At 54.5% G+C, this 70,302-nt stretch overlaps 5 long non-coding RNA genes across 5 annotated transcripts; all 5 read right to left on the bottom strand.

Annotated features, from left to right (window-relative positions):
- Positions 1-10,208: 10,208 nt before the first annotated feature.
- LOC137445674 (uncharacterized) lies at positions 10,209-20,694 on the bottom strand. Its single transcript, XR_010988454.1, has 3 exons — positions 20,026-20,694; positions 14,876-14,960; positions 10,209-10,536 (listed from the first exon to the last, which is right to left on the bottom strand). It is a non-coding gene; the product is annotated as an uncharacterized lncRNA (long non-coding RNA).
- A 6,105-nt stretch (positions 20,695-26,799) lies between these two features.
- On the bottom strand, positions 26,800-30,592 carry LOC137445671 (uncharacterized). Its single transcript, XR_010988451.1, has 3 exons — positions 30,108-30,592; positions 28,619-28,756; positions 26,800-27,026 (listed from the first exon to the last, which is right to left on the bottom strand). It is a non-coding gene; the product is annotated as an uncharacterized lncRNA (long non-coding RNA).
- A 4,539-nt stretch (positions 30,593-35,131) lies between these two features.
- Positions 35,132-42,319, bottom strand: LOC137448713 (uncharacterized). Its single transcript, XR_010989206.1, has 3 exons — positions 41,835-42,319; positions 40,346-40,483; positions 35,132-38,753 (listed from the first exon to the last, which is right to left on the bottom strand). It is a non-coding gene; the product is annotated as an uncharacterized lncRNA (long non-coding RNA).
- Positions 42,320-46,858: 4,539 nt separating this feature from the next.
- LOC137448709 (uncharacterized) lies at positions 46,859-54,053 on the bottom strand. The gene is made up of 3 exons (XR_010989202.1): positions 53,569-54,053; positions 52,073-52,217; positions 46,859-50,480 (listed from the first exon to the last, which is right to left on the bottom strand). It is a non-coding gene; the product is annotated as an uncharacterized lncRNA (long non-coding RNA).
- A 5,286-nt stretch (positions 54,054-59,339) lies between these two features.
- Positions 59,340-66,532, bottom strand: LOC137448704 (uncharacterized). Its single transcript, XR_010989201.1, has 3 exons — positions 66,046-66,532; positions 64,550-64,694; positions 59,340-62,957 (listed from the first exon to the last, which is right to left on the bottom strand). It is a non-coding gene; the product is annotated as an uncharacterized lncRNA (long non-coding RNA).
- Positions 66,533-70,302: the final 3,770 nt, after the last annotated feature.

Raw genomic sequence — 70,302 nt, 5'->3', positions numbered from 1 at the left:
GAGGCAGTGCAGGGGAGGCAGCATACAGGTGGCTGCAGCAAGCCGCAGCACTGCGACATCTGGAGCCAGCACAGCAGGAGCTCTCTGCAAGCCAGAATTTAAGGTGAAGACATCCACCATTAGTGCTGTGGCTACCACTGCTTTGAATACATACCGGCCAGCCTCGGATGCTACTGGCTTACGTGACCCTCCCCATTCTTGAGTCAGCACTCCATCAACCAGCCCTCCCTCCATGTACTCAGGGAAGGGAGGCTCAAACCTGGAGCAGCATTCAAAGCCTTTTTAATAGTTTAAAATATCTCCTTGTCTTCCCCTGTCCAAATGAAGTTCTCATCTCCTACTAATTTTTCATATAAAAACTGAACTAACCGACTCCATCCCTCGATCCATAATCTACAATATCCTAATAGTCCCTAATAATCTTCTGATTTGTCTCTGTGTTTTGGGGGCTTGAAGAGATACAATCCCTGTTCCTCTTTTGGGATGTATCTTCCTAGCTCCATTACTTAACCACTGTCCTAAATATTTAACCTCAGGTGCCACAAATTGCAATTAATCCCAAATTTCCTTGCGATAGGTAGAAAATCCTTGGAGTTGACGAGCAGAAAATTCCTTGAAAATAAATCAAGAGTTGATAAAGAGAGACCCAATTTAATGACATGACAAAACTGATGAAGTACTCCCCTTATGATGGTTGGCTGGAATGCAGGAAGGGGCAGATGGACCCTGAAGAAAGGAAGACCAAACAGGAACTGGGACTTTCTGTGAAATACTGCTGTCATTCTTAGCTAGATAACCTTTGTATGGATAGGAAGCACTGGGACTGTCTGTGAAATATCAACACACCTCTGGCATTTTAGATAGATCACTTTTTGCATATAAGCCAGGCAGTTCCAAGAGGGCTCTGAGGCCATCCCCTCCCTGCCCTCCATGGGGCAGCTGGGCACTGTTCAGAGACAACCTGGCTCTGGTGGGGGCTGCCCAGCCCCAGCCCTGCCAGCCTCTCCTCCCACAGCCCGTGCCCATCCCCCAGTCACACTCGGGCCCCTCACTGCCATTCTGCAGCCCAGAATGAGCCCAGTCCCCCAGGGTGGTCTTCCCAGTGCTGCAGTGAAGGGCAGAGTCCCTCCCCTCACCCCACTGACTGCCCTGTGGCCAGTACAGCCCAGCACAGGCTGGTGGTGCCGGGGGAGGCTGGCCCCATGGAGGGGAGGCAAAGCCCCGTGGCTGTCTTCTCTTGCAGCTCTCTGCTCGTGTCTGGGCTCCCAGTCCAGACCTGCATCTCCTGCGGATGAAGGCCAGGCCATGGGCACTGTCCCCGTGGCCGTCACCACCTTTGTGGCCATGGGGACATCTCTGCTAAGGCAACTTCAAGACCATGAGGTGAGATGGGGGGAGGGCTTCTGTCTGTGCCCCTGGCTTCCTGGGTGCTGCAGCAGAGGAAGCTGCTGTCACCTCTGCTGTCCCCAAGTGCTGATCCTGGCTGCTCAAGGCGGACCAACGGCATCACTCCCTCCTTCCTTGGCCCAGGAGCTGGCAGCACTGCCCTGAGCAAGGCAAAGCCTCTGGCACAGACCCCAGCACCAAGCTCATGAGGGGCAGCTAAGAGAAATGGGGTGGTTGAGGCTGGAGAAAAGGAGGCCAAGGGGAGGCCTTGTGGCTCTCTTCAACTCCCTCAAGGGAGGCTGGAGCCAGGCTGGGGTTGGGCTCTTGTCCCAAGTAACAAGGGAAAGGAAAAGAAGAAATGACCTCAGGTGACACCAGGGGATGTTCAGTTTGGAGATGAGAAGCAATTTCTTCCCCCAAAGCCTTGTCAGGCTCTGGAAGAGGCCCCCTGGGGCAGCAGTGGAGTCCCCATCCCTGGAAGGGTTTGGAGGATGATTGGCCCTGAGAGCCTTGCTGTACTGCGGGACTCAGCCATGCCTGTTAGGGCTTGGACTCGATGTGCTTCAAGGTCTTTTCCTCCTCAAGCAATTCTGTGAGTCTGGGATTGTCCATCCCATCCCTGCCCACTGTGGTCTGTGCCCAGGGTGACTGAGTGGAGAGCTACGAGGAGCTGGAGAGCCTCCTGCAGGGGCAGGACGGCTGCTTGCCAAGCGGTGTTGTGAACCGGCTGATAGCAGAGGCGTCCAGGGACATGCGAGCAGCCCAGGTCAGCCTGGCCTCTCCCACGGCCAGCGCAGCAGCCTGCCCCCAGCCCTGGGCTTTCATGGAGCCGTGGAGGAGGAGAGAGCAGCTCAGAGAAGTTCCTCAGTCAGAGAGGAGCTAAGGAAGGAGCTGTGGGGTCTGAGAAGCTGTGGATGCCCATGCCTGGGAGTGTGCAAGGCCTGCCCATGCTCAGCTTCAGACAGGAGCCAGGGTCAGGCAGGGTGGGAGGGGTGAGGTTTGGAGCTGGGTCTGGGCTGGGTGCCAAGGGAGCAGGCACTGTTCCTTTGCCTGTGCCCTGCAGGAGGGCTCAAGGCTGCCCCCAGCCCTTCTCTCTCCCCTTCTTCCATTCAGATGCCACAAATCTTGAGCACCCTCCAGGCCTACATGGATCACAGCAGCCTCAGGCCCTGTCTGCTCCACGCCGTCTTCCTCCTCGCCCACTTTCACCAGGAGCCTCTGCTCAGCAGCCTCCTCCAGAGAGGGCTGCCAATGGACAGGTCTGTGCCCTGCCTGCTTCCCAGTGTGGCCACACAGACAGCCTGCAGCCTGCTTGCGCTGGGGGCCTGTGCAGCAGCCTTCTGCCTGCAGTGCTGAGTGTGGCCAGGCTGTCTGCTCCTGCCTGTACTCTCAGCAGGGGGCTGTAAGTCCCACTGCAGGTGAGGAGAAAGTCTGAGGGCACTGCAGGGCTGTGAGGGAGAGGAAGAGAGGTGATGGCTTGAAACAGGAAGAGGGAAGATTGAGATTAGGTGGAAGGAAGCAATTGTTCGCTGTGAGGGTGCTGGGACACTGGGCTGGCTTGCCCTGAGAAGCTGTGGATGCCCATGCCTGGAAGTGTGCAAGGCCCACTTGGAGCAAGCTGGTCAGGTGGAAGGTGTCCCTGCCCATGGCAAGGGGGGGTGCAATGAGATGATCTTTCAGGTCCTTTCCAGCCCAAAGCATCTTCTGATTCTGAGAGATGGGCTCAGGGGTGAAGGTCTCTTGCCTTGCAGGGACACGGTGGAGCTGTGGAGGAGCCTGGGGAGAAGCATGCTTGGGGTTCCCATCCTGAGCCGCTTGGCAGAGAAACTCCAGCAAGCAGCAGAGACCCTGCTGAGGCCCAGCTGCTCTGGGTGTGAGCAGCACCAGCAGCAGCCTGCTCTGGAGCCTCTGACGGTACCTTCCAGGGCAGGCAGGGTTCTGCAGCTGTGCAGCTGCTTCTGGCTCCTCCTGCGCTGCCAGGGGCTGGGTGCCCTCTGCCCGTGGAGACTCCCAGGGCACTGGGCTGAGACAGCCTCAAGGGGTGCGGGGCAGTGGGGCAGTTCTGTGCTGCTGAGCCACGAGGCTGTGGCTGAAGGGACAGAAACTGCAGAGAGGGGCCCTGCCCAGGCAGGCTGGTGGCAAAAGGCTTTGCCTGAGCAGGGCCTTGGTGGTCCTGTCCCCTGCAGATCAGCCGTGCCATCTGCGAGGTGCTCTTTGTCCTGAGGAGCACGGAGGAGCTCAGGCAGCTGCTGCCCCTGCTCCTTCCCAGCCTGCTGAAGTGTGCCCGTGGAACGCTGGGCATGGAGAAGAGGGAGCTTTGCTCCAGGGACAGCTGGAGACGGCTGGGCCTTGAAGGCCTCGATGGCCTTGAGGAGAAGCCCTGCAGGCAGGTGCCACAAAGATGCTCAGGAGGCTGGAGCCACCTCTCCCACCAGAACCACTCTCTTGGGCTGGGCTTGTTCAGCCTGGAGAAGAGAAGGCTCCAGGGAGACCTTAGAGCAGCCCTTCAGTCATGGAGTTGGGCTGAAAACACAGCTGGGGAAAGGCCTTTGCCCAAGATCTGTAGCACCAAGACCGGGGGAGATGGTTTTAAGCTAAGAGAGGAAGATTTCAATTGGGCCCAGGGAAGAAATTCTCATCTGTGGGGGTGCTGAGAGACTGCAGCAGGCTGCCCAGAGAAGTGGTGGCCGTCCCCTCCCCGGCAGCGTTAAAGGCCAGCATGGGCAGGGCTTGGAGGCATCAGCTGAGGGGTGTTTAGCTCTGCTAAAGGGGAGCCTGCCCCCGAGCTGCTGCGGCTCCAGAGCTCTTTGGGTTGGCATCTTGGTTTTCTTCGGCTGGGTTTGGATTTGTTTGGCCTTTGTGTCTTCTGCCAGAGTTTTCCTCCTGGCTGTGAAGCTGCTGCTGGACAAGTGCATGGAGCAGAAATGGATGCAGCTGCTGGTGGGCAAGGCAGTCTGGGCTCAGCTGGAAGACCCCCTGGCTCACGCTGAGGGGCTGCAGATCCTGAGCAGGTCGGAGCCCCTAGGATGCCTGTGGCCAGCTGCTGTGGGGCTGTGCCCGGGGCAGTGGCTGTGGCACCCTTCTGGCTGCCTGGGAGGCCTCCTGAGCTGCAGAAGAGGTTCTGCACGGGCACAAGTGAGGTTTGGAGACCAGGCCTGCTCAGTGACTGTGGCCCCCTTGCTTGTGTCCCCTGTGCAGTGTCCTGCTGGAGGCTGGGCTCCCCTCCTGTTTCCCTGAGCCAGAAGAGAGATGCGCCACCCCAAAGCAGCAGTGTGACGTGGACACCACACAGGGCAGGACAGGCATGGCTTGTAAAAGAGGGGCTTGGACTCTGCAAATGAGGGACTGTACCCCCAAGCTGGCAATTCTCACCCACAAAATGAGGCTCTAGGCCCTAAAAAGGAGGCTTTGGAGCCTCCAAGAGGTTCTTGGTCCCTAAAGCTGAGACCTTTGGGATCTAAACCCAAGGCTGTGGGCTGTGAGCAGACTCAAGCTTTGGGCTGTACAAACAAGGCTGTCAGGACTGCAAGTGAGGCTTTCTGCCCTGGAAACCCAGATTGTCCTTGAGACCCTGAAATGGGCATTCAAAGGGGCAAAGTGAGACCTAGTGCCCAAGCCAAGATGGGCTGGATCCTGGATATGGCACTTTGGCCCCTGACAATGAGGCTTTGGAGATGAAAATGAGGCCTTAGGCTCTGAGACCTATTGGTGCTGAGCCTATAGAAACAAGGTTTGGTGCCAAAGATGAGGCTTCAGAAGCCAATAATGAGACTTTGGAAAGAGAGAGAGAGAGGCTTATGGCGCTGAAAGTGATGGATTAGAGCCAAAAAATGCAAGTGTGAAGCCTTAAAAAGGCCGTGGGTTGGAAAGGTTTAGACCCTGTAAGCTGAGGATTTTCACTCTGAGGCAGAGGGTTTAGGCTCTTCCAATGCCTATTTGAACCTTCAGAATCAGACTTTGGGCCTGAAAAGGATGGTTTGTGTCCTTAACATGAGTCTGTGACCCTTAATGCTCTCTGCCAGGGCTGCCGAGTCAGTCAGAGAGGAGCTAAGGGAGAAGCTGTGGGGTCTGGCCTGTGCCAGGGGCTGGGCCTGGTGTCGGCAGTGTTTCACCTGTGTGGCTTTTGCAGGGGGTGAGAGATGAGGTGAAGGTGGCTGCTGGCGACATGCTGCTGGCCCTGGCCAGCTCCCACTTCCACTTTGTGATGGCCGAGCTCCAGAGCCAGCTGAAGGCCATGGGGAAGGAGCCTAAGGAGCCTGTGCTGCTCAGCCCGGGCAGCATGGCCGGCAGCTACGGTAAGGCGCTCTCGGCCTCCCGGGGGGCACAGGGCTCTGTGCCAAGGGGACAAGGAACCCTGCCCCTCCCCAAAGGCTGCCTGCTGAACTGGGGGCTCTGGCGCCGCCCTGCCCCCTCACTCCGTGCCAGGGCCAGCCGGCAGCTCTGCCCTCCCGGCCCAGCCCCAGTGCCCAGAGAGCTAAACGCGCAGGGTCTCTGCCCGCTGCTGGCCTCCCCATGTGCCCAGAGGGCTTCCCTGTGCCCTGCCGGGGGAGGGCAGCCTTCCCCGTGCCCTCTGGCACATCCCATGGCCCAGCAGCGTCAGCCCCGGCACAGAGGGCCTCTGCCATGCCTCTCGGTGCCCCTCTTGACCCCTGTGTCCCTGCCTCCTCTGCAGCCCTGCGGTGCCTGCCCTTCGTGGGGGTGACGCTGCCTGCCCTGCACGCCGCCATGAGCCAGGTGGGGAGCGGCCGGGTGCTGCGCGCCTCCTGCTGCGGTGAGTGTCCCCGGCAGGGGCTGGGCTGGCTCTGGCTGCCTCCCTCTGTGGCATCTCCTGGCTGGGGCTCAGCCCGCAGGCACTGGCAAGACTGCAGCCCTAGGGCTTGGGACATGGGGTGGTGGTGGCCGTGGCGCTGCTGGCTGGAGGCTTGGACTCGATGACCTCCAGGGTCTCGCCCAGCCTAGAGGATGCGGTGGGTCTGTGCCCCTGCCTTGCTGCAGCCTCTCACGTGCTGCCTGTCCCTTTCTGCTGGGGTAGTTCTGGAGCAGTGGTCCAAAGGGGTCCAGAGGTGCTTCTGCGTCCCAGAGCAAGGCTCCTTCCCCGGGCCCCGGGCAGCGCAGCTCTGTGAGGACTTCTACCCTGCCTTCAGCTACATGGTGGCCAACTGGCTGGGCTGTGAGGAGGAGGAGATGAGAAGTGCTGCACTCCAGGCATGGAGCCTTGCTGCAGGGAGGGCTGGGGTGCGGGTGGGGTTGATGCCCTCTCTGGAGTGAGCTCTGCAGGGCACAGGGAAAGGGCAGGCTGGTCTCCAGGGGCTGCTGAGCATCAGGCAGAGCTTCAGGCTGCAAGCAGGGCCTCTGCCTTCCTTCTGCAGGACAAGCAGGCTGTTGTCGGGGCGATGGATGCCATGATGGGGCTCCTTCTGCAGGGGAAGCAGCACCGAGAGCAGGCCTGGCAGCAGCTGCCCTGGCTCCTGCAGCAGTATCAGGAGGTCCAAGACACCTCCCGAGTCACCAAGGTGAGAGGTGGTGCAGGGTGCGGCATGGCTGCTGGGCTGGGGCTGGACGAGTACCAGGAGGCACTGGGGAGCTGTGGGGTGCCAGGAGGAGCTGGGAAGCTCTGGCAGAAGGAAGAGGGAGAGCAGAGGACACCTGAGGCTTCCTGGGCTCTTTGGGTGAGAGCAGAGCTGAGTTCCTGCCATGCCAAGTGCCTTTTGATGGCTGTAGCCTTCTTTTCCTGCCCCATCCTTTTGTAGAGCCTCAGCTATGTCCTGGAGATCCTGGAAGGACTTGAGAGCCCAGTGCCAGAGGGCTCCTCTCTTGCCATCAGCAGTGCTGTGCACCGCCAGGTAAGGGCAGCCCTGGCCCCGCCACCAGCCTGGGGCCCGCAGCCCTGATTGCCATGGAGGTGCCAGAGCTGCCCCTCTGGAACTGGGACCTTGTGCCCACAGCTCTCTGACGTGTGCAAGGAGCCTGGCCTGGACCATCGGGCACTGCTGTCCCGCTGCTTCGTGCTGCAGGGTAAGGAGAGCCCCTGGGAGAGGCCCCAGCGTGCCAGGGCCGCTGTGTGCCAGCCCTGGGGGGAGAGAGGCAGCTGCCTGCTCCTGCAGAACTGCATTTGCTCCCTGCAGCCCCAGCCTGCCCCGAGGAGACGCTCATCTTCCTGCAGTCCCAGCTGAGTGCTGGCAGCCAGGCCGGGCGTGCAGCAGCCCTGGGCCTGCTGGGAGCACTGCTGCGCGCTGACAGTGAGTGCCAGGGGCCAGGGGCACAAGGCAGGGCTCGGGGCTGCTGGGCTGAGAGGAGGAACAGGCTGCAGCTGGTGCCCCTGCAGCCCGAGGAGCTGCAAGGAGCAGGTTCCCAAGGCCAGCTGACGCCTGCCACAGGGATGGAGCTCTGCCGGGCAGCCGACAGTGGCCTGACAGCAGGGACAATGCTGGCAGCTCAGGAACAGTGCAGGCTGGGGCTAAAGGAGCTGCCCTGCTTCTCCTGTCACCAGGTGGCCTTGCCTCTGCCAAGAGGCTGGCTCTGCCTCCCCGCTGCCTCCTGTGAAGCCAGAGCCAGGCCCCACTTTTCCATCCCACTGGATGCTTGGGAGCTTCAAGGCATCCTTTCTGCCACGGGGGCTCTGCCTCAGTGGCACAGCTCTCTGCATCTCTTGCAGCACCTGCGGTCAGAGAGAAGCTGCCCCGGATGGTGGAGGCTGTGCAGTCGCTGAGCCACGACCCCAGCCCCCAGGTGAGCTGGTTTGGGAAGGGATGGTGCTGCAGGGCAGGCAGGGAAACCCTTTCCCTCGGGACAGAGCCTGGCAAGGCCGTGGCAGGAAGCAGCAGTTTGGGCTCTGACCCAGAAGACCTTTGCCTTCCCCTGCTTCTTTTTGCTCCCCAGAGAGCTGCTGGTGAGAGGTGACGCTGCTGCTGTCTGGGGCAGGGCTGGGGGGCCTGAGGGTGTGCTGTGTGCTGGAAGTGGCTGAGTGCAGTGGGGAGGGGGCTGTGCTCTGCAGGGCAAATGCACCTGCAGGCTGCTGCTCAAGGCCACCTGTGAAGCCAGGAGCAACATCTTCTGCCCTGGCCTTGTCAGCTCTCTGTGAGACACAGAGGCTGTCCCCAGGCGAAGGCAGCTCCCCTCTGGCTGTGGAGCAGGAGGTGGTAACCACCCTGTGCCCTGGCAGGTGCGGAGGGCTGTGCTGGAGTTCATCAGGGAGCTGCTCAGCTCCAGCTGCCAGAGCTGCTGGCCATGGGATGTGCTGGGGCACATCTTCACCGAGTTCCAACGGGTATCAGGCACACACTCTCACCCCTGTACACCCCCACCCACTCTGCACACACATAGCTTGTGCACACACTCACTCCTGTGCACACACACCCCCATGCACACTCTCCCGCCTGTGCACAGACACTCATCCCTTTGCGCATACACACACCCCCTGTGCACACACACCCCTGTGCAGACCCCTCTGCATACCTGCACACTGTGTGCACACACCATGTGCACACACACTCACCCCTGTGCACACCCCCTGTGTACACACACTCACTGCTTTGCACACCCCCTATGCATACCTGCACACACCATGTTCACATCCCCTGTGCACACACACTCACCCCTGTGCACATGCCCTGTGCACATCCACATACACCATGTGAACACCGCCTGTGCACACACTCACCCCTGTGCACAACCCCTGGGCACATGCATACACACCCTTTGCACACATTCATCCCTGTGCAAACACTGACCCCCATGCATACCCCCTGTGCACACACACTCACTGCTGCGCATATCCCCTGTGCACACACAGTCACCCCCATGCACACACACTCCTTGTGCACACACAGTGACCCCTGTGCACACCGCCTGTGCACGCACACTCACTCACCCCTGTGCACAACCCCTGGGCACGTGCATGCACACCCTGTGCACACATTCACCCCTGTGCACACACTGACCCCCATGCACACCCCCTGTGCACACTCACTCACCGCTGTGCACACCCCCCATGCACACGCACTCACCCCTGTACATCCCCAACCCCTCTGCACACACACTCCCTATGCACACTCTCCACGTTGTGCTCACACACACAACCTTTGCACACACCGACATCCTATGCTCACACCACTGTGCATACCCCCGCCGTGTGCACACACACTCATCCCTGTGCACACACCCACACCCCAGTGCATACACTCTCCCCTGTGCACACACCCCCTCTCACCCCTGTGCACACACCCCTGTGGACATACACACTCAGCCTTGTGCACACACACCCCTCTGTGTGCACACACAACCTATGCACACACATTCTGTGCACAACCTGAGCCCTGTGCACACAAACAGGCACACAGCCACCATGCACACACTCTTCCCGTGCACACCCCCCCACCACCACCCACACACCCCCCCACCCACACTCTCCCCACGCACACCCCCCCACCCTATGGACACACCCCCACCCATGTGCACACCCACACTTACCCTGTGCACACACCCCTGTGCACACCCACACAACCTGTGCACACACAACTATGCACACACACCCACGCACAAACACATATCCCTATGCACACACACACCCCTGTGCACACACACATCCTGTGCTCACACACACACTCGTTTGCACACATGCCCATGGACACACACTCTCACCCCTGTGCACACACACTCAGAGCCTGAACACACACACCCCCTGTGCACACCCTCAGCCCTGTGCACACACACAGGCACACACACCACGCACACACTCACCCCTGTGCACACGCTCACCCCTGTGCACATTGGTGCCACTGCTACACCTGACACAAGTGCATCTGCTTTTGCATTCCCCTCCACCAAAAATCCTGGCAAGTTTGTGTGGCTCTTAACATGCAAAACATAAGAAGGAGCACATCAGTTTTGAATCTCAGTCCACAGCAGTTTTAAAACTCCAAAAAGCTTCTCCTGGTTAACATGACCCAGGACAGCTTTATCCAGATGCTGCACCAACCCAGCTGCATAGGCTGAACCCGTAACGATGTTAACAGGGCAGGAAAACTGCTGAAATACCATAGTCACAGCTCTTAACTCAGCCTTCTTGGTATTCCAGGCTGTTTTGCCATCAATCACCATCATACTGCACGATGGCAGCTTTGCCTCTTCTTCCCAAGTCTCCAGTGAACGCTGTGGGACCGAGCACAGGGTTAGCTTGACTGAACGGCTTTTGTGCAAATCAAATTTGTCCAATGGATGGGAAGGCAGATGATAGCCAATGTGACCTGTATAATTTGCCATTGCTGCTTGCAGTGCTGAACTGTTAGGAAGGCACCATTCACAATACTCACTTTGCACTGGTATCACAATGTTTTTCTGGATCCTTTGCCAACAATTCCACACAGCAAGCTCTTGTCTTCATAATGATCTGAGCCAAAAGCTCAGACAGGCCAGGAGCAGTTTTCTTGTTTTTAAAAGGTAAAAATGCCCTTTCTGAAACATGAAGAGGATCTTGCCAATCAGAGTTCCACTGTGCAAGCAGTGCAAAAGGTATCAGATCGTCTGTTAAAATAAACACCTGAACTGATACAGCCAAATAAATTCTCCATACATGATTTTTGTGAATAGCTTTTTCTACTTCTTCAATTACCTGCTTTGCTTCTGGAGTCAGAACTTGTGGTGCAGAAATGTCTGAGTCCCCTGTTAGCAGTTCTAAGAGCGGTCGCAATTTAGAGGATGTCCTCTCCTGGGGGGTACTGAGGGACCCATATATCGTCCCAACCCATCCCACAGGGAGGTCTGCTCCCTACCAGGGGCACGGGTTAGGGACATTGCAAGGAGACTCCCTAAATTAATCCAGCCTACTGACTATTACCCTCTGCTGGTGATACAGGCTGGGAGTGATGAGATTGACAGGAAGGGCACCAGGGCGATTAAGAAGGAATTCAGGGCCCTTGGACAATTGATTGATGGGGCAGGAGCTCAAGCGGTGTTCTGCTCAGTTCCCTCAGTGGCAGGGGTGTACACTGAGAGGAATGGGAGAACCCACACCATCAACAATTGGCTCAGGGGATGGTGCCAGTGCCAGAACTTTGGGTTCTTTGACCATGGGACAACTTTCACCACACCTGACCTGCTGGGTCCCGATGGGGTGCATCTATCTAGAATGGGTAAGAGAGTCCTGGCACTGGAGTTGGCAGGGCTCATTAGGAGGGCTTTAAACTAGGTCTGAAGGGGGTGGGTGAGGCAATCGGTCCCTCTGCAGAGGTAAGAGTAGGGCACAAGGTCGGGTCAGTTGAGAAGTCAGGAACCCAGCTGTGATGCATGTACACCAATGCACGCAGCCTGGGCAACAAGCAAGAGGAGTTGGAGGTCCTGATCCATCAGGATGACTATGATGTAGTCGCCATCTCAGAAACTCGGTGGGACAACACCCACGGTTGGAGTGCTACACTGGGGGGCTATAGGCTCTTTAGGAGAGACAGGTGAGGGAGAAGAGGAGGAGGGGTGGCTCTGTATATTAGGCAATCACTCTCTGCCACACAACTTGAGGTGGAAGATGAGGGAGTTGAGAGCCTGTGGGTTAAAATCAGAGGGCAGCCTAACAAATCTGACATTCTGGTTGAAATTTGTTACAGACTACCCAACCAGGATGAGGAGGCTGATGAATTGTTCTGCAAGTAGCTGGAGGCTGTCTCAAGATCATCAGATCTTGTCCTTGTTGGCGACTTCAACCTCCCAGATATCTGCTGGGAACTTAATTCAGCAGGGAGGAGGCAGTCCAGAAGATTCCTGGAGTGCATGGAGGGCTGCTTCCTGACACAGCTGTTAAGCGAGCCTACCAGGGGACAGGCTCTGCTTGACCTGCTGTTCTGCAACAGGGAAGGGCTGGTGGGACACGTGATCGTGGGAGGCTGCCTAGGGCACGAGACCACGAGATAGTGAAGTTTTCAATATGCAGGGAGATAGGGAGGAGCACCAACAGAACCCTCACCTTGGACTTCCAAAAGGCAAACTTCAGCCTGTTTAAGAAACTTATTTGTAAAGTCCCCTGGGTGCCAGCCCTCATGAACCAAGGGGTTCAGGAGGGTTGGACCTACTTCAAACAGGAGCTCTTGAAGGCACAGGAACTGGCAGTTCCCACGTGCCGGAAGGCAAGCCGGTGGGGAAGGCGACCGGCCTGGATGAGCAAGCAGCTCCTGGAGGATTTAAGGGGGAAGAAGAGGCTGTATCACCTTTGGAAGGAGGGGAAGGCTTCTCAAGGTATGTTCAAGGAAGCTGTTAGATTATGTAGGAATAAAATTAGGGAGGCAAAGGCCCAGCTGGAACTGAAGCTGGCCACCTCTGTGAAAGACAATAAAAAGCATTTTTATAAATATATCAACAATAAGAAGAAGGGCAGGAAGAACCTGCACTCCCTATTGGACCTGGAGGGGAACACTGTGACTGAAGATGAGGAAAAGGCTGAGGTCCTGAACACCTTCTTTGCCTCAATGTTTAACAGCAGGGCAGGAGTTCAGGACGAGTGGCCTCCTGAGCTGGGCGCTGGGGTCGGGGAGCAGTGTAATGCCCCGGTAATCCATGAGGAATTAGTTCAGGACCTGCTGAGCCACTTGGACACTCACAAGTCCATGGGACTGGATGGGATCCATCCTAGGGTGCTGAGAGAGCTGGCAGATGTACTGGCCAGGCCGCTCTCCATCATTTTCCTCCAGTCCTGGCTCACCGGTGAGGTCCCAGGTGACTGGAAACTGGCCAATATGGTCCCCATCCATAAGAAGGGTCAGATGGAGGAACCTGGAAACTCCAGGCCAGTCAGCCTGACCTCAGTGCCAGGGAAAGTGATGGAGCAGATTATCCTGGTGGCAATAACTGCGCACCTGAAGGATGGCCAAGGGCTCAGGTCCAGCCAACATGGATTTAGGAGGAGCAGGTCCTGCCTCTCCAACCTGATCTCTTTCTATGATCAGGTGACCCGCCTGGTGGACGTGGGGAGGCCTGTGGATGTGGTCTACCTGGACTTCAGCAAGGCCTTTGACACCGTTCCCCACAGCAAACTGCTGGCTAAGCTGTCAGCTCGTGGCTTGGACCACTACACTCTGTGCTGGGTTAGGAATTGGCTGGAGGGCCGGGCCCAGAGAGTGGTGGTGAATGGTGCCACATCCAGCTGGCGGCCAGTCACCAGTGGTGTCCCCCAGGGATCAGTGCTGGGCCCTGTCCTCTTCAACATCTTCATCGATGATCTGGATGAGGGGATCGAGTCAGTCATCAGCACATTTGCAGATGACACCAAGTTAGGAGCAGATGTTAGTCAGTTAGAGGGTAGAAAGGCTCTGCAGAGGGACCTCGACCGACTGGACAGATGGGCAGAGTCCAATGGGATGGCATTCAACAAGTCCAAGTGCCGAGTGCTGCACTTTGGCTACGGCAATCCCATGCAGAGCTACAGGCTGGGGTCAGAGTGGCTGGAGAGCTGCCAAACAGAGAGGGACCTGGGTGTGCTGATCGACAACCACCTAAACATGAGCCAGCAGTGTGCCCAGGTGGCCAAGAGGGCCAATAGCATCCTGGCCTGCATTAGGAACAGTGTGGCCAGCAGGAGAAGGGAAGTCATTGTGCCCCTGTACTCTGCTTTGGTTAGGCCGCACCTTGAGTACTGTGTCCAGTTCTGGGCCCCTCAGTTTAAGAAGGACATCGAAACACTTGAGCGTGTCCAGAGAAGGGCAACAAGGCTGGGGAGAGGCCTTGAACGCAAGCCCTATGAGGAGAGGCTGGGGGAGCTGGGATTGTTTAGCCTGGAGAAGAGGAGGCTCAGGGGTGACCTCATTGCCCTCTACAACTGCCTGAGGGGTGCTTGTGGCCAGGAAGGGGTTGGTCTCTTCTCCCAGGCAACCAGCACCAGAACATGGGGACACAGTCTCAAGCTGCACCAGGGGAGGTTTAGACTCGAGGTGAGGAGGAAGTTCTTCACTGAGCAAGTTGTTCGTCATTGGAACGGGTTGCCCAGGGTGGTGGTTGAGTTACCATCCCTGGAGGCGTTCAAGAGGAGATTGGACATGGCACTTGGTGCCATGGTCTAGTCATGGGGTCTGTGTTGATAGGTTGGACTCGATGATCCTCGAGGTCCTTTCCAACCTAAGTTATACTCTGATACTGTGATACTGTGATGTCAACCCTAGATAAGGTCACACCCAATTCATCATTCCTGCTAATTTTTGGACATCATTCAAGGTTTTTACATTTATCTGCAGCTGAATTGGTTGTGGCATTACTGTTTGATCTAACACTTTCACGCCCAGGTACAACCACGGCTGCTGACGTTGTACCTTTTCTGGAGCAATCACTAATCCATAACTTTGTAGTGACTTGTGCACCTCAGTTTCCATTTCAGCTAGCATTGTTTGTGCAGGAGCTGCCAATAAGCTGTCATCCATCTAGTGGTAACAGTAGCCTAATGGAAACGCAGCCCGATAAGGACTCGGTGCTTTTGCCACAAACCACTGACCAAGAGTTGGTGAGTTTTGCATACCTTGAGGTAAAACTTTCCACTGACACCTTTCGGCCAGGTCACTGTTGTTCACTGAGGGCAGCGTGAATGCAAATTTCTCCGTGTCCTGTTTAGCAAGAGGAATAGTAAAGAAACAGTCAGATCTATTATCACAATTTCCCATTGCATTGGTATCATGGTCGGTGAAGGCAACCCTGCTTGCAGAGCCCCCATGGCAGCCATCACCTCACTGATCTTTCTCGGACCATGTAACAAATGCTGTTTGCCTGATTTCTTTATCGCGAACACGGGCGTGTTCCAAGGACACTGTGAGATTTCAGTGTGTCCTGCAGCTGACCGTTCCTCAACTAAAAGGAGCGGGGCAGTGAGCTTTTCGTGGCTGAGGGGCTGTTGGTCCACCCAGACAGGCTTCTCTGTTAGCCGTGTCAGTGCCAGCGTGGGCTGTGTCATGCCCTGCATTGCCATGACCCCTAGCAAAAATCTGTCCTGATTTTCACTCCCCGCTGCCCCAGACAGTCTCACACACACCCCCTGTGCACACACTCACCCTGTTGCACACACACACCCACCCTGTGCACACACTCACCCCTCTGCACACACACCCCCACCCTGTGCACACACTCACCCTGCTGCACACACACACACGCACCCTGGCACACACTCAAGCCTGTGCGCACACACACATGCTGTCCACATACACACACTCACTACTGTGCACACACACATGCCCTGTGCACACACAGAGCCTGTGCACAGACTCACCCCGTGCACACACACTCCTTTGCACGCACAGTCACCATTGTGCATGCACACACCCTATGCACACACATGCATCCTATGTACACACAGATGCCCTGTGCACACACGCTCACCCCTGTACCCACATCCTTGTGCACACACCCCCCCGTGCACACACTCACCCCCATGCACACACCTCCCGTGCACACACACAGAGTGCACACATGCCTGTGCACCCCCCGTGCACGCATTCACCCCCCCATGCACATACACACTGTGCACACACTCACTGCCCATGCACACATGCATCCCTGTGCACACACACACCCCCCTGTGTACACACACCCCTTGCACACACGCACACACTCACCCCTGTGTACACACACACCCTTGCGCGCACACACACACACACACACACTGTGCACACATTGACCCCTGTGCACACCCCACTGTGCACACACTCAGCCCAGGACACACACTGTGCACACACTCACCCCCCCCTGCACACAGACACACTGTGCACACACACCCCGTACACACACAGACACTGTGCACACATTCACCTGTGTGCAAACACCCCACCATGCACAAACACACCCCCGTGCACACACACAGACTGTGCACACACTCAGCCCTGTGCACACACAGAGACTGTGCACACACTTACCCCTGTGCACACACACTGTGCACACACTCACCCCCCTGTGCACACACACTGTGCATACACACACACTGTGCACACACATACACTGTGCAAACACTCAGACCTGTACACACACTCTGTGCACACATTCACCCCTGCACCCCCCCATGCACACCCCCCTGTGCACACCCCCTGTGAACACACTTACCCCCGTGCACACACACAATGTGCACACACACACTGTGCACACACTCACCCCTATGCACACACACACTGAGCACACACTCACCCCTGTGCCCACCCCTCTGTGAACACCCCCTCGTGCACACACTCACCGCCCAGGCACAAACTCATCCCTGTGCACACACACCCCTTGCACACACTCACTGCCTGTGAACACACACATGCTGTGCACACACTCACCCCTGTGCACACAACCCTGTTCACACACTCTCCACCTGTGTACACACTCAGCCCCATGCACACACACACGCTGTGCACACACCGCCTTGCACACACTCACTGCCTGTGAACACACACATGGCTCACATACACTCCCCCCTGTGCACACACCCCCGTGCAGATACTCACCCCTGTGCACACACTCAGCCCTGTGCACACACACCCCTTGCACACACTGACTGCCTGAGAACACATACATGCTGTGCACACACTCACCCCTGTGCACAGACCCCCGTTCACACACTCTCTGCCTGTGCACACACTCACCCCCTGTGCAAACACACACACTGTGCACAAACTCAACCCTGTGCACACACCCCTGTGCACACACTCATCCCTGTGCACACACACACTGCACACACTCACCCCCGTGCGCACACACACACACTGTGCACACACTCCCCCCTGTGCACACACTCTCGTGCACACACTCACCACCTGTGCACACACCCCCCGTGCACACACTCACCCCTGTGCACACACACTGTGCACACACTCACCCCTGAGCACATACCCCCCATGCACACACTCACCACTGTGCACACATACTGTGCACACACTCATCCCTGTGCACACACATGCACACACTGTGCACACACTCAACCCTGTGCACACACACACTGTTCACACACTCACCCCTGTGCACACCTCCCATGTACACACTCACCCTTGTGCACTCACACACATTGTGCACACACTCAACCCTGTGCACACACCCCCATGCACGCACTTATGCCTGTGTGCACACACACTGTGCACACACTCAACCCTGTGCACACACCCCCATGCACACACTCACGCCTCTGTGCACACACACTGTGCACACACTCACCCCTGTGCACACACACACTGTGCACACACTCACCCCTGAGCACATACACCCATGCACACACTCCTGCCTGTGCACACACACTGTGCACACACTCACCCCTGTGCACACCTCCCATGTACACACTCACCCTTGTGCACTCACACACATTGTGCACACACTCAACCCTGTGCACACCCCCCCGTGCACGCACTTATGCCTGTGTGCACACACACTGTACACACACTCAACCCTGTGCACACACCCCCATGCACACACTCACGCCTCTGTGCACACACACTGTGCACACACTCACCCCTGAGCACATACCCCCCATGCACACACTCACCACTGTGCACACATACTGTGCACACACTCATCCCTGTGCACACACATGCACACACTGTGCACACACTCAACCCTGTGCACACACACACTGTTCACACACTCACCCCTGTGCACACCTCCCATGTACACACTCACCCTTGTGCACTCACACACATTGTGCACACACTCAACCCTGTGCACACACCCCCGTGCACGCACTTATGCCTGTGTGCACACACACTGTGCACACACTCAACCCTGTGCACACACCCCCATGCACACACTCACGCCTCTGTGCACACACACTGTGCACACACTCACCCCTGTGCACACACACACTGTGCACACACTCACCCCTGAGCACATACCCCCATGCACACACTCAACCCTGTGCACACACACACTGTGCACACACTCACCCCTGTGCACACACACACTGTGCACACACGCACCCCTGTGCACACACCCCCATGCACACACTCCTGCCTGTGCACACACACTGCGCACACACTCAACCTTGTGCACACACCCCCATGCACACACTCATGCCTCTGTGCACACACACTGTGCACACACTCACCGCTGTACACACTCACCCCCGTGCATGCACTCACCCCCGTGCACACACACACACTGTGCACACACGCACCCCTGTGCACACACCCCCATGCACACACTCACGCCTCTGTGCACACACACTGTGCACACACTCACCCCTGAGCACACACCCCCATGCACAAACTCACCACTGTGCACAGATACTGTGCACACACTCACGCCATGCACACCCTCCCGTGCATACACTCGCCCCCTGTACACACACACATACTGTGCACACACTCACCCCATGCACACCCTCCCGTGCATACACTCGCCCCCTGTACACACACACATACTGTGCACACACTCACCCCATGCACACCCTCCCGTGCATACACTCGCCCCCTGTACACACACACATACTGTGCACACACTCACCCCATGCACACCCTCCCGTGCATACACTCGCCCCCTGTACACACACACATACTGTGCACACACTCACCCCATGCACACCCTCCCGTGCATACACTCGCCCCCTGTACACACACACATACTGTGCACACACTCACCCCATGCACACCCTCCCGTGCATACACTCGCCCCCTGTACACACACACACATACTGTGCACACACTCACCCCATGCACACCCTCCCGTGCATACACTCGCCCCCTGTACACACACACATACTGTGCACACACTCACCCCATGCACACCCTCCCGTGCATACACTCGCCCCCTGTACACACACACATACTGTGCACACACTCACCCCATGCACACCCTCCCGTGCATACACTCGCCCCCTGTACACACACACATACTGTGCACACACTCACCCCATGCACACCCTCCCGTGCATACACTCGCCCCCTGTACACACACACATACTGTGCACACACTCACCCCATGCACACCCTCCCGTGCATACACTCGCCCCCTGTACACACACACACATACTGTGCACACACTCACCCCATGCACACCCTCCCGTGCATACACTCGCCCCCTGTACACACACACATACTGTGCACACACTCACCCCATGCACACCCTCCCGTGCATACACTCGCCCCCTGTACACACACACATACTGTGCACACACTCACCCCATGCACACCCTCCCGTGCATACACTCGCCCCCTGTACACACACACATACTGTGCACACACTCACCCCATGCACACCCTCCCGTGCATACACTCGACCCCTGTACACACACACATACTGTGCACACACTCACCCCTGAGCACATAACCCCCATGCACAAACTCACCACTGTGCACAGATACTGTGCACACACTCACCCCTGCCAGTTCTGCAGACCAAACTTCTCCATGGTTACTAGTGTAACCTCTTTCCATCTAATTAGCTTCCATTGACCTTAAGTCAATGGTGCAATTACAGGTTCCAGCAAATGACTCACACCCTTTCATCACTGGGATGCAGGTGGTCAGTTTTTTCATGCTGAGCCCTGTATTTGCATATTTAAGTAGTTTCTAAAAGAAGAGCAGGCTGGAGATACAAAACCTGCACCATTTCAACCTGTATCCTGTACAGTAAATCACCTGATAAGGGTATCATTTTTTTCAGGCAGCTGAATAACAGCACATGAGCAGAATGACAGAATCATAAGCAGCCACAACTTACATTTCAATGGGCAAAATCCATTGATCTTGTCTGCGTCCAAGTCTGATGTGGTTCCACACCAGAACGAGCAATCAGATCTGTGCCAGCATCTGTGCAGTCAGCACACCACTGATCACCAAAGTTGGAAGGGTGCTCCAGGTGCTCTGATTTGAAAACTGGAGAAAGAGCTTCTTCCTCGGTGGCACCATCATATGTCCTTTCCTTCCTCAGTCACAAGCTGGCTGCAGCAACCCGATGGGCTCTGCAGCACCACAGACTCTGCCTTGTTAGCCTAAGGTAACTGCAGGCAGGCAGGGCACAGGATTGACAGTGGTCTTCTTCCTGGGACCTTGCCATGGCTCTCTATCCTCCCCCAGTGCATCTTTCTTCATAGTTGCAACACTTCTCTCTCTTAAAGCATCCTACCTAGATCCATCCCACTTGTCCGCCATTTACAGCCGTCCAGGAGATCCTTTAGGAGGCTCAGTGCTGTCCCCTCATGGAGGCTGTAAGGGCTTCCCACACTTCTGATCCTTTCAGGAGCAGAGGACAAGACCTTTCCACAGCTTCTCTCTACAGGACATGACAATGAGCATGGAGGAGTCTCCAGAGGACAGCAGCTCCTCCATAACAGCCAGCACCAGGCAGGCAACCCAGGCAGAGCACACAGGAGCCAGGCTGGATGTTAGGAAGAAGTTCTTCATAGAAAGAGAGATTGGCCATTGGAATGTGCTGCCCAGGGAGGTGGTGGAGTCACCATCACGGGAGGTGTTTAGGAAGAGACTGGATCAGGCATTTGGTGTCATGGTTTAGTTGATTAGATGGTGTTGGGTGATAGGTTGGACTTGATGATATCAAAGGTCACTTCCAACTTGGTTAATTCTATTCTATTCTATAGGCAGACTGTCTGCACACCATACAGCAAGGCAGGCTCAGCATGGCCTCCTCTGTGTGTAGAAGACATCTGACTGCCTGTCCCACTGTCAACTACTTGACCATGAGCTGCACAGCACCAATAAGATAATAAAAAGCATTTTTATAAATACATTAATCCTAAAAAGTGGGCAAGAACCTCCACTCCTTATTGGACCTGGAGGGTAACACTGTAACTAAGATGAGGAAAAGACTGAGGTTCTAAATCATAGTAGTATCAGTCAAGGTTGGAAGGGATCACAAGGATCATCTAGTTCCACCCCCCTGCCATGGGCAGGGACACCCCACACTAGATCAGGCTGGCCAGAGCCTCATCCAGCCTGGGCTTAAACACCTCCAGGGAAGGGGCCACAACCACCTCCCTGGACAACCTATTCCAGAGCTTCACCACTCTCATGGTGAAGAACCTCCTCCTCACATCCAGCCTGAATCTCCCCACCTCCAGCTTCATTCCATTCCCCCTAGTCCTATCACTACCTGAGATCCTGAGAAGTCCTTCCCCAGCCTTCCTGTAGGCCCCCTTCAGATACTGGAAGGCCACAATTAGGTCACCTCGGAGCCTTCTCTTCTCCAGACTGAACAGCCCCAACTCCTTCAGTCTGTCCTCATAGGAGAGGTGCTCCAGCCCTCTGATCATCCTCGTGGCCCTTCTCTGGACACGCTCCAGCACCTCCACATCCCTCTTCACAGTATCACAGTATCACTTAGGTTGGAAAGGACCTCGGGGATCATCAAGTCCAACCTATCAACACAGACCCCATGACTAGACCATGGCACCCACTGCCTCGTCCAATCTCCCCTTGAACGCCTCCAGGGTCGATGACTCAACCACCTCCCTGGGCAACCCATTCCAATGACAAATGACTCGCTCGGTGAAGAACTTCCTCTTCACCTCGAGTCTAAACCTCCCCTGGCGCAGCTTGAGACTGTGTCCCCTTGTTCTGGTGCTGGTTGCCTGGGAGAAGAGGCCAACCCCTTCCTGGCTACAACCACCCTTCAGGTAGTTGTAGAGGGCAATGAGGTCACCCCTGAGCCTCCTCTTGTAATAGGGGCTCCAGAACTGGAGGCAGTACTCCAGGTGGGGTCTCACCAGGGCTGAGTAGAGGGGGAGAATCACCTCCCTTGACCTGCTGGACACAGTTCTCCTGGTGCAGCCCAGGATCTGATTGGCTTTGCGGGCTGCAAGTGCACATTGAGAGCTCATGTTGAGCTTCTCATCCACCAGCACCCCCAAGTCTCTCTCCTCAGGGCTGCTTTCCAGCCACTCACTGCCCAGCCTGTATTTGTGCCTGGGATTGCCTCGACCCAGATGCAGGACCCTGCACTTGCTCTTGTTGAACCTCATGAGGTTGGCTTGTGCCCACCTCTCCAGCCTGTCAAGGTCCCTCTGGATGGCCTCCCTTCCCTCCAGCGTGTCTGCTGCACCACACAGCTTGGTGTCATCAGCAAACTTGCTGAGGGTGCACTCAATGCCACTGTCCATGGCACCCACAAAGATGTTGAACAAGACAGGTCCCAGGACTGATCCCTGAGGGACTCCGCTTGTCCCTGGCCTCCACTGGGACATGGAGCCATTGACAGCCACTCTTTGGGTGCGGCCATCAAGCCAGTTCCTTATCCATCTAGTGGCCCACCCATCAAACCCATGTGTCACCAGTTTGGAGACCAGGATGTGGTGCGGGACAGTGTCGAAGGCTTTGCTCAGGTCCAGGTAAATGACATCAGTTGCTCGCCCCTCATCTATTAGTTTTGTCACCTGCTCATAGAAGGCCACCAGGTTGGTCAGGCAGGATTTGCCCTTGGCAAAGCCATGCTGACTGTTCCAAATCACCTCTTCACTATTCTTCTGAGCCAGTAGTGCCTCCAGGAGGATCTGCTCCATGATCTTTCCAGGCACAGAGGTGAGACTGACTGGCCTGTAGTTCCCTGGCTCCTCCTTCTTACCCGTTTTGAAAATGGGGGCAATGTTTCCCCTTTTCCAGTCTGTGGGGACTTCCCCAGACTGCCATACCTTCTTTGCCTCCATTTTTAACAGTAAGGCAGGAAGACTTCAAGATAACTGGCCTCCTGAAGTGGTAGATGGGGTCAGGGAGCAGTGTAGTACCCCCCAAATCCATGAGGAATTAGGCTTGGGACTTGCTGAGCCACTTGGATTCTCACAAGTCCATGGGACCAGATGGGATCCATCCTAGGGTGCTGAGAGAGCTGGCAAATGAGCTGGCCAGGCCACTAGCCATCATTTTCCTCCAGTCCTGGCTCACTGGAGAGCTTCCAGACAACTGGAAACTGGCTAATGTGATGCCCATCCACAAGAAGGGGCGGATGGAGGAACCTAGAAACTCCAGGCCAGTCAGCCTGACCTCAGTGCCAGGAAAGATTATGGAGCAGATCATCTTGGGGGCAATCACAGTGCACCTGAAGGATGGCCAAGGGATCAGGCCCAGCCAGCATGGATTTAGGAAGGGCAGGCTTCACCAACCTGATCTCCTTCTATGATCAGGTGACTGCCTGGTGGATGTGGGGCAGGCTGTGGATGTAGTCTACCTGGACTTCAGCAAGGCCTTTGACACCATCCCCCACAGCAAACTCCTGGCCAAGCTGTCAGCCCCTGGCTTGGACAGCAGCACTCTGAGCTGGGTTGGAACTGGCTGGAGGGCCGAGCCCAGAGAGTGGTGGTGAATGGTGCCACATCCAGCTGGCAGCCAGGCACTAGTGGTGTCCCCCAGAGATCACTGCTAAGCCCCATCCTGTTTAACATCTTCATTGATGTTCTGGATGAGGGGATTGAATCAGTCATCAGCAAATTTGCAGATGACACCAAGCTGGGGGCAGGTGTTGATCTGTCAGAGGGAAGAAGGGGTCTCCAGAGGGACCTTGACCGACTGGACAGATGGGCAGAGTGCAACATGATGGCATTCAACAAGTCCAAGTGCTGGGTGCTGCACTTTGGCCACAACAACCCCATGCAGAGCTACAGGCTGGGGTCAGAGTGGCTGAGAGCAGTCAGGCAGAAAGGGACCTGGGGGTACTGATTGACAGGCAGCTGAACATGAGGCAGCACTGTGCCCAGGGGCCAAGAAGGCCAATGGCATCCTGGCCTGCATCAGGAACAGTGTGACCAGGAGGAGCAGGGAAGTCATTGTGGCCCTGGACTCAGCACTGGTTAGGCCATACCTTGAGTCCTGTGTCCAGTCCTGGGCCCCTCAGTTTAAGAAGGACATTGAGAATCTTGAATGTGTCCAGAGAAGGGCAACGAGGCTGGGGAGAGGTTTGGAGCACAGCCCTGTGAGGAGAGGCTGAGTGAGCCGGGGTTGTTTAGCCTGGAGAAGAGGAGGCTCAGGGGAGACCTTCTTGCTGTCTACAAATACCTGAAGGGAGGTTGTAGCCAGAAGGGGATTGGTCTCTTCTCCCAGGCAACCAGCACCAGAACAAGAGGACACAGTTGAAAGCTGCGCCAGGGGAGGTTTAGGCTGGGGTTGAGGAGAAAGTTCTTCAGATAGAGTTGTTGGCCATTGGAATGTGCTGCCCAGGGAGGTGGTGGAGTCACCATCCCTGGAGGTGTTCAAGAGGGGTTGGACATGGTACTTGGTGCCATGGTTTAGTAGGCATGTGACAGGTTGGACTTGATGATCTTTGAGGTCTTTTCCGACCTTGTTGATTCTATGATTCTAAGAAGATGAGAAGCAGGGGTGCAGGCTTTTTCTTCCTGCCCCCCAAGAAATAGTGCCAGGGAGAGGGTCTAGAGCAGATTGCTACCATGGGGCAATGATCTCCACAGCCAGCTCATGGACACCATAGACTAGGAGTTCTCAGTAGGGCTAAGGAGAAGTTGTCCTGCAAGTGGTGACCACACTCCCCAGGGTGACACAGCTGCAGGGCCTTGCAAAGGAAGCTCCCAGTTGTTTCCCTCTGCCAGTACTGCCTGCAGCTGGCCACAATGGCCAGAGAGGCCCCTGAGGTGAGGGCCTCCTGTGCACTTGGATGGGCACCATGAGGGGATCTCAGCCCAAGGAGAGCCCCTCTGGGAGCCCCCCTCTCCCCAGGTGAGATGTGGGGCTGTGCCCCAGGGCTGTCACCTGGGTGTGCAAGGTGCTCTGTGACATCACAGAGCCCTGCTGTGCTGCAGGGGAGACGCAGAGCTGTGGCAAGGGCACTGCTCCAGTACTACCAGCAGCAGCAGCAGTGGCAGCTGCATTGGTAGTGAGCACAACATGGGGAAGGCTCAACAGGCCATGTCACTCACCCTTCTCCTGCTCCTGGTGGCCCTGCCAGGCTGGGAGGTTGAGGCTGTGCCTTGGCAAAGGCAGGGATCAGGTAGGTGGGCAGGTGACTGCTGTTCATCCAAGTCCCCTGGCATTAGCTACCCTGCAGATCTGAAGTGTCTTGAAAGTTCTCCTGGGAGCTTCCCTGTTGTGCTTGTCCACAGCCAGGGCTGCAGGTGATAGAGACCCAGTGTCACAGCTGGCTTCTGGGGCTGACACTCAAAGAGGTGTTGGGGGGCTGATGGCTTTTTTTATTTTTTGGCTGTCAGTTCAAAACCCAAATGTGAGTGAGGTGTCTCTTGTGAGCGGGAGAACATCACCCTGCTGTCTGTGTGCTGTGCCAGTGTGATCCCCTCAGGGTCCTGCTGTTGGCTTCGGACAGTGTATGTCACAGGCTCTGAGGGGAGTTTCTGCTGTTTGGTTGCAGATGCAGGTGTGGGGAGAGAATCTGCAGCTCCTCAGCTGGATCCTGTGCCAGAGCCCACCTGGCATCCCAGGGGTGAGTGGTCCCTCTTGACTGCCCTGGCACAGCGAGCGCTCACCTTCAACATCCTCCTTGTGACAAAGCTAACTTGGGACTTTCCCTTCAGGCCCTCAGAGAGCCAAGCACATGGCTGCAAAAGGAAAATCCTACCAACACACTTCAGAACTCCTAAAGGCAATCCTGAAGGACCTGGAGGGATCAGCCCATGGTGAGCTGCTTGAGCTCTCTGACTCCAGCTGTGTTTTAGAGAACTTGCTGTGCTTTTAGAATACATAGAATAGAATACGTAGAATAAACCAGGTTGGAAGAGACCTTCAAGATCATCACGTCCAACCCATCAACCAATCCAACCCACCTAAACAACTAACCCATGGCACCAAGCACCCCATCGAGTCTCCTCCTGAACACCTCCAATGATGGTGACTCCACCACCTCCCCAGGCAGCCCATTCCAATGGGCAATCATTCTCTCTGTATAGAACTTCTTCCTAACATCCAACCTAAACCTCCCCTGGTGCAGGGGGCACTCTGGGCTCTTCATTGCCACTTGGGAAAGTGCCCAGCACATGGTGCAAGCCCTGGCATCTCAGACCAGCCTGTGCATCTCTTACCCTTCCCATGTGATGGAGCTACCATGATGGGAAGTGCTTCTCCAAAGGGCTCCTTCCTCAGCCTCTTCCTGTCCTCTCTGTGGGCAGTAATTTATCTCCATCTTGCAGCTGGCCAAAAGCACCAAGTGGGATGGGATCAAATCACAGGCAACCTCCTGGTCTCTCAGCAAGTCAGGAGTCTCCTGGTAAACTGGGCAGTGCCTCATGCTTCCATTTTCCTCCTTGAGTGGCACATTGTTTGGATCTAGTGAGTGGGTGACCCCCAAAGGCCTGGGCTTTGTTCCTAAGCCTCACTGTTGTGTTTTGATAAGTGCTGCTCCCTGAAGACAGCCTGTGCCTGCTGAGTGCCTTCTAGTGACACTGACAGACTCTCTCTCTACAGAGACGGTCCGTGAGACCAAGGAGAAAGAGGTGCTGCAGGAAGGAGGCCACAGACCCAAAGTGCCAGTCCCAGCCCAGGAAACAGGGGAAGGTAATTGCTGTCTTTTGGTAATCCAAGTCATCAATCTCCATTCCAGGGTGCCTTGCAGGCTCCCTCCTCCCCCTCTGCACATCATCGGAGAAGGCTCCCAGCAGCGCACAGGGCACACTGACACAGAATTGTTCCTCCAGATGAGGCTGGCAGGAAGAGCACAAACCCTGGGGATGCTTCCGATTTCCAGAAGTATTGCATAGAAGGCGTCATGGCCATCTTGGGCTCCATACTCTTTGGGATGCTGCTGTGCTGCGTGCTCTGTGTGTGGAAGAAGAGAAGAGAGTGAGTTGCTGGGAGGGTGCTGTGCCACACACCTGCATTAGATGGCTGCTATTGGCAGGCACAGATGGGGGATTTGGGAGGGCCCAGCTAGTTCCTGGGCAAACTCTGCTGAGGTTTCTGCTGCAGGGTGTTGGAACTGGTCTCTCAGTACCTGGGCTGTCTTTCCTGAAACCCCTTTTTACTGTGGAATGTTTGAGGTAAAAGTGGCCCTGCCTCAGCAAGAGCAGAGCCACTGACAGTGCCTGCCAAGTCCTGCCCAGCTTTAGGCCCCTGGGTCGGCCAGGCTCGGGTAGCCTTCATAGCACAGGCAGAGCAGGCAGATTGGGATGGTCAGGGCCAGGACGAGCCGTGGGCAGGTGAGCAGAGCCCAGGTGAGGGCTGCAGGCTGCCCTCTTTTCTGCACGGAGCTCTCTGTGCCCCAGCTCCCACGTGCAGCTGGCTGCCCTACCTGAGCTGTGGCAGGGCCTCAGCAGCCTCTTCTCCCTGCAGGCGCCGCTCTGCAGCTGTGTGAGCCCAGGGCACCAGCAGCAGCTGCCCCTCGCACCGGGATGGACAGGGCACGGCTTTGGGACGCATCCAGCCTGGGACACATCCGGAGACTCCTGACTGACCCTGGCTCCTCTTTGTCATTAATAAACACAGAACAGCAGCACAGTTGTCTGAGTCCTAACGGCAGCAAAGCCAGGAATTCCCCAACCCTGGCCCAGGCCTGTGTGACACACAGGGACATGGCTGGCCCACAGTGTCTGCAGTCGGGGAGCTGGGCAGGGGACCTGCTGACGGGCTGGGGGTGCCCAGCTTCCCTCAAGGGACCAGCCTGCTAAATTCTGAGCCACAGAGGAACAGGTCATCACCCCCCACCTACAGCACCGTGGGCTAAGCCCAAGTCCTGTTGGAGGAGATAGTGGAACACTGAAGAAAGGGACTCCTGATCAGGGTGTCCTTGATGGTTGAAACATCCTAGACAAATATGGGATAGGACTTTCCCTATGTGAGCACTCCCCAGGGGTCAGTGCAGTTGCTCCTTTACCATCCACCCTCAGGATGCCAGCAGGGTGACACTGTCCCTGGAGAATCACCTACATCCTCCTGCTTTTGTAATTCCCACCAATTGCTCTGCTGCACTGTGTTTATCAGCTGGAGCCATGGCCTCACACCTCTGCTGTTGATCCAGCACCAGTATTTCAACTGCAAAGGCAGCCTGGAACTGCACTGCAACCTGCTCCTTCAAGCTAGGAGCTAGAAAGGAGAGCAGAAACATTCTGCATCATCAAAGTTCTGCCTTTTCCTAAGGAGTAGACACAGCAAATTGAAAAACCAAGCTTCCAGACTGAGGAAATGATACCTTCTGCTGCTGTCATTTGTGGCCATTTCAGACTTACCAGAGCCAAAAACGACAAGGAAACAGAACTTAGGTTCCTTTCCCTGTCCCCTCTCCCCTTTCCCAGTAGGGAGAAAAAGGAATTAGGCAGGAGAAGAGGAAGAGGTAAAACAAGAATAGGCTTGCATCAAACTCTCCTGGGCTGGGCTTAAGCCAGCACATCATTTTAGATTGGCAGCCCACTAACCTTGTAAATCTGCAGGCTTCTCTCAGCAACTGAGAAGATTTTTCTGGACACAAGAGCATGAAGCACACAGAGAGCAGGGAATCCTTCACCACAAGAGTTGTTCACATCAGCTTCACTATCAGGAAGGAGACTGACAACCTGCAGAGGGGGAACATCCATACTGGCACATGCTTTGGGAAGAATTGACAGCACAGTCTTACAGTGCTGATGCTCTACACTGCCTAGCTAATTCCTGTTTGTCTCTCTCCCAATACAGAAACCCAGAGGGGAGGGAGGGGAGGGGAGGGGAGGGGAGGGGGACAAGAAGGAGCAGGACAGTTTTGCCCATTTCCTGGTTCTGAAATTTCCTGGCTGAGTTTTGCACTGTTTCCTTTGTGTTGGTGCCCATGGGGAAGCAGAGGAGCAGCCAGGAGAGCCAAGGTATCACTCAGGAACCTGACTGTGGTGAGGGGAGGAACCTGACTGTGGTGAGGGGAGGAACCTGCAGCTGAATTCACAAGGCAACATGGGCTTGCTGTTCTAAAGGTGGCAAGTCAAGCAGTATGTCCTCTCCAGTGCAGCCAACATTCATGGGAGGAGACAGATGGTAGCACCTTCCCCTTGCACCACCACACCAAATTGCCATGGCTCAGGTGAAGGAGGAAGCCTGGGGGAAGACTCAGGGCTCAGATTTCTTACTAGAGATGGAGGACTTCCAAGAGTGTCCAAAAGAGAACCTGTGGAAATTCCCCTCCCTTGCTGTGTGAGAATAGGCTGAGAGAGCTGAAACTCTTCAGCTGGGAGAGGGGAAGGTTGGGGGGACGTTTGTGTGGAAGGCACACTGTCCATGGGAGGGATGAAGATGAGGTAGCCAGGCTCTTCCCCAGAGCGTGCCCTGAGAGGATCAGAATTCACAGGCACAAACTAAAGCCCAGGATATTCCACCTGTAGCTGGGAAATCTTTTTCCCTGTTGGAGGGACAGATGCTCACACAAGTTGCCTGTGAGGCTGGGGAGTCTCTGTCCTTGCAGATACTCAAAACCCAAGGGGATCTCCTGCTGGGCAACCTGTTCTAAGGTGAGCCTGCTTGAGCAGAGGGCTTGGATCAGAAGACCTCCCGACCTCAGCCCCTCTGTCCAATTCTCTGCTTTGGTTTCACTCCCAAAGCCTCTGAGCCCAGCCCTGATGCCTACTGGAAAGGATGTTGGGACAAGGACTAATCCCAAACTGCTCCCTGAAGGTCCCTCACCAAGCAAACTGGCTCATGGCAGACATAGTCAGAGGAAAGCAAAGATCCTTTGATTGTGGCCATCAGCTGGGGGCAGCAGCCAGAGCGCTTCAGCCACCAGGCACAATGAATCAGCACATGCAAGGACAGGGCCAGCAAGCTCAGACCAAGGCACAGGGACAAGGAGAGGCAGAGTGTTGGTTCCCTCTCCCTGGGCTGCAACACTCATTGGAAACTGGCTATGGCCCGGAGGAGAGAGCTGCTGCTGGCAGTGCCACTCACCTGAGCTTCTTCAGCCTCTGGAACTTCCTGATCTTCCTCAGTCCTCATCCAACCCTTTTTCTTGTCCTCTTCTGCTGCTGGAGGTTCCTTTCCTCTGCACAGGTCTCCTCTTTTTCCTACTCTGCTTCGATTTCACTCCTAGAGCCTCTAAGCTCAGCCCTGACACCTGCTGGTAAGGAACCCGAACAAGGAACGACCCCAAAGTGCTCCAGTTTGGTTCCTGGCAGAACAGCCTCCCCCTGGGCCAGAGCCCTGCAGGCAGACTCAGGCCCTTGGGGCTCTCAGGAGCTGCAGCCCAGCAGTCACCACCACTCAGCCCATCACAGGGGCTCAGCACCGGCAGCCAGGGAGTCAGACAGCAGCCATCAGGGGCAGAGGCAAGACCAGACAGGACTTGGCTCCCCTCTCTCTGGGTAGCAGCATGCATGAGAAACTCCCTGCCCCCTCCCTGGGGCAGTCCTGGCTCAGGCGGGTGACAGTCCAGGCTGGGGTAGGGGGCACAGACCCTCCCCACTCCCCTCGCCCCCAAAAGCCTCCCTCAGGGAGCTGGGGGGGGAGGGGGGGGGGGGGGTAGTCCTGGCACAGCCATGGGGACTTGATGTGCTGCAGGGCCCACCCCTTGCCTGAGCACTGGCCTCTGATTGGCTCTGGGTGCTGTCACTCTGCCCCGGCTGAGGCTGTCTGATTGGCTGCTGGGCACCGGCCACAAAGAAGTGGAGGTTGAAGGAGTTCCCAAAGTCCCTGTGCCTCTCACCGCCTGGCTGCTGAGGCTGCGGCTGGGAGGGAGGGTGGCTGCTGGAATTGTGAGCTGAGCTGCCCTGCTGCTGCAGGAGGAAACATCTGGGTGCTGCTGAGGCCTTTCTCCTTGGTGGTGCTCCCTGTCTCAGAAGGTTGGGTGAAGCAGAAGTCAGACTCTCCGCAGAGAGGGTGGCCAGCAGAAATTCACGGAGGCTCTCCTCCTGCTCTGCTGTGCCTTAGGGAGGCTGCAGCTGGAGTCCTGGTCCTGGCTCCAGCTCTGGGCTCTCCAGATCAAAGGAGACAGTAAACTGCTGGAGAGAGGAGAGGGGAGGCTTTGAAGATGCTGAAGGGCCTGGAGCATCTCTGTGAGGAGCAAAGGCTGAGAGCCCTGGTGATTTAGAGAAAGACACAAGAGACTCATTAAGTTTCTTGTATTATGCTTCTGTTTAGGTGCCTGAAACAGGTAGAATAATTTCAAAAGACCTGTGTACCTTCGGAGAGTTTTGGGCAAACTTTTATACAAAAAGTTATCTGTCTAACATGACGGAGGCATGTTAATACTTGACAGAAAAAGTCCAGATGCTTCCTATCTATACAAAGGTTATCTATCTAAAATAGCAGAAGTACCCATATTATCCAGATGTCCTCTGTCTATCTAAAAATAACAGAAGTATGCATATTATCCAGGTGTCCTTTATCTTATACAAAAGATCATCTTGTCTAAGACTAACAGAAGTGGATTACTGAAAAATCCTGTTATTTCTTATCTATGCAAAGGCTATCTGCCAACTCCTCTCCCCCTCCCTGCATTTCAGCATTTCAGCTAACGAGAGGAAGTTTCTTATTGACTCTGTTATTCTGTTCAAAATAAGAATTTTCTGTTCATCACTGGGGCTGAGGAGCCTAGAAAAGAGCAGCCCCAGAGGGGATCTGATCAATGCTTAGCAAGAGCTAAAGGCTGGGGGGCAAGAGGCTGGCGCCAGACTCTTGTCAGTGGTGACCAGGGACAGGACAAGGGGCATTGGGAACAAACTGGAAGCCAGGAGGTTCCATCAGAAGAAACCTCTTGGCTTTGGGGATGCTGGACCTGTGGAGCAGGCTGTCCAAAAAGGTTGTGGAGTATCCTCTGGAGAGATTCCAGACCTGCCTGGACATTGTGGTCCTGGGCAGCCTGCTGTGGGTGACTGATTTGGCAGGGTCTTCAGACTGATTGATCTTCAGAGGTCCTTTCCAACACCCACCATGCTGGGACTCTGGGATTTAGTGCAAACAAAGACTTTAAAGCGCTAAGGGAGGGTCTAAATTGTTGTCTCTGGGCATATTCCAGGGGCTAGAGATTTCTGCAGCTGCTGGCACCACAGACCTGGGATACCCACATGCCCCATCTGATTCCAGGAGCTGTCCCCAGATCCACTCAACCTGGCCAGGAGGTCCAGTTTGGCCTCTTCCAGGCTCTGCCTATAGGTTCTTAGTGGTGCATCCATGAGTGATTGGAGACTTCTGGCCTTGGCCTCGTTTCCATTGCCTGTTGTCACACCTTTGTGTCTCTGACACTCTTCATCACTCACAAACCCTTACAATCAGTGCTATGAAACCTGCAGTTCCCTCTCTGTTCCTCATTTTCTTGCAGGAGCTGAAACCACCAATGCCAGGAGCTCAGAAGGGTTTGACAGCAGCCTACCTCTACAAGCTGACTCCTCATGCTGTGGCCAGAGTCCCACCACCAAAGGCACCAAGCACCTCATCCAGTCTCTTCCTAAACACTTCCAGTGCTGGTAACTCCACCACCTCCCTGGGCAGCACAATCCAATGGCCAATCTCTCTTTCTATGAAGAACTTCTTCCTAACATCCAGCCTAAACCTCCCCTAGCACAGCTTGAGACTGTGTCCTCTTGTTCTGCTGCTGGTTGCCTGGCAGAAGAGACCAACCCCCACCTGGCTACAACCTCCCTTCAGGTAGTTGTAGACAGCAAGAAGGTCTCCCCTGAGCCTCCTCTTCTCCAGGCTAAGCAACCCCATCTCCCTCAGCCTCTCCTCACAGGGCTGTGCTCCAAACCCCTCCCCAGCTTTATTGCCCTTCTCTGGACACCTTCCAGCGACTCAACATCTTCCCTAAACTGAGGGGCCCCAGAACTTCCTATCAGACAAAGGAATTCCTGTAGAGAGTCCTAAACTCCAGGAGTGTTTGGGGACCTGGTTGAAATATGAAGAGCAGTAGCAGTGGGGGTAAATTTTGGGATAGAAATGTTTTTCTATAAAGATGAAAACAGGCAGCTTGAAACGTTAGGGCCAAATAAGGTGTGGAAGGAGGTCATCCCATGGTGGAAGGAAGATTCTCTGAAGTCATTTGGGAATATTACAGGGAAAAAATACAATTGTAGAACTCTAGGTGGGAAGGGACCTTAAAGGACATCTAGTCCAACCTGCCCTGTAGTGAGCATGGGCATCTTGATCATCTCTAGAGAGATTCAGGACCCTGGATGTTGGGATTGTGGGCATCCTGCTGTGGGTGTCCCTGCTGGAGCAGGACTGAATGATCTCCAGAGGTCCCTTCCAGCTCCCACTGCACTCTACTGACCCTGGGTTTTGAAGGTTTCCATGACTTGGGCTTTTCACAGACCAAGCCTTGAATGAGTTTTATGAAGAGCTTGGTTATCTCAGCTAGTTCAGGGCTCTTAGTGAAGACTTCATGCCTCTTGAATGTGGGAATAGGTCTTCTACAGCATGTGAATTAGACATAAGATCCATACTTATGGAGAGAACATCTTCTGGCTTCTGTAACTTCTCTTTGGTGCTTTATTTAGGAAGAGGATCAAAAGGCTTCTTCTGAAGAAGATCAAGAGCAAGAACCTGATCTGCAGTCAGCGAGCAGTGAGAGGAGGCTGAAGGTGTTCATTGTGCATCCTGCCTGTTAGACCTGGGAGGTAGGGGCAGGTAGAGGGTCTAGTTCCTGACAGAGCTTCACTAAAGTTCTCTTGTTGTGTTTGACCTTCAGCTTTTCCTCTCTTCTTTCTGAGAGGGAGACAGAGCCAGGCTGTCACTGCTCTGCAGCAGCAGACTGATCATTGAACCATGGAATGGTTTGAGTTGAAGGGACCTTTCAGAGTCATCCACTCCAACCCCCTGCAGTCAGCAGGGACATCTGCAACTAGAGCAGGGTTCTTAGGGCCCCAGACAACCTGACCTGAATGGTTCCAGAGATGGGGCATGTGCCACTTCTCTGGCAAACCTGGGCCAGGGTCTCACCACCATCATGGCAAAGAGCTCCCTTCTATCTGGTCATAATCTCCCTCTTTAAGCTTCAACCCATCACCCCTGTCCTGTGAAGATCAGATGGTCCTGCTTTGGCCAAACAACAGAAACATCCAGCTTGAAAACAGGTGTTGAAGGCCAGAGGGCCCCAGTGCAGTGCCTGAGGAACTGCAACTTCAATATAGAAATGCTGGGCAGATAGGACTGGCACCCAGGTGTGGTACCCAGCTGTGGTACCCAGATCTGGTACCACTCTCCACCCAAACCATGCTAAATGCCACCTAGATGGCAGAGGCATCTGTGCTAGAGTATAAAACCCAGGAGAGTGCCATCTCTGTGAGGTGCAGGGGCACCAGCAGTGGCAGCTGGGAGGGCAAGGCTGTGGCAGGGACAGGGCTGTGCTCCTCCTCCTCCAGCCCAGGCAGGGACAGCTTGGTAAGCAGTGCTCAGCCCGTGCAGGGCTGGACATTGGTTGTGATTCTGTTCTGGAGCTGCTGCAGAGATTGGCATCCCTGACTGCTGGATGTGACCCAGGATTTATGAGCTTGAGCTCCATCCCTTGCAGTCAGGGCAATTCCCAGGCTCATGTGTGTGACAACGCCAGCGGTGAGCAGTGTGAGCAATCTGGCAGTGTAGGCCTAGAGCCTGACATGGTGGTAGGTCATGCTCAGCATAAGTGCAGAGCCAGCTAGCAGTGTAGCAAAACAGTGCTGCGCCTGCAGCATGTAACTAAAACAAGGCACTGGTAGCTATAAGCACAGAAAGTTATCCTGGGACAACAGAACATGCACCTGCATCAACAAACCTCCTGTGTCGTTAGTAGTTGGACCAATAATCCGTAATAGTGCGATGTGTGGTCACTCATAGGGAACCAATGAAGCCATGCCAACAAGGCACTCTGAGTTTATATAAGTTGTACAAGTTCCCTTGATACACACTTCTGCCTTTCCTTTCTCTTATTCTTCTACGCTTTACTTTACTGTGCTATACTCGCACCATAGGCCTGCGACACTGGAACAATAAAGGAACAATACTCGATCATATTGGTCAGCTGTATTGACTCCAATCTCTGTCGTCCCATTACATGTGTCTGTCACTTTAATAAGTGTGGTTTGGGGTCTCACAGGCCTATTTTTCCATCCTGGTGGTCACTTCGGGTCCTGAGGGTCTATTCTGGGGTCTTGAGGAGCAATTCTGGGACATGGGAGCCTACTTTTGGGTCTTGGGGAGCATTCTGAGGCCACAGGAGAGAGATTTTTGGGACCTAGGAGCCACTTTGGGGTCGTGGTGAAGGCACATTATGCCCAGATACTGAATCTTGTCCCAGCATGTGGACAAGTTCCCCCTCCTCCAGGAGGAAGACAAAAGCCAAGGCATTAGCCAGGCCAGCACGCACCCAGCGCATGCAGTGCTCATGCTGACACCAAGTATGGGACCTTGACCGACTGGACAGATGGGCAGAGTGCAACATGATGGCATTCAACAAGTCCAAGTGCTGGGTGCTGCACTTTGGCCACAACAACCCCATGCAGAGCTACAGGCTGGGGTCAGAGTGGCTGAGAGCAGTCAGGCAGAAAGGGACCTGGGGGTACTGATTGACAGGCAGCTGAACATGAGCCAGCACTGTGCCCAGGGGCCAAGAAGGCCAATGGCATCCTGGCCTGCATCAGGAACAGTGTGACCAGGAGGAGCAGGGAAGTCATTGTGGCCCTGGACTCAGCACTGGTTAGGCCACACCTTGAGTCCTGTGTCCAGTCCTGGGCCCCTCAGTTTAAGAAGGACATTGAGAATCTTGAATGTGTCCAGAGAAGGGCAACGAGGCTGGGGAGAGGTTTGGAGCACAGCCCTCCCTGTGAGGAGAGGCTGAGTGAGCCGGGGTTGTTTAGCCTGGAGAAGAGGAGGCTCAGGGGAGACCTTCTTGCTGTCTACAAATACCTGAAGGGAGGTTGTAGCCAGAAGGGGATTGGTCTCTTCTCCCAGGCAACCAGCACCAGAACAAGAGGACACAGTTGAAAGCTGCGCCAGGGGAGGTTTAGGCTGGGGTTGAGGAGAAAGTTCTTCAGATAGAGTTGTTGGCCATTGGAATGTGCTGCCCAGGGAGGTGGTGGAGTCACCATCCCTGGAGGTGTTCAAGAGGGGTTGGACATGGTACTTGGTGCCATGGTTTAGTAGGCATGTGACAGGTTGGACTTGATGATCTTTGAGGTCTTTTCCGACCTTGTTGATTCTATGATTCTAAGAAGATGAGAAGCAGGGGTGCAGGCTTTTTCTTCCTGCCCCCCAAGAAATAGTGCCAGGGAGAGGGTCTAGAGCAGATTGCTACCATGGGGCAATGATCTCCACAGCCAGCTCATGGACACCATAGACTAGGAGTTCTCAGTAGGGCTAAGGAGAAGTTGTCCTGCAAGTGGTGACCACACTCCCCAGGGTGACACAGCTGCAGGGCCTTGCAAAGGAAGCTCCCAGTTGTTTCCCTCTGCCAGTACTGCCTGCAGCTGGCCACAATGGCCAGAGAGGCCCCTGAGGTGAGGGCCTCCTGTGCACTTGGATGGGCACCATGAGGGGATCTCAGCCCAAGGAGAGCCCCTCTGGGAGCCCCCCTCTCCCCAGGTGAGATGTGGGGCTGTGCCCCAGGGCTGTCACCTGGGTGTGCAAGGTGCTCTGTGACATCACAGAGCCCTGCTGTGCTGCAGGGGAGACGCAGAGCTGTGGCAAGGGCACTGCTCCAGTACTACCAGCAGCAGCAGCAGTGGCAGCTGCATTGGTAGTGAGCACAACATGGGGAAGGCTCAACAGGCCATGTCACTCACCCTTCTCCTGCTCCTGGTGGCCCTGCCAGGCTGGGAGGTTGAGGCTGTGCCTTGGCAAAGGCAGGGATCAGGTAGGTGGGCAGGTGACTGCTGTTCATCCAAGTCCCCTGGCATTAGCTACCCTGCAGATCTGAAGTGTCTTGAAAGTTCTCCTGGGAGCTTCCCTGTTGTGCTTGTCCACAGCCAGGGCTGCAGGTGATAGAGACCCAGTGTCACAGCTGGCTTCTGGGGCTGACACTCAAAGAGGTGTTGGGGGGCTGATGGCTTTTTTTATTTTTTGGCTGTCAGTTCAAAACCCAAATGTGAGTGAGGTGTCTCTTGTGAGCGGGAGAACATCACCCTGCTGTCTGTGTGCTGTGCCAGTGTGATCCCCTCAGGGTCCTGCTGTTGGCTTCGGACAGTGTATGTCACAGGCTCTGAGGGGAGTTTCTGCTGTTTGGTTGCAGATGCAGGTGTGGGGAGAGAATCTGCAGCTCCTCAGCTGGATCCTGTGCCAGAGCCCACCTGGCATCCCAGGGGTGAGTGGTCCCTCTTGACTGCCCTGGCACAGCGAGCGCTCACCTTCAACATCCTCCTTGTGACAAAGCTAACTTGGGACTTTCCCTTCAGGCCCTCAGAGAGCCAAGCACATGGCTGCAAAAGGAAAATCCTACCAACACACTTCAGAACTCCTAAAGGCAATCCTGAAGGACCTGGAGGGATCAGCCCATGGTGAGCTGCTTGAGCTCTCTGACTCCAGCTGTGTTTTAGAGAACTTGCTGTGCTTTTAGAATACATAGAATAGAATACGTAGAATAAACCAGGTTGGAAGAGACCTTCAAGATCATCACGTCCAACCCATCAACCAATCCAACCCACCTAAACAACTAACCCATGGCACCAAGCACCCCATCGAGTCTCCTCCTGAACACCTCCAATGATGGTGACTCCACCACCTCCCCAGGCAGCCCATTCCAATGGGCAATCATTCTCTCTGTATAGAACTTCTTCCTAACATCCAACCTAAACCTCCCCTGGTGCAGGGGGCACTCTGGGCTCTTCATTGCCACTTGGGAAAGTGCCCAGCACATGGTGCAAGCCCTGGCATCTCAGACCAGCCTGTGCATCTCTTACCCTTCCCATGTGATGGAGCTACCATGATGGGAAGTGCTTCTCCAAAGGGCTCCTTCCTCAGCCTCTTCCTGTCCTCTCTGTGGGCAGTAATTTATCTCCATCTTGCAGCTGGCCAAAAGCACCAAGTGGGATGGGATCAAATCACAGGCAACCTCCTGGTCTCTCAGCAAGTCAGGAGTCTCCTGGTAAACTGGGCAGTGCCTCATGCTTCCATTTTCCTCCTTGAGTGGCACATTGTTTGGATCTAGTGAGTGGGTGACCCCCAAAGGCCTGGGCTTTGTTCCTAAGCCTCACTGTTGTGTTTTGATAAGTGCTGCTCCCTGAAGACAGCCTGTGCCTGCTGAGTGCCTTCTAGTGACACTGACAGACTCTCTCTCTACAGAGACGGTCCGTGAGACCAAGGAGAAAGAGGTGCTGCAGGAAGGAGGCCACAGACCCAAAGTGCCAGTCCCAGCCCGGGAAACAGGGGAAGGTAATTGCTGTCTTTTGGTAATCCAAGTCATCAATCTCCATTCCAGGGTGCCTTGCAGGCTCCCTCCTGCCCCTCTGCACATCATCGGAGAAGGCTCCCAGCAGCGCACAGGGCACACTGACACAGAATTGTTCCTCCAGATGAGGCTGGCAGGAAGAGCACAAACCCTGGGGATGCTTCAGATTTCCAGAAGTATTGCATAGAAGGCGTCATGGCCATCTTGGGCTCCATACTCTTTGGGATGCTGCTGTGCTGCGTGCTCTGTGTGTGGAAGAAGAGAAGAGAGTGAGTTGCTGGGAGGGTGCTGTGCCACACACCTGCATTAGATGGCTGCTATTGGCAGGCACAGATGGGGGATTTGGGAGGGCCCAGCTAGTTCCTGGGCAAACTCTGCTGAGGTTTCTGCTGCAGGGTGTTGGAACTGGTCTCTCAGTACCTGGGCTGTCTTTCCTGAAACCCCTTTTTACTGTGGAATGTTTGAGGTAAAAGTGGCCCTGCCTCAGCAAGAGCAGAGCCACTGACAGTGCCTGCCAAGTCCTGCCCAGCTTTAGGCCCCTGGGTCGGCCAGGCTCGGGTAGCCTTCATAGCACAGGCAGAGCAGGCAGATTGGGATGGTCAGGGCCAGGACGAGCCGTGGGCAGGTGAGCAGAGCCCAGGTGAGGGCTGCAGGCTGCCCTCTTTTCTGCACGGAGCTCTCTGTGCCCCAGCTCCCACGTGCAGCTGGCTGCCCTACCTGAGCTGTGGCAGGGCCTCAGCAGCCTCTTCTCCCTGCAGGCGCCGCTCTGCAGCTGTGTGAGCCCAGGGCACCAGCAGCAGCTGCCCCTCGCACCGGGATGGACAGGGCACGGCTTTGGGACGCATCCAGCCTGGGACACATCCGGAGACTCCTGACTGACCCTGGCTCCTCTTTGTCATTAATAAACACAGAACAGCAGCACAGTTGTCTGAGTCCTAACGGCAGCAAAGCCAGGAATTCCCCAACCCTGGCCCAGGCCTGTGTGACACACAGGGACATGGCTGGCCCACAGTGTCTGCAGTCGGGGAGCTGGGCAGGGGACCTGCTGACGGGCTGGGGGTGCCCAGCTTCCCTCAAGGGACCAGCCTGCTAAATTCTGAGCCACAGAGGAACAGGTCATCACCCCCCACCTACAGCACCGTGGGCTAAGCCCAAGTCCTGTTGGAGGAGATAGTGGAACACTGAAGAAAGGGACTCCTGATCAGGGTGTCCTTGATGGTTGAAACATCCTAGACAAATATGGGATAGGACTTTCCCTATGTGAGCACTCCCCAGGGGTCAGTGCAGTTGCTCCTTTACCATCCACCCTCAGGATGCCAGCAGGGTGACACTGTCCCTGGAGAATCACCTACATCCTCCTGCTTTTGTAATTCCCACCAATTGCTCTGCTGCACTGTGTTTATCAGCTGGAGCCATGGCCTCACACCTCTGCTGTTGATCCAGCACCAGTATTTCAACTGCAAAGGCAGCCTGGAACTGCACTGCAACCTGCTCCTTCAAGCTAGGAGCTAGAAAGGAGAGCAGAAACATTCTGCATCATCAAAGTTCTGCCTTTTCCTAAGGAGTAGACACAGCAAATTGAAAAACCAAGCTTCCAGACTGAGGAAATGATACCTTCTGCTGCTGTCATTTGTGGCCATTTCAGACTTACCAGAGCCAAAAACGACAAGGAAACAGAACTTAGGTTCCTTTCCCTGTCCCCTCTCCCCTTTCCCAGTAGGGAGAAAAAGGAATTAGGCAGGAGAAGAGGAAGAGGTAAAACAAGAATAGGCTTGCATCAAACTCTCCTGGGCTGGGCTTAAGCCAGCACATCATTTTAGATTGGCAGCCCACTAACCTTGTAAATCTGCAGGCTTCTCTCAGCAACTGAGAAGATTTTTCTGGACACAAGAGCATGAAGCACACAGAGAGCAGGGAATCCTTCACCACAAGAGTTGTTCACATCAGCTTCACTATCAGGAAGGAGACTGACAACCTGCAGAGGGGGAACATCCATACTGGCACATGCTTTGGGAAGAATTGACAGCACAGTCTTACAGTGCTGATGCTCTACACTGCCTAGCTAATTCCTGTTTGTCTCTCTCCCAATACAGAAACCCAGAGGGGAGGGAGGGGAGGGGAGGGGAGGGGAGGGGGACAAGAAGGAGCAGGACAGTTTTGCCCATTTCCTGGTTCTGAAATTTCCTGGCTGAGTTTTGCACTGTTTCCTTTGTGTTGGTGCCCATGGGGAAGCAGAGGAGCAGCCAGGAGAGCCAAGGTATCACTCAGGAACCTGACTGTGGTGAGGGGAGGAACCTGACTGTGGTGAGGGGAGGAACCTGCAGCTGAATTCACAAGGCAACATGGGCTTGCTGTTCTAAAGGTGGCAAGTCAAGCAGTATGTCCTCTCCAGTGCAGCCAACATTCATGGGAGGAGACAGATGGTAGCACCTTCCCCTTGCACCACCACACCAAATTGCCATGGCTCAGGTGAAGGAGGAAGCCTGGGGGAAGACTCAGGGCTCAGATTTCTTACTAGAGATGGAGGACTTCCAAGAGTGTCCAAAAGAGAACCTGTGGAAATTCCCCTCCCTTGCTGTGTGAGAATAGGCTGAGAGAGCTGAAACTCTTCAGCTGGGAGAGGGGAAGGTTGGGGGGACGTTTGTGTGGAAGGCACACTGTCCATGGGAGGGATGAAGATGAGGTAGCCAGGCTCTTCCCCAGAGCGTGCCCTGAGAGGATCAGAATTCACAGGCACAAACTAAAGCCCAGGATATTCCACCTGTAGCTGGGAAATCTTTTTCCCTGTTGGAGGGACAGATGCTCACACAAGTTGCCTGTGAGGCTGGGGAGTCTCTGTCCTTGCAGATACTCAAAACCCAAGGGGATCTCCTGCTGGGCAACCTGTTCTAAGGTGAGCCTGCTTGAGCAGAGGGCTTGGATCAGAAGACCTCCCGACCTCAGCCCCTCTGTCCAATTCTCTGCTTTGGTTTCACTCCCAAAGCCTCTGAGCCCAGCCCTGATGCCTACTGGAAAGGATGTTGGGACAAGGACTAATCCCAAACTGCTCCCTGAAGGTCCCTCACCAAGCAAACTGGCTCATGGCAGACATAGTCAGAGGAAAGCAAAGATCCTTTGATTGTGGCCATCAGCTGGGGGCAGCAGCCAGAGCGCTTCAGCCACCAGGCACAATGAATCAGCACATGCAAGGACAGGGCCAGCAAGCTCAGACCAAGGCACAGGGACAAGGAGAGGCAGAGTGTTGGTTCCCTCTCCCTGGGCTGCAACACTCATTGGAAACTGGCTATGGCCCGGAGGAGAGAGCTGCTGCTGGCAGTGCCACTCACCTGAGCTTCTTCAGCCTCTGGAACTTCCTGATCTTCCTCAGTCCTCATCCAACCCTTTTTCTTGTCCTCTTCTGCTGCTGGAGGTTCCTTTCCTCTGCACAGGTCTCCTCTTTTTCCTACTCTGCTTCGATTTCACTCCTAGAGCCTCTAAGCTCAGCCCTGACACCTGCTGGTAAGGAACCCGAACAAGGAACGACCCCAAAGTGCTCCAGTTTGGTTCCTGGCAGAACAGCCTCCCCCTGGGCCAGAGCCCTGCAGGCAGACTCAGGCCCTTGGGGCTCTCAGGAGCTGCAGCCCAGCAGTCACCACCACTCAGCCCATCACAGGGGCTCAGCACCGGCAGCCAGGGAGTCAGACAGCAGCCATCAGGGGCAGAGGCAAGACCAGACAGGACTTGGCTCCCCTCTCTCTGGGTAGCAGCATGCATGAGAAACTCCCTGCCCCCTCCCTGGGGCAGTCCTGGCTCAGGCGGGTGACAGTCCAGGCTGGGGTAGGGGGCACAGACCCTCCCCACTCCCCTCGCCCCCAAAAGCCTCCCTCAGGGAGCTGGGGGGGGAGGGGGGGGGGGGGGCAGTCCTGGCACAGCCATGGGGACTTGATGTGCTGCAGGGCCCACCCCTTGCCTGAGCACTGGCCTCTGATTGGCTCTGGGTGCTGTCACTCTGCCCCGGCTGAGGCTGTCTGATTGGCTGCTGGGCACCGGCCACAAAGAAGTGGAGGTTGAAGGAGTTCCCAAAGTCCCTGTGCCTCTCACCGCCTGGCTGCTGAGGCTGCGGCTGGGAGGGAGGGTGGCTGCTGGAATTGTGAGCTGAGCTGCCCTGCTGCTGCAGGAGGAAACATCTGGGTGCTGCTGAGGCCTTTCTCCTTGGTGGTGCTCCCTGTCTCAGAAGGTTGGGTGAAGCAGAAGTCAGACTCTCCGCAGAGAGGGTGGCCAGCAGAAATTCACGGAGGCTCTCCTCCTGCTCTGCTGTGCCTTAGGGAGGCTGCAGCTGGAGTCCTGGTCCTGGCTCCAGCTCTGGGCTCTCCAGATCAAAGGAGACAGTAAACTGCTGGAGAGAGGAGAGGGGAGGCTTTGAAGATGCTGAAGGGCCTGGAGCATCTCTGTGAGGAGCAAAGGCTGAGAGCCCTGGTGATTTAGAGAAAGACACAAGAGACTCATTAAGTTTCTTGTATTATGCTTCTGTTTAGGTGCCTGAAACAGGTAGAATAATTTCAAAAGACCTGTGTACCTTCGGAGAGTTTTGGGCAAACTTTTATACAAAAAGTTATCTGTCTAACATGACGGAGGCATGTTAATACTTGACAGAAAAAGTCCAGATGCTTCCTATCTATACAAAGGTTATCTATCTAAAATAGCAGAAGTACCCATATTATCCAGATGTCCTCTGTCTATCTAAAAATAACAGAAGTATGCATATTATCCAGGTGTCCTTTATCTTATACAAAAGATCATCTTGTCTAAGACTAACAGAAGTGGATTACTGAAAAATCCTGTTATTTCTTATCTATGCAAAGGCTATCTGCCAACTCCTCTCCCCCTCCCTGCATTTCAGCATTTCAGCTAACGAGAGGAAGTTTCTTATTGACTCTGTTATTCTGTTCAAAATAAGAATTTTCTGTTCATCACTGGGGCTGAGGAGCCTAGAAAAGAGCAGCCCCAGAGGGGATCTGATCAATGCTTAGCAAGAGCTAAAGGCTGGGGGGCAAGAGGCTGGCGCCAGACTCTTGTCAGTGGTGACCAGGGACAGGACAAGGGGCATTGGGAACAAACTGGAAGCCAGGAGGTTCCATCAGAAGAAACCTCTTGGCTTTGGGGATGCTGGACCTGTGGAGCAGGCTGTCCAAAAAGGTTGTGGAGTATCCTCTGGAGAGATTCCAGACCTGCCTGGACATTGTGGTCCTGGGCAGCCTGCTGTGGGTGACTGATTTGGCAGGGTCTTCAGACTGATTGATCTTCAGAGGTCCTTTCCAACACCCACCATGCTGGGACTCTGGGATTTAGTGCAAACAAAGACTTTAAAGCGCTAAGGGAGGGTCTAAATTGTTGTCTCTGGGCATATTCCAGGGGCTAGAGATTTCTGCAGCTGCTGGCACCACAGACCTGGGATACCCACATGCCCCATCTGATTCCAGGAGCTGTCCCCAGATCCACTCAACCTGGCCAGGAGGTCCAGTTTGGCCTCTTCCAGGCTCTGCCTATAGGTTCTTAGTGGTGCATCCATGAGTGATTGGAGACTTCTGGCCTTGGCCTCGTTTCCATTGCCTGTTGTCACACCTTTGTGTCTCTGACACTCTTCATCACTCACAAACCCTTACAATCAGTGCTATGAAACCTGCAGTTCCCTCTCTGTTCCTCATTTTCTTGCAGGAGCTGAAACCACCAATGCCAGGAGCTCAGAAGGGTTTGACAGCAGCCTACCTCTACAAGCTGACTCCTCATGCTGTGGCCAGAGTCCCACCACCAAAGGCACCAAGCACCTCATCCAGTCTCTTCCTAAACACTTCCAGTGCTGGTAACTCCACCACCTCCCTGGGCAGCACAATCCAATGGCCAATCTCTCTTTCTATGAAGAACTTCTTCCTAACATCCAGCCTAAACCTCCCCTAGCACAGCTTGAGACTGTGTCCTCTTGTTCTGCTGCTGGTTGCCTGGCAGAAGAGACCAACCCCCACCTGGCTACAACCTCCCTTCAGGTAGTTGTAGACAGCAAGAAGGTCTCCCCTGAGCCTCCTCTTCTCCAGGCTAAGCAACCCCATCTCCCTCAGCCTCTCCTCACAGGGCTGTGCTCCAAACCCCTCCCCAGCTTTATTGCCCTTCTCTGGACACCTTCCAGCGACTCAACATCTTCCCTAAACTGAGGGGCCCCAGAACTTCCTATCAGACAAAGGAATTCCTGTAGAGAGTCCTAAACTCCAGGAGTGTTTGGGGACCTGGTTGAAATATGAAGAGCAGTAGCAGTGGGGGTAAATTTTGGGATAGAAATGTTTTTCTATAAAGATGAAAACAGGCAGCTTGAAACGTTAGGGCCAAATAAGGTGTGGAAGGAGGTCATCCCATGGTGGAAGGAAGATTCTCTGAAGTCATTTGGGAATATTACAGGGAAAAAATACAATTGTAGAACTCTAGGTGGGAAGGGACCTTAAAGGACATCTAGTCCAACCTGCCCTGTAGTGAGCATGGGCATCTTGATCATCTCTAGAGAGATTCAGGACCCTGGATGTTGGGATTGTGGGCATCCTGCTGTGGGTGTCCCTGCTGGAGCAGGACTGAATGATCTCCAGAGGTCCCTTCCAGCTCCCACTGCACTCTACTGACCCTGGGTTTTGAAGGTTTCCATGACTTGGGCTTTTCACAGACCAAGCCTTGAATGAGTTTTATGAAGAGCTTGGTTATCTCAGCTAGTTCAGGGCTCTTAGTGAAGACTTCATGCCTCTTGAATGTGGGAATAGGTCTTCTACAGCATGTGAATTAGACATAAGATCCATACTTATGGAGAGAACATCTTCTGGCTTCTGTAACTTCTCTTTGGTGCTTTATTTAGGAAGAGGATCAAAAGGCTTCTTCTGAAGAAGATCAAGAGCAAGAACCTGATCTGCAGTCAGCGAGCAGTGAGAGGAGGCTGAAGGTGTTCATTGTGCATCCTGCCTGTTAGACCTGGGAGGTAGGGGCAGGTAGAGGGTCTAGTTCCTGACAGAGCTTCACTAAAGTTCTCTTGTTGTGTTTGACCTTCAGCTTTTCCTCTCTTCTTTCTGAGAGGGAGACAGAGCCAGGCTGTCACTGCTCTGCAGCAGCAGACTGATCATTGAACCATGGAATGGTTTGAGTTGAAGGGACCTTTCAGAGTCATCCACTCCAACCCCCTGCAGTCAGCAGGGACATCTGCAACTAGAGCAGGGTTCTTAGGGCCCCAGACAACCTGACCTGAATGGTTCCAGAGATGGGGCATGTGCCACTTCTCTGGCAAACCTGGGCCAGGGTCTCACCACCATCATGGCAAAGAGCTCCCTTCTATCTGGTCATAATCTCCCTCTTTAAGCTTCAACCCATCACCCCTGTCCTGTGAAGATCAGATGGTCCTGCTTTGGCCAAACAACAGAAACATCCAGCTTGAAAACAGGTGTTGAAGGCCAGAGGGCCCCAGTGCAGTGCCTGAGGAACTGCAACTTCAATATAGAAATGCTGGGCAGATAGGACTGGCACCCAGGTGTGGTACCCAGCTGTGGTACCCAGATCTGGTACCACTCTCCACCCAAACCATGCTAAATGCCACCTAGATGGCAGAGGCATCTGTGCTAGAGTATAAAACCCAGGAGAGTGCCATCTCTGTGAGGTGCAGGGGCACCAGCAGTGGCAGCTGGGAGGGCAAGGCTGTGGCAGGGACAGGGCTGTGCTCCTCCTCCTCCAGCCCAGGCAGGGACAGCTTGGTAAGCAGTGCTCAGCCCGTGCAGGGCTGGACATTGGTTGTGATTCTGTTCTGGAGCTGCTGCAGAGATTGGCATCCCTGACTGCTGGATGTGACCCAGGATTTATGAGCTTGAGCTCCATCCCTTGCAGTCAGGGCAATTCCCAGGCTCATGTGTGTGACAACGCCAGCGGTGAGCAGTGTGAGCAATCTGGCAGTGTAGGCCTAGAGCCTGACATGGTGGTAGGTCATGCTCAGCATAAGTGCAGAGCCAGCTAGCAGTGTAGCAAAACAGTGCTGCGCCTGCAGCATGTAACTAAAACAAGGCACTGGTAGCTATAAGCACAGAAAGTTATCCTGGGACAACAGAACATGCACCTGCATCAACAAACCTCCTGTGTCGTTAGTAGTTGGACCAATAATCCGTAATAGTGCGATGTGTGGTCACTCATAGGGAACCAATGAAGCCATGCCAACAAGGCACTCTGAGTTTATATAAGTTGTACAAGTTCCCTTGATACACACTTCTGCCTTTCCTTTCTCTTATTCTTCTACGCTTTACTTTACTGTGCTATACTCGCACCATAGGCCTGCGACACTGGAACAATAAAGGAACAATACTCGATCATATTGGTCAGCTGTATTGACTCCAATCTCTGTCGTCCCATTACATGTGTCTGTCACTTTAATAAGTGTGGTTTGGGGTCTCACAGGCCTATTTTTCCATCCTGGTGGTCACTTCGGGTCCTGAGGGTCTATTCTGGGGTCTTGAGGAGCAATTCTGGGACATGGGAGCCTACTTTTGGGTCTTGGGGAGCATTCTGAGGCCACAGGAGAGAGATTTTTGGGACCTAGGAGCCACTTTGGGGTCGTGGTGAAGGCACATTATGCCCAGATACTGAATCTTGTCCCAGCATGTGGACAAGTTCCCCCTCCTCCAGGAGGAAGACAAAAGCCAAGGCATTAGCCAGGCCAGCACGCACCCAGCGCATGCAGTGCTCATGCTGACACCAAGTATGGGACCTTGACCGACTGGACAGATGGGCAGAGTGCAACATGATGGCATTCAACAAGTCCAAGTGCTGGGTGCTGCACTTTGGCCACAACAACCCCATGCAGAGCTACAGGCTGGGGTCAGAGTGGCTGAGAGCAGTCAGGCAGAAAGGGACCTGGGGGTACTGATTGACAGGCAGCTGAACATGAGCCAGCACTGTGCCCAGGGGCCAAGAAGGCCAATGGCATCCTGGCCTGCATCAGGAACAGTGTGACCAGGAGGAGCAGGGAAGTCATTGTGGCCCTGGACTCAGCACTGGTTAGGCCACACCTTGAGTCCTGTGTCCAGTCCTGGGCCCCTCAGTTTAAGAAGGACATTGAGAATCTTGAATGTGTCCAGAGAAGGGCAACGAGGCTGGGGAGAGGTTTGGAGCACAGCCCTCCCTGTGAGGAGAGGCTGAGTGAGCCGGGGTTGTTTAGCCTGGAGAAGAGGAGGCTCAGGGGAGACCTTCTTGCTGTCTACAAATACCTGAAGGGAGGTTGTAGCCAGAAGGGGATTGGTCTCTTCTCCCAGGCAACCAGCACCAGAACAAGAGGACACAGTTGAAAGCTGCGCCAGGGGAGGTTTAGGCTGGGGTTGAGGAGAAAGTTCTTCAGATAGAGTTGTTGGCCATTGGAATGTGCTGCCCAGGGAGGTGGTGGAGTCACCATCCCTGGAGGTGTTCAAGAGGGGTTGGACATGGTACTTGGTGCCATGGTTTAGTAGGCATGTGACAGGTTGGACTTGATGATCTTTGAGGTCTTTTCCGACCTTGTTGATTCTATGATTCTAAGAAGATGAGAAGCAGGGGTGCAGGCTTTTTCTTCCTGCCCCCCAAGAAATAGTGCCAGGGAGAGGGTCTAGAGCAGATTGCTACCATGGGGCAATGATCTCCACAGCCAGCTCATGGACACCATAGACTAGGAGTTCTCAGTAGGGCTAAGGAGAAGTTGTCCTGCAAGTGGTGACCACACTCCCCAGGGTGACACAGCTGCAGGGCCTTGCAAAGGAAGCTCCCAGTTGTTTCCCTCTGCCAGTACTGCCTGCAGCTGGCCACAATGGCCAGAGAGGCCCCTGAGGTGAGGGCCTCCTGTGCACTTGGATGGGCACCATGAGGGGATCTCAGCCCAAGGAGAGCCCCTCTGGGAGCCCCCCTCTCCCCAGGTGAGATGTGGGGCTGTGCCCCAGGGCTGTCACCTGGGTGTGCAAGGTGCTCTGTGACATCACAGAGCCCTGCTGTGCTGCAGGGGAGACGCAGAGCTGTGGCAAGGGCACTGCTCCAGTACTACCAGCAGCAGCAGCAGTGGCAGCTGCATTGGTAGTGAGCACAACATGGGGAAGGCTCAACAGGCCATGTCACTCACCCTTCTCCTGCTCCTGGTGGCCCTGCCAGGCTGGGAGGTTGAGGCTGTGCCTTGGCAAAGGCAGGGATCAGGTAGGTGGGCAGGTGACTGCTGTTCATCCAAGTCCCCTGGCATTAGCTACCCTGCAGATCTGAAGTGTCTTGAAAGTTCTCCTGGGAGCTTCCCTGTTGTGCTTGTCCACAGCCAGGGCTGCAGGTGATAGAGACCCAGTGTCACAGCTGGCTTCTGGGGCTGACACTCAAAGAGGTGTTGGGGGGCTGATGGCTTTTTTTATTTTTTGGCTGTCAGTTCAAAACCCAAATGTGAGTGAGGTGTCTCTTGTGAGCGGGAGAACATCACCCTGCTGTCTGTGTGCTGTGCCAGTGTGATCCCCTCAGGGTCCTGCTGTTGGCTTCGGACAGTGTATGTCACAGGCTCTGAGGGGAGTTTCTGCTGTTTGGTTGCAGATGCAGGTGTGGGGAGAGAATCTGCAGCTCCTCAGCTGGATCCTGTGCCAGAGCCCACCTGGCATCCCAGGGGTGAGTGGTCCCTCTTGACTGCCCTGGCACAGCGAGCGCTCACCTTCAACATCCTCCTTGTGACAAAGCTAACTTGGGACTTTCCCTTCAGGCCCTCAGAGAGCCAAGCACATGGCTGCAAAAGGAAAATCCTACCAACACACTTCAGAACTCCTAAAGGCAATCCTGAAGGACCTGGAGGGATCAGCCCATGGTGAGCTGCTTGAGCTCTCTGACTCCAGCTGTGTTTTAGAGAACTTGCTGTGCTTTTAGAATACATAGAATAGAATACGTAGAATAAACCAGGTTGGAAGAGACCTTCAAGATCATCACGTCCAACCCATCAACCAATCCAACCCACCTAAACAACTAACCCATGGCACCAAGCACCCCATCGAGTCTCCTCCTGAACACCTCCAATGATGGTGACTCCACCACCTCCCCAGGCAGCCCATTCCAATGGGCAATCATTCTCTCTGTATAGAACTTCTTCCTAACATCCAACCTAAACCTCCCCTGGTGCAGGGGGCACTCTGGGCTCTTCATTGCCACTTGGGAAAGTGCCCAGCACATGGTGCAAGCCCTGGCATCTCAGACCAGCCTGTGCATCTCTTACCCTTCCCATGTGATGGAGCTACCATGATGGGAAGTGCTTCTCCAAAGGGCTCCTTCCTCAGCCTCTTCCTGTCCTCTCTGTGGGCAGTAATTTATCTCCATCTTGCAGCTGGCCAAAAGCACCAAGTGGGATGGGATCAAATCACAGGCAACCTCCTGGTCTCTCAGCAAGTCAGGAGTCTCCTGGTAAACTGGGCAGTGCCTCATGCTTCCATTTTCCTCCTTGAGTGGCACATTGTTTGGATCTAGTGAGTGGGTGACCCCCAAAGGCCTGGGCTTTGTTCCTAAGCCTCACTGTTGTGTTTTGATAAGTGCTGCTCCCTGAAGACAGCCTGTGCCTGCTGAGTGCCTTCTAGTGACACTGACAGACTCTCTCTCTACAGAGACGGTCCGTGAGACCAAGGAGAAAGAGGTGCTGCAGGAAGGAGGCCACAGACCCAAAGTGCCAGTCCCAGCCCGGGAAACAGGGGAAGGTAATTGCTGTCTTTTGGTAATCCAAGTCATCAATCTCCATTCCAGGGTGCCTTGCAGGCTCCCTCCTCCCCCTCTGCACATCATCGGAGAAGGCTCCCAGCAGCGCACAGGGCACACTGACACAGAATTGTTCCTCCAGATGAGGCTGGCAGGAAGAGCACAAACCCTGGGGATGCTTCCGATTTCCAGAAGTATTGCATAGAAGGCGTCATGGCCATCTTGGGCTCCATACTCTTTGGGATGCTGCTGTGCTGCGTGCTCTGTGTGTGGAAGAAGAGAAGAGAGTGAGTTGCTGGGAGGGTGCTGTGCCACACACCTGCATTAGATGGCTGCTATTGGCAGGCACAGATGGGGGATTTGGGAGGGCCCAGCTAGTTCCTGGGCAAACTCTGCTGAGGTTTCTGCTGCAGGGTGTTGGAACTGGTCTCTCAGTACCTGGGCTGTCTTTCCTGAAACCCCTTTTTACTGTGGAATGTTTGAGGTAAAAGTGGCCCTGCCTCAGCAAGAGCAGAGCCACTGACAGTGCCTGCCAAGTCCTGCCCAGCTTTAGGCCCCTGGGTCGGCCAGGCTCGGGTAGCCTTCATAGCACAGGCAGAGCAGGCAGATTGGGATGGTCAGGGCCAGGACGAGCCGTGGGCAGGTGAGCAGAGCCCAGGTGAGGGCTGCAGGCTGCCCTCTTTTCTGCACGGAGCTCTCTGTGCCCCAGCTCCCACGTGCAGCTGGCTGCCCTACCTGAGCTGTGGCAGGGCCTCAGCAGCCTCTTCTCCCTGCAGGCGCCGCTCTGCAGCTGTGTGAGCCCAGGGCACCAGCAGCAGCTGCCCCTCGCACCGGGATGGACAGGGCACGGCTTTGGGATGCATCCAGCCTGGGACACATCCGGAGACTCCTGACTGACCCTGGCTCCTCTTTGTCATTAATAAACACAGAACAGCAGCACAGTTGTCTGAGTCCTAACGGCAGCAAAGCCAGGAATTCCCCAACCCTGGCCCAGGCCTGTGTGACACACAGGGACATGGCTGGCCCACAGTGTCTGCAGTCGGGGAGCTGGGCAGGGGACCTGCTGACGGGCTGGGGGTGCCCAGCTTCCCTCAAGGGACCAGCCTGCTAAATTCTGAGCCACAGAGGAACAGGTCATCACCCCCCACCTACAGCACCGTGGGCTAAGCCCAAGTCCTGTTGGAGGAGATAGTGGAACACTGAAGAAAGGGACTCCTGATCAGGGTGTCCTTGATGGTTGAAACATCCTAGACAAATATGGGATAGGACTTTCCCTATGTGAGCACTCCCCAGGGGTCAGAGCAGTTGCTCCTTTACCATCCACCCTCAGGATGCCAGCAGGGTGACACTGTCCCTGGAGAATCACCTACATCCTCCTGCTTTTGTAATTCCCACCAATTGCTCTGCTGCACTGTGTTTATCAGCTGGAGCCATGGCCTCACACCTCTGCTGTTGATCCAGCACCAGTATTTCAACTGCAAAGGCAGCCTGGAACTGCACTGCAACCTGCTCCTTCAAGCTAGGAGCTAGAAAGGAGAGCAGAAACATTCTGCATCATCAAAGTTCTGCCTTTTCCTAAGGAGTAGACACAGCAAATTGAAAAACCAAGCTTCCAGACTGAGGAAATGATACCTTCTGCTGCTGTCATTTGTGGCCATTTCAGACTTACCAGAGCCAAAAACGACAAGGAAACAGAACTTAGGTTCCTTTCCCTGTCCGCTCTCCCCTTTCCCAGTAGGGAGAAAAAGGAATTAGGCAGGAGAAGAGGAAGAGGTAAAACAAGAATAGGCTTGCATCAAACTCTCCTGGGCTGGGCTTAAGCCAGCACATCCTTTTAGATTGGCAGCCCACTAACCTTGTAAATCTGCAGGCTTCTCTCAGCAACATTACCCTGAGAAGATTTTTCTGGACACAAGAGCATGAAGCACACAGAGAGCAGGGAATCCTTCACCACAAGAGTTGTTCACATCAGCTTCACTATCAGGAAGGAGACTGACAACCTGCAGAGGGGGAACATCCATACTGGCACATGCTTTGGGAAGAATTGACAGCACAGTCTTACAGTGCTGATGCTCTACACTGCCTAGCTAATTCCTGTTTGTCTCTCTCCCAATACAGAAACCCAGAGGGGAGGGAGGGGAGGGGAGGGGAGGGGAGGGGGACAAGAAGGAGCAGGACAGTTTTGCCCATTTCCTGGTTCTGAAATTTCCTGGCTGAGTTTTGCACTGTTTCCTTTGTGTTGGTGCCCATGGGGAAGCAGAGGAGCAGCCAGGAGAGCCAAGGTATCACTCAGGAACCTGACTGTGGTGAGGGGAGGAACCTGACTGTGGTGAGGGGAGGAACCTGCAGCTGAATTCACAAGGCAACATGGGCTTGCTGTTCTAAAGGTGGCAAGTCAAGCAGTATGTCCTCTCCAGTGCAGCCAACATTCATGGGAGGAGACAGATGGTAGCACCTTCCCCTTGCACCACCACACCAAATTGCCATGGCTCAGGTGAAGGAGGAAGCCTGGGGGAAGACTCAGGGCTCAGATTTCTTACTAGAGATGGAGGACTTCCAAGAGTGTCCAAAAGAGAACCTGTGGAAATTCCCCTCCCTTGCTGTGTGAGAATAGGCTGAGAGAGCTGAAACTCTTCAGCTGGGAGAGGGGAAGGTTGGGGGGACGTTTGTGTGGAAGGCACACTGTCCATGGGAGGGATGAAGATGAGGTAGCCAGGCTCTTCCCCAGAGCGTGCCCTGAGAGGATCAGAATTCACAGGCACAAACTAAAGCCCAGGATATTCCACCTGTAGCTGGGAAATCTTTTTCCCTGTTGGAGGGACAGATGCTCACACAAGTTGCCTGTGAGGCTGGGGAGTCTCTGTCCTTGCAGATACTCAAAACCCAAGGGGATCTCCTGCTGGGCAACCTGTTCTAAGGTGAGCCTGCTTGAGCAGAGGGCTTGGATCAGAAGACCTCCCGACCTCAGCCCCTCTGTCCAATTCTCTGCTTTGGTTTCACTCCCAAAGCCTCTGAGCCCAGCCCTGATGCCTACTGGAAAGGATGTTGGGACAAGGACTAATCCCAAACTGCTCCCTGAAGGTCCCTCACCAAGCAAACTGGCTCATGGCAGACATAGTCAGAGGAAAGCAAAGATCCTTTGATTGTGGCCATCAGCTGGGGGCAGCAGCCAGAGCGCTTCAGCCACCAGGCACACTGAATCAGCACATGCAAGGACAGGGCCAGCAAGCTCAGACCAAGGCACAGGGACAAGGAGAGGCAGAGTGTTGGTTCCCTCTCCCTGGGCTGCAACACTCATTGGAAACTGGCTATGGCCCGGAGGAGAGAGCTGCTGCTGGCAGTGCCACTCACCTGAGCTTCTTCAGCCTCTGGAACTTCCTGATCTTCCTCAGTCCTCATCCAACCCTTTTTCTTGTCCTCTTCTGCTGCTGGAGGTTCCTTTCCTCTGCACAGGTCTCCTCTTTTTCCTACTCTGCTTCGATTTCACTCCTAGAGCCTCTAAGCTCAGCCCTGACACCTGCTGGTAAGGAACCCGAACAAGGAACGACCCCAAAGTGCTCCAGTTTGGTTCCTGGCAGAACAGCCTCCCCCTGGGCCAGAGCCCTGCAGGCAGACTCAGGCCCTTGGGGCTCTCAGGAGCTGCAGCCCAGCAGTCACCACCACTCAGCCCATCACAGGGGCTCAGCACCGGCAGCCAGGGAGTCAGACAGCAGCCATCAGGGGCAGAGGCAAGACCAGACAGGACTTGGCTCCCCTCTCTCTGGGTAGCAGCATGCATGAGAAACTCCCTGCCCCCTCCCTGGGGCAGTCCTGGCTCAGGCGGGTGACAGTCCAGGCTGGGGTAGGGGGCACAGACCCTCCCCACTCCCCTCGCCCCCAAAAGCCTCCCTCAGGGAGCTGGGGGGGGAGGGGGGGGGGGGGCAGTCCTGGCACAGCCATGGGGACTTGATGTGCTGCAGGGCCCACCCCTTGCCTGAGCACTGGCCTCTGATTGGCTCTGGGTGCTGTCACTCTGCCCCGGCTGAGGCTGTCTGATTGGCTGCTGGGCACCGGCCACAAAGAAGTGGAGGTTGAAGGAGTTCCCAAAGTCCCTGTGCCTCTCACCGCCTGGCTGCTGAGGCTGCGGCTGGGAGGGAGGGTGGCTGCTGGAATTGTGAGCTGAGCTGCCCTGCTGCTGCAGGAGGAAACATCTGGGTGCTGCTGAGGCCTTTCTCCTTGGTGGTGCTCCCTGTCTCAGAAGGTTGGGTGAAGCAGAAGTCAGACTCTCCGCAGAGAGGGTGGCCAGCAGAAATTCACGGAGGCTCTCCTCCTGCTCTGCTGTGCCTTAGGGAGGCTGCAGCTGGAGTCCTGGTCCTGGCTCCAGCTCTGGGCTCTCCAGATCAAAGGAGACAGTAAACTGCTGGAGAGAGGAGAGGGGAGGCTTTGAAGATGCTGAAGGGCCTGGAGCATCTCTGTGAGGAGCAAAGGCTGAGAGCCCTGGTGATTTAGAGAAAGACACAAGAGACTCATTAAGTTTCTTGTATTATGCTTCTGTTTAGGTGCCTGAAACAGGTAGAATAATTTCAGAAGACCTGTGTACCTTCAGAGAGTTTTGGGCAAACTTTTATACAAAAAGTTATCTGTCTAACATGACGGAGGCATGTTAATACTTGACAGAAAAAGTCCAGATGCTTCCTATCTATACAAAGGTTATCTATCTAAAATAGCAGAAGTACCCATATTATCCAGATGTCCTCTGTCTATCTAAAAATAACAGAAGTATGCATATTATCCAGGTGTCCTTTATCTTATACAAAAGATCATCTTGTCTAAGACTAACAGAAGTGGATTACTGAAAAATCCTGTTATTTCTTATCTATGCAAAGGCTATCTGCCAACTCCTCTCCCCCTCCCTGCATTTCAGCATTTCAGCTAACGAGAGGAAGTTTCTTATTGACTCTGTTATTCTGTTCAAAATAAGAATTTTCTGTTCATCACTGGGGCTGAGGAGCCTAGAAAAGAGCAGCCCCAGAGGGGATCTGATCAATGCTTAGCAAGAGCTAAAGGCTGGGGGGCAAGAGGCTGGCGCCAGACTCTTGTCAGTGGTGACCAGGGACAGGACAAGGGGCATTGGGAACAAACTGGAAGCCAGGAGGTTCCATCAGAAGAAACCTCTTGGCTTTGGGGATGCTGGACCTGTGGAGCAGGCTGTCCAAAAAGGTTGTGGAGTATCCTCTGGAGAGATTCCAGACCTGCCTGGACATTGTGGTCCTGGGCAGCCTGCTGTGGGTGACTGATTTGGCAGGGTGTTCAGACTGATTGATCTTCAGAGGTCCTTTCCAACACCCACCATGCTGGGTGCTGCACTTTGGCTACGGCAATCCCATGCAGAGCTATAGGCTGGGGTCGGAGTGGCTGGAGAGCTCCCAAACAGAGAGGGACCTGGGTGTGCTGATCGACAGCCACCTGAATATGAGCCAGCAGTGTGCTCAGGTGGCCAGGAGGGCCAATAGCATTCTGGCCTGCATTAGGAATAGTGTGGCCAGCAGGAGCAGGGAGGTCATAGTGCCCCTGTACTCTGCTCTGGTTAGGCCGCACCTTGAGTACTGTGTCCAGTTCTGGGCTCCTCAGGACATTGAGACACTTGAGCGTGTCCAGAGAAGGGCAACAAGGCTGGGGAGAGGCCTTGAACACAAGACCTATGAGGAGAGGCTGAGGGAGCTGGGATTGTTTAGCCTGGAGAAGAGGAGGCTCAGGGGTGACCTTATTGCCCTCTACAACTACCTGAAGGGTGGTTGTAGCCAGGAGGGAGTTGGCCTCTTCTCCCAGGCAACCAGCACCAGAACAAGGGGACACAGTCTCAAGCTGCGCCAGGGGAGGTTCAGACTCGAGGTGAGGAGGAAGTTCTTCACCGAGCGAGTCATTCGGCATTGGAATGGGTTGCCCAGGGAGGTGGTTGAGTCATCGACCCTGGAGGCGTTCAAGGGGAGATTGGACGTGGCACTTGGTGCCATGGTCTAGTCATGGGGTCTGTGGTGTCAGGTTGGACTCGATGATCCTCGAGGTCCTTTCCAACCTAAGTGATACTGTGATACTGTGATACTGTGACTCTGGGATTTAGTGCAAACAAAGACTTTAAAGTGCTAAGGGAGGGTCTAAATTGTTGTCTGTGGGCATATTCCAGGGGCTAGAGATTTCTGCAGCTGCTGGCACCACAGACCTGGGATACCCACATGCCCCATCTGATTCCAGGAGCTGTCCCCAGATCCACTCAACCTGGCCAGGAGGTCCAGTTTGGCCTCTTCCAGGCTCTGCCTATAGGTTCTTAGTGGTGCATCCATGAGTGATTGGAGACTTCTGGCCTTGGCCTCGTTTCCATTGCCTGTTGTCACACCTTTGTGTCTCTGACACTCTTCATCACTCACAAACCCTTACAATCAGTGCTATGAAACCTGCAGTTCCCTATCTGTTCCTCATTTTCTTGCAGGAGCTGAAACCATCAATGCCAGGAGCTCAGAAGTGTTTGACAGCAGCCTACCTCTACAGGCTGACTCCTCATGCTGTGGCCAGAGTCCCACCACCAAAGGCACCAAGCACCTCATCCAGTCTCTTCCTAAACACTTCCAGTGCTGGTAACTCCACCACCTCCCTGGGCAGCACAATCCAATGGCCAATCTCTCTTTCTATGAAGAACTTCTTCCTAACATCCAGCCTAAACCTCCCCTAGCACAGCTTGAGACTGTGTCCTCTTGTTCTGCTGCTGGTTGCCTGGCAGAAGAGACCAACCCCCACCTGGCTACAACCTCCCTTCAGGTAGTTGTAGACAGCAAGAAGGTCTCCCCTGAGCCTCCTCTTCTCCAGGCTAAGCAACCCCATCTCCCTCAGCCTCTCCTCACAGGGCTGTGCTCCAAACCCCTCCCCAGCTTTATTGCCCTTCTCTGGACACCTTCCAGCGACTCAACATCTTCCCTAAACTGAGGGGCCCCAGAACTTCCTATCAGACAAAGGAATTCCTGTAGAGAGTCCTAAACTCCAGGAGTGTTTGGGGACCTGGTTGAAATATGAAGAGCAGTAGCAGTGGGGGTAAATTTTGGGATAGAAATGTTTTTCTATAAAGATGAAAACAGGCAGCTTGAAACGTTAGGGCCAAATAAGGTGTGGAAGGAGGTCATCCCATGGTGGAAGGAAGATTCTCTGAAGTCATTTGGGAATATTACAGGGAAAAAATACAATTGTAGAACTCTAGGTGGGAAGGGACCTTAAAGGACATCTAGTCCAACCTGCCCTGTAGTGAGCATGGGCATCTTGATCATCTCTAGAGAGATTCAGGACCCTGGATGTTGGGATTGTGGGCATCCTGCTGTGGGTGTCCCTGCTGGAGCAGGACTGAATGATCTCCAGAGGTCCCTTCCAGCTCCCACTGCACTCTACTGACCCTGGGTTTTGAAGGTTTCCATGACTTGGGCTTTTCACAGACCAAGCCTTGAATGAGTTTTATGAAGAGCTTGGTTATCTCAGCTAGTTCAGGGCTCTTAGTGAAGACTTTATGCCTCTTGAATGTGGGAATAGGTCTTCTACAGCATGTGAATTAGACATAAGATCCATACTTATGGAGAGAACATCTTCTGGCTTCTGTAACTTCTCTTTGGTGCTTTATTTAGGAAGAGGATCAAAAGGCTTCTTCTGAAGAAGATCAAGAGCAAGAACCTGATCTGCAGTCAGCGAGCAGTGAGAGGAGGCTGAAGGTGTTCATTGTGCATCCTGCCTGTTAGACCTGGGAGGTAGGGGCAGGTAGAGGGTCTAGTTCCTGACAGAGCTTCACTAAAGTTCTCTTGTTGTGTTTGACCTTCAGCTTTTCCTCTCTTCTTTCTGAGAGGGAGACAGAGCCAGGCTGTCACTGCTCTGCAGCAGCAGACTGATCATTGAACCATGGAATGGTTTGAGTTGAAGGGACCTTTCAGAGTCATCCACTCCAACCCCCTGCAGTCAGCAGGGACATCTGCAACTAGAGCAGGGTTCTTAGGGCCCCAGACAACCTGACCTGAATGGTTCCAGAGATGGGGCATGTGCCACTTCTCTGGCAAACCTGGGCCAGGGTCTCACCACCATCATGGCAAAGAGCTCCCTTCTATCTGGTCATAATCTCCCTCTTTAAGCTTCAACCCATCACCCCTGTCCTGTGAAGATCAGATGGTCCTGCTTTGGCCAAACAACAGAAACATCCAGCTTGAAAACAGGTGTTGAAGGCCAGAGGGCCCCAGTGCAGTGCCTGAGGAACTGCAACTTCAATATAGAAATGCTGGGCAGATAGGACTGGCACCCAGGTGTGGTACCCAGCTGTGGTACCCAGATCTGGTACCACTCTCCACCCAAACCATGCTAAATGCCACCTAGATGGCAGAGGCATCTGTGCTAGAGTATAAAACCCAGGAGAGTGCCATCTCTGTGAGGTGCAGGGGCACCAGCAGTGGCAGCTGGGAGGGCAAGGCTGTGGCAGGGACAGGGCTGTGCTCCTCCTCCTCCAGCCCAGGCAGGGACAGCTTGGTAAGCAGTGCTCAGCCCGTGCAGGGCTGGACATTGGTTGTGATTCTGTTCTGGAGCTGCTGCAGAGATTGGCATCCCTGACTGCTGGATGTGACCCAGGATTTATGAGCTTGAGCTCCATCCCTTGCAGTCAGGGCAATTCCCAGGCTCATGTGTGTGACAACGCCAGCGGTGAGCAGTGTGAGCAATCTGGCAGTGTAGGCCTAGAGCCTGACATGGTGGTAGGTCATGCTCAGCATAAGTGCAGAGCCAGCTAGCAGTGTAGCAAAACAGTGCTGCGCCTGCAGCATGTAACTAAAACAAGGCACTGGTAGCTATAAGCACAGAAAGTTATCCTGGGACAACAGAACATGCACCTGCATCAACAAACCTCCTGTGTCGTTAGTAGTTGGACCAATAATCCGTAATAGTGCGATGTGTGGTCACTCATAGGGAACCAATGAAGCCATGCCAACAAGGCACTCTGAGTTTATATAAGTTGTACAAGTTCCCTTGATACACACTTCTGCCTTTCCTTTCTCTTATTCTTCTACGCTTTACTTTACTGTGCTATACTCGCACCATAGGCCTGCGACACTGGAACAATAAAGGAACAATACTCGATCATATTGGTCAGCTGTATTGACTCCAATCTCTGTCGTCCCATTACATGTGTCTGTCACTTTAATAAGTGTGGTTTGGGGTCTCACAGGCCTATTTTTCCATCCTGGTGGTCACTTCGGGTCCTGAGGGTCTATTCTGGGGTCTTGAGGAGCAATTCTGGGACATGGGAGCCTACTTTTGGGTCTTGGGGAGCATTCTGAGGCCACAGGAGAGAGATTTTTGGGACCTAGGAGCCACTTTGGGGTCGTGGTGAAGGCACATTATGCCCAGATACTGAATCTTGTCCCAGCATGTGGACAAGTTCCCCCTCCTCCAGGAGGAAGACAAAAGCCAAGGCATTAGCCAGGCCAGCACGCACCCAGCGCATGCAGTGCTCATGCTGACACCAAGTATGGGACCTTGACCGACTGGACAGATGGGCAGAGTGCAACATGATGGCATTCAACAAGTCCAAGTGCTGGGTGCTGCACTTTGGCCACAACAACCCCATGCAGAGCTACAGGCTGGGGTCAGAGTGGCTGAGAGCAGTCAGGCAGAAAGGGACCTGGGGGTACTGATTGACAGGCAGCTGAACATGAGCCAGCACTGTGCCCAGGGGCCAAGAAGGCCAATGGCATCCTGGCCTGCATCAGGAACAGTGTGACCAGGAGGAGCAGGGAAGTCATTGTGGCCCTGGACTCAGCACTGGTTAGGCCACACCTTGAGTCCTGTGTCCAGTCCTGGGCCCCTCAGTTTAAGAAGGACATTGAGAATCTTGAATGTGTCCAGAGAAGGGCAACGAGGCTGGGGAGAGGTTTGGAGCACAGCCCTGTGAGGAGAGGCTGAGTGAGCCGGGGTTGTTTAGCCTGGAGAAGAGGAGGCTCAGGGGAGACCTTCTTGCTGTCTACAAATACCTGAAGGGAGGTTGTAGCCAGAAGGGGATTGGTCTCTTCTCCCAGGCAACCAGCACCAGAACAAGAGGACACAGTTGAAAGCTGCGCCAGGGGAGGTTTAGGCTGGGGTTGAGGAGAAAGTTCTTCAGATAGAGTTGTTGGCCATTGGAATGTGCTGCCCAGGGAGGTGGTGGAGTCACCATCCCTGGAGGTGTTCAAGAGGGGTTGGACATGGTACTTGGTGCCATGGTTTAGTAGGCATGTGACAGGTTGGACTTGATGATCTTTGAGGTCTTTTCCGACCTTGTTGATTCTATGATTCTAAGAAGATGAGAAGCAGGGGTGCAGGCTTTTTCTTCCTGCCCCCCAAGAAATAGTGCCAGGGAGAGGGTCTAGAGCAGATTGCTACCATGGGGCAATGATCTCCACAGCCAGCTCATGGACACCATAGACTAGGAGTTCTCAGTAGGGCTAAGGAGAAGTTGTCCTGCAAGTGGTGACCACACTCCCCAGGGTGACACAGCTGCAGGGCCTTGCAAAGGAAGCTCCCAGTTGTTTCCCTCTGCCAGTACTGCCTGCAGCTGGCCACAATGGCCAGAGAGGCCCCTGAGGTGAGGGCCTCCTGTGCACTTGGATGGGCACCATGAGGGGATCTCAGCCCAAGGAGAGCCCCTCTGGGAGCCCCCCTCTCCCCAGGTGAGATGTGGGGCTGTGCCCCAGGGCTGTCACCTGGGTGTGCAAGGTGCTCTGTGACATCACAGAGCCCTGCTGTGCTGCAGGGGAGACGCAGAGCTGTGGCAAGGGCACTGCTCCAGTACTACCAGCAGCAGCAGCAGTGGCAGCTGCATTGGTAGTGAGCACAACATGGGGAAGGCTCAACAGGCCATGTCACTCACCCTTCTCCTGCTCCTGGTGGCCCTGCCAGGCTGGGAGGTTGAGGCTGTGCCTTGGCAAAGGCAGGGATCAGGTAGGTGGGCAGGTGACTGCTGTTCATCCAAGTCCCCTGGCATTAGCTACCCTGCAGATCTGAAGTGTCTTGAAAGTTCTCCTGGGAGCTTCCCTGTTGTGCTTGTCCACAGCCAGGGCTGCAGGTGATAGAGACCCAGTGTCACAGCTGGCTTCTGGGGCTGACACTCAAAGAGGTGTTGGGGGGCTGATGGCTTTTTTTATTTTTTGGCTGTCAGTTCAAAACCCAAATGTGAGTGAGGTGTCTCTTGTGAGCGGGAGAACATCACCCTGCTGTCTGTGTGCTGTGCCAGTGTGATCCCCTCAGGGTCCTGCTGTTGGCTTCGGACAGTGTATGTCACAGGCTCTGAGGGGAGTTTCTGCTGTTTGGTTGCAGATGCAGGTGTGGGGAGAGAATCTGCAGCTCCTCAGCTGGATCCTGTGCCAGAGCCCACCTGGCATCCCAGGGGTGAGTGGTCCCTCTTGACTGCCCTGGCACAGCGAGCGCTCACCTTCAACATCCTCCTTGTGACAAAGCTAACTTGGGACTTTCCCTTCAGGCCCTCAGAGAGCCAAGCACATGGCTGCAAAAGGAAAATCCTACCAACACACTTCAGAACTCCTAAAGGCAATCCTGAAGGACCTGGAGGGATCAGCCCATGGTGAGCTGCTTGAGCTCTCTGACTCCAGCTGTGTTTTAGAGAACTTGCTGTGCTTTTAGAATACATAGAATAGAATACGTAGAATAAACCAGGTTGGAAGAGACCTTCAAGATCATCACGTCCAACCCACCAACCAATCCAACCCACCTAAACAACTAACCCATGGCACCAAGCACCCCATCGAGTCTCCTCCTGAACACCTCCAATGATGGTGACTCCACCACCTCCCCAGGCAGCCCATTCCAATGGGCAATCATTCTCTCTGTATAGAACTTCTTCCTAACATCCAACCTAAACCTCCCCTGGTGCAGGGGGCACTCTGGGCTCTTCATTGCCACTTGGGAAAGTGCCCAGCACATGGTGCAAGCCCTGGCATCTCAGACCAGCCTGTGCATCTCTTACCCTTCCCATGTGATGGAGCTACCATGATGGGAAGTGCTTCTCCAAAGGGCTCCTTCCTCAGCCTCTTCCTGTCCTCTCTGTGGGCAGTAATTTATCTCCATCTTGCAGCTGGCCAAAAGCACCAAGTGGGATGGGATCAAATCACAGGCAACCTCCTGGTCTCTCAGCAAGTCAGGAGTCTCCTGGTAAACTGGGCAGTGCCTCATGCTTCCATTTTCCTCCTTGAGTGGCACATTGTTTGGATCTAGTGAGTGGGTGACCCCCAAAGGCCTGGGCTTTGTTCCTAAGCCTCACTGTTGTGTTTTGATAAGTGCTGCTCCCTGAAGACAGCCTGTGCCTGCTGAGTGCCTTCTAGTGACACTGACAGACTCTCTCTCTACAGAGACGGTCCGTGAGACCAAGGAGAAAGAGGTGCTGCAGGAAGGAGGCCACAGACCCAAAGTGCCAGTCCCAGCCCGGGAAACAGGGGAAGGTAATTGCTGTCTTTTGGTAATCCAAGTCATCAATCTCCATTCCAGGGTGCCTTGCAGGCTCCCTCCTCCCCCTCTGCACATCATCAGAGAAGGCTCCCAGCAGCGCACAGGGCACACTGACACAGAATTGTTCCTCCAGATGAGGCTGGCAGGAAGAGCACAAACCCTGGGGATGCTTCAGATTTCCAGAAGTATTGCATAGAAGGCGTCATGGCCATCTTGGGCTCCATACTCTTTGGGATGCTGCTGTGCTGCGTGCTCTGTGTGTGGAAGAAGAGAAGAGAGTGAGTTGCTGGGAGGGTGCTGTGCCACACACCTGCATTAGATGGCTGCTATTGGCAGGCACAGATGGGGGATTTGGGAGGGCCCAGCTAGTTCCTGGGCAAACTCTGCTGAGGTTTCTGCTGCAGGGTGTTGGAACTGGTCTCTCAGTACCTGGGCTGTCTTTCCTGAAACCCCTTTTTACTGTGGAATGTTTGAGGTAAAAGTGGCCCTGCCTCAGCAAGAGCAGAGCCACTGACAGTGCCTGCCAAGTCCTGCCCAGCTTTAGGCCCCTGGGTCGGCCAGGCTCGGGTAGCCTTCATAGCACAGGCAGAGCAGGCAGATTGGGATGGTCAGGGCCAGGACGAGCCGTGGGCAGGTGAGCAGAGCCCAGGTGAGGGCTGCAGGCTGCCCTCTTTTCTGCACGGAGCTCTCTGTGCCCCAGCTCCCACGTGCAGCTGGCTGCCCTACCTGAGCTGTGGCAGGGCCTCAGCAGCCTCTTCTCCCTGCAGGCGCCGCTCTGCAGCTGTGTGAGCCCAGGGCACCAGCAGCAGCTGCCCCTCGCACCGGGATGGACAGGGCACGGCTTTGGGACGCATCCAGCCTGGGACACATCCGGAGACTCCTGACTGACCCTGGCTCCTCTTTGTCATTAATAAACACAGAACAGCAGCACAGTTGTCTGAGTCCTAACGGCAGCAAAGCCAGGAATTCCCCAACCCTGGCCCAGGCCTGTGTGACACACAGGGACATGGCTGGCCCACAGTGTCTGCAGTCGGGGAGCTGGGCAGGGGACCTGCTGACGGGCTGGGGGTGCCCAGCTTCCCTCAAGGGACCAGCCTGCTAAATTCTGAGCCACAGAGGAACAGGTCATCACCCCCCACCTACAGCACCGTGGGCTAAGCCCAAGTCCTGTTGGAGGAGATAGTGGAACACTGAAGAAAGGGACTCCTGATCAGGGTGTCCTTGATGGTTGAAACATCCTAGACAAATATGGGATAGGACTTTCCCTATGTGAGCACTCCCCAGGGGTCAGTGCAGTTGCTCCTTTACCATCCACCCTCAGGATGCCAGCAGGGTGACACTGTCCCTGGAGAATCACCTACATCCTCCTGCTTTTGTAATTCCCACCAATTGCTCTGCTGCACTGTGTTTATCAGCTGGAGCCATGGCCTCACACCTCTGCTGTTGATCCAGCACCAGTATTTCAACTGCAAAGGCAGCCTGGAACTGCACTGCAACCTGCTCCTTCAAGCTAGGAGCTAGAAAGGAGAGCAGAAACATTCTGCATCATCAAAGTTCTGCCTTTTCCTAAGGAGTAGACACAGCAAATTGAAAAACCAAGCTTCCAGACTGAGGAAATGATACCTTCTGCTGCTGTCATTTGTGGCCATTTCAGACTTACCAGAGCCAAAAACGACAAGGAAACAGAACTTAGGTTCCTTTCCCTGTCCGCTCTCCCCTTTCCCAGTAGGGAGAAAAAGGAATTAGGCAGGAGAAGAGGAAGAGGTAAAACAAGAATAGGCTTGCATCAAACTCTCCTGGGCTGGGCTTAAGCCAGCACATCCTTTTAGATTGGCAGCCCACTAACCTTGTAAATCTGCAGGCTTCTCTCAGCAACATTACCCTGAGAAGATTTTTCTGGGCACAAGAGCATGAAGCACACAGAGAGCAGGGAATCCTTCACCACAAGAGTTGTTCACATCAGCTTCACTATCAGGAAAGAGACTGACAACCTGCAGAGGGGGAACATCCATACTGGCACATGCTTTGGGAAGAATTGACAGCACAGTCTTACAGTGCTGATGCTCTACACTGCCTAGCTAATTCCTGTTTGTCTCTCTCCCAATACAGAAACCCAGAGGGGAGGGAGGGGAGGGGAGGGGAGGGGAGGGGGACAAGAAGGAGCAGGACAGTTTTGCCCATTTCCTGGTTCTGAAATTTCCTGGCTGAGTTTTGCACTGTTTCCTTTGTGTTGGTGCCCATGGGGAAGCAGAGGAGCAGCCAGGAGAGCCAAGGTATCACTCAGGAACCTGACTGTGGTGAGGGGAGGAACCTGACTGTGGTGAGGGGAGGAACCTGCAGCTGAATTCACAAGGCAACATGGGCTTGCTGTTCTAAAGGTGGCAAGTCAAGCAGTATGTCCTCTCCAGTGCAGCCAACATTCATGGGAGGAGACAGATGGTAGCACCTTCCCCTTGCACCACCACACCAAATTGCCATGGCTCAGGTGAAGGAGGAAGCCTGGGGGAAGACTCAGGGCTCAGATTTCTTACTAGAGATGGAGGACTTCCAAGAGTGTCCAAAAGAGAACCTGTGGAAATTCCCCTCCCTTGCTGTGTGAGAATAGGCTGAGAGAGCTGAAACTCTTCAGCTGGGAGAGGGGAAGGTTGGGGGGACGTTTGTGTGGAAGGCACACTGTCCATGGGAGGGATGAAGATGAGGTAGCCAGGCTCTTCCCCAGAGCGTGCCCTGAGAGGATCAGAATTCACAGGCACAAACTAAAGCCCAGGATATTCCACCTGTAGCTGGGAAATCTTTTTCCCTGTTGGAGGGACAGATGCTCACACAAGTTGCCTGTGAGGCTGGGGAGTCTCTGTCCTTGCAGATACTCAAAACCCAAGGGGATCTCCTGCTGGGCAACCTGTTCTAAGGTGAGCCTGCTTGAGCAGAGGGCTTGGATCAGAAGACCTCCCGACCTCAGCCCCTCTGTCCAATTCTCTGCTTTGGTTTCACTCCCAAAGCCTCTGAGCCCAGCCCTGATGCCTACTGGAAAGGATGTTGGGACAAGGACTAATCCCAAACTGCTCCCTGAAGGTCCCTCACCAAGCAAACTGGCTCATGGCAGACATAGTCAGAGGAAAGCAAAGATCCTTTGATTGTGGCCATCAGCTGGGGGCAGCAGCCAGAGCGCTTCAGCCACCAGGCACAATGAATCAGCACATGCAAGGACAGGGCCAGCAAGCTCAGACCAAGGCACAGGGACAAGGAGAGGCAGAGTGTTGGTTCCCTCTCCCTGGGCTGCAACACTCATTGGAAACTGGCTATGGCCCGGAGGAGAGAGCTGCTGCTGGCAGTGCCACTCACCTGAGCTTCTTCAGCCTCTGGAACTTCCTGATCTTCCTCAGTCCTCATCCAACCCTTTTTCTTGTCCTCTTCTGCTGCTGGAGGTTCCTTTCCTCTGCACAGGTCTCCTCTTTTTCCTACTCTGCTTCGATTTCACTCCTAGAGCCTCTAAGCTCAGCCCTGACACCTGCTGGTAAGGAACCCGAACAAGGAACGACCCCAAAGTGCTCCAGTTTGGTTCCTGGCAGAACAGCCTCCCCCTGGGCCAGAGCCCTGCAGGCAGACTCAGGCCCTTGGGGCTCTCAGGAGCTGCAGCCCAGCAGTCACCACCACTCAGCCCATCACAGGGGCTCAGCACCGGCAGCCAGGGAGTCAGACAGCAGCCATCAGGGGCAGAGGCAAGACCAGACAGGACTTGGCTCCCCTCTCTCTGGGTAGCAGCATGCATGAGAAACTCCCTGCCCCCTCCCTGGGGCAGTCCTGGCTCAGGCGGGTGACAGTCCAGGCTGGGGTAGGGGGCACAGACCCTCCCCACTCCCCTCGCCCCCAAAAGCCTCCCTCAGGGAGCTGGGGGGGGCGGGCAGTCCTGGCACAGCCATGGGGACTTGATGTGCTGCAGGGCCCACCCCTTGCCTGAGCACTGGCCTCTGATTGGCTCTGGGTGCTGTCACTCTGCCCCGGCTGAGGCTGTCTGATTGGCTGCTGGGCACCGGCCACAAAGAAGTGGAGGTTGAAGGAGTTCCCAAAGTCCCTGTGCCTCTCACCGCCTGGCTGCTGAGGCTGCGGCTGGGAGGGAGGGTGGCTGCTGGAATTGTGAGCTGAGCTGCCCTGCTGCTGCAGGAGGAAACATCTGGGTGCTGCTGAGGCCTTTCTCCTTGGTGGTGCTCCCTGTCTCAGAAGGTTGGGTGAAGCAGAAGTCAGACTCTCCGCAGAGAGGGTGGCCAGCAGAAATTCACGGAGGCTCTCCTCCTGCTCTGCTGTGCCTTAGGGAGGCTGCAGCTGGAGTCCTGGTCCTGGCTCCAGCTCTGGGCTCTCCAGATCAAAGGAGACAGTAAACTGCTGGAGAGAGGAGAGGGGAGGCTTTGAAGATGCTGAAGGGCCTGGAGCATCTCTGTGAGGAGCAAAGGCTGAGAGCCCTGGTGATTTAGAGAAAGACACAAGAGACTCATTAAGTTTCTTGTATTATGCTTCTGTTTAGGTGCCTGAAACAGGTAGAATAATTTCAAAAGACCTGTGTACCTTCGGAGAGTTTTGGGCAAACTTTTATACAAAAAGTTATCTGTCTAACATGACGGAGGCATGTTAATACTTGACAGAAAAAGTCCAGATGCTTCCTATCTATACAAAGGTTATCTATCTAAAATAGCAGAAGTACCCATATTATCCAGATGTCCTCTGTCTATCTAAAAATAACAGAAGTATGCATATTATCCAGGTGTCCTTTATCTTATACAAAAGATCATCTTGTCTAAGACTAACAGAAGTGGATTACTGAAAAATCCTGTTATTTCTTATCTATGCAAAGGCTATCTGCCAACTCCTCTCCCCCTCCCTGCATTTCAGCATTTCAGCTAACGAGAGGAAGTTTCTTATTGACTCTGTTATTCTGTTCAAAATAAGAATTTTCTGTTCATCACTGGGGCTGAGGAGCCTAGAAAAGAGCAGCCCCAGAGGGGATCTGATCAATGCTTAGCAAGAGCTAAAGGCTGGGGGGCAAGAGGCTGGCGCCAGACTCTTGTCAGTGGTGACCAGGGACAGGACAAGGGGCATTGGGAACAAACTGGAAGCCAGGAGGTTCCATCAGAAGAAACCTCTTGGCTTTGGGGATGCTGGACCTGTGGAGCAGGCTGTCCAAAAAGGTTGTGGAGTATCCTCTGGAGAGATTCCAGACCTGCCTGGACATTGTGGTCCTGGGCAGCCTGCTGTGGGTGACTGATTTGGCAGGGTCTTCAGACTGATTGATCTTCAGAGGTCCTTTCCAACACCCACCATGCTGGGACTCTGGGATTTAGTGCAAACAAAGACTTTAAAGTGCTAAGGGAGGGTCTAAATTGTTGTCTCTGGGCATATTCCAGGGGCTAGAGATTTCTGCAGCTGCTGGCACCACAGACCTGGGATACCCACATGCCCCATCTGATTCCAGGAGCTGTCCCCAGATCCACTCAACCTGGCCAGGAGGTCCAGTTTGGCCTCTTCCAGGCTCTGCCTATAGGTTCTTAGTGGTGCATCCATGAGTGATTGGAGACTTCTGGCCTTGGCCTCGTTTCCATTGCCTGTTGTCACACCTTTGTGTCTCTGACACTCTTCATCACTCACAAACCCTTACAATCAGTGCTATGAAACCTGCAGTTCCCTATCTGTTCCTCATTTTCTTGCAGGAGCTGAAACCATCAATGCCAGGAGCTCAGAAGTGTTTGACAGCAGCCTACCTCTACAGGCTGACTCCTCATGCTGTGGCCAGAGTCCCACCACCAAAGGCACCAAGCACCTCATCCAGTCTCTTCCTAAACACTTCCAGTGCTGGTAACTCCACCACCTCCCTGGGCAGCACAATCCAATGGCCAATCTCTCTTTCTATGAAGAACTTCTTCCTAACATCCAGCCTAAACCTCCCCTAGCACAGCTTGAGACTGTGTCCTCTTGTTCTGCTGCTGGTTGCCTGGCAGAAGAGACCAACCCCCACCTGGCTACAACCTCCCTTCAGGTAGTTGTAGACAGCAAGAAGGTCTCCCCTGAGCCTCCTCTTCTCCAGGCTAAGCAACCCCATCTCCCTCAGCCTCTCCTCACAGGGCTGTGCTCCAAACCCCTCCCCAGCTTTATTGCCCTTCTCTGGACACCTTCCAGCGACTCAACATCTTCCCTAAACTGAGGGGCCCCAGAACTTCCTATCAGACAAAGGAATTCCTGTAGAGAGTCCTAAACTCCAGGAGTGTTTGGGGACCTGGTTGAAATATGAAGAGCAGTAGCAGTGGGGGTAAATTTTGGGATAGAAATGTTTTTCTATAAAGATGAAAACAGGCAGCTTGAAACGTTAGGGCCAAATAAGGTGTGGAAGGAGGTCATCCCATGGTGGAAGGAAGATTCTCTGAAGTCATTTGGGAATATTACAGGGAAAAAATACAATTGTAGAACTCTAGGTGGGAAGGGACCTTAAAGGACATCTAGTCCAACCTGCCCTGTAGTGAGCATGGGCATCTTGATCATCTCTAGAGAGATTCAGGACCCTGGATGTTGGGATTGTGGGCATCCTGCTGTGGGTGTCCCTGCTGGAGCAGGACTGAATGATCTCCAGAGGTCCCTTCCAGCTCCCACTGCACTCTACTGACCCTGGGTTTTGAAGGTTTCCATGACTTGGGCTTTTCACAGACCAAGCCTTGAATGAGTTTTATGAAGAGCTTGGTTATCTCAGCTAGTTCAGGGCTCTTAGTGAAGACTTCATGCCTCTTGAATGTGGGAATAGGTCTTCTACAGCATGTGAATTAGACATAAGATCCATACTTATGGAGAGAACATCTTCTGGCTTCTGTAACTTCTCTTTGGTGCTTTATTTAGGAAGAGGATCAAAAGGCTTCTTCTGAAGAAGATCAAGAGCAAGAACCTGATCTGCAGTCAGCGAGCAGTGAGAGGAGGCTGAAGGTGTTCATTGTGCATCCTGCCTGTTAGACCTGGGAGGTAGGGGCAGGTAGAGGGTCTAGTTCCTGACAGAGCTTCACTAAAGTTCTCTTGTTGTGTTTGACCTTCAGCTTTTCCTCTCTTCTTTCTGAGAGGGAGACAGAGCCAGGCTGTCACTGCTCTGCAGCAGCAGACTGATCATTGAACCATGGAATGGTTTGAGTTGAAGGGACCTTTCAGAGTCATCCACTCCAACCCCCTGCAGTCAGCAGGGACATCTGCAACTAGAGCAGGGTTCTTAGGGCCCCAGACAACCTGACCTGAATGGTTCCAGAGATGGGGCATGTGCCACTTCTCTGGCAAACCTGGGCCAGGGTCTCACCACCATCATGGCAAAGAGCTCCCTTCTATCTGGTCATAATCTCCCTCTTTAAGCTTCAACCCATCACCCCTGTCCTGTGAAGATCAGATGGTCCTGCTTTGGCCAAACAACAGAAACATCCAGCTTGAAAACAGGTGTTGAAGGCCAGAGGGCCCCAGTGCAGTGCCTGAGGAACTGCAACTTCAATATAGAAATGCTGGGCAGATAGGACTGGCACCCAGGTGTGGTACCCAGCTGTGGTACCCAGATCTGGTACCACTCTCCACCCAAACCATGCTAAATGC

The sequence above is a fragment of the Melanerpes formicivorus genome, unplaced genomic scaffold, assembly GCF_026170545.1.
Source record: "Melanerpes formicivorus ecotype bairdi unplaced genomic scaffold, bMelFor1.0.p_v2 SCAF_2, whole genome shotgun sequence".
In the NCBI taxonomy this organism is placed as follows: domain Eukaryota; kingdom Metazoa; phylum Chordata; class Aves; order Piciformes; family Picidae; genus Melanerpes; species Melanerpes formicivorus.
This window is presented reverse-complemented; position numbering and strand designations above follow the sequence as displayed.